This window comes from Athene cunicularia (assembly GCF_003259725.1).
Source record: "Athene cunicularia isolate RWA chromosome 5 unlocalized genomic scaffold, athCun1 chr5_part1, whole genome shotgun sequence".
Taxonomy (NCBI): Eukaryota; Metazoa; Chordata; class Aves; order Strigiformes; family Strigidae; genus Athene; species Athene cunicularia.
Genome location: NW_020799101.1, coordinates 24,817,373 through 24,889,216, shown reverse-complemented (window position 1 = coordinate 24,889,216; position 71,844 = coordinate 24,817,373). Strand labels below are relative to the sequence as shown.

Here is a 71,844-nt window from a genome sequence, read left to right as displayed (position 1 = left end):
CCTCCCCATCCAGACAACGCTGCAGTGCAGAGAAATAATCCAATTTTACTTGATTATTAATAATTACCCTCAGCTGCTATTTTTTCAGTTGATTGATTAGAATAAACACTGCTCTGACGGGATACATGAGAATCCATAACTCCTCTTCCTTCTCTACTGCTACTTCAGCTCCTATTTCTCCAGGCACAATGTGAGGCGGGGGGTTGTAATGCAGAGTGGCTTTTTTAAATGTGCCTTCTTGCTATTTTTTAACTAGCTGTGACCAATATTCATTTATCTGGATTGGTAGAAGTCTACAAGCCCTGAATAATGTCTCTGGTTTACAAGCCAGTGCTCTTGCTAATCAGGTATGTTTTCCACTGTTTATGGTTGAAGCTGGATGAAATGACTTCAGTCTTTGTTTTAGTCTTCCAAACTGATCAAATACTATAGATTTGCAGGAAATGTGCTTCATATTTACAGCCTTGTCCTATGTCTGACTGGTTGTTTATCCCTCCAACAGGTCATGAGTGACTTTGAAGGGATCTCATGTTGTAGTTGCATGACGTTTTTTGCTGTACCAAATTCGACAGTTTTCTTTTAATATTTGGAATGAGCATATCAAAAGGTACTCTCTCAACAACTTATGGCCTGAAACTCTATCCAGCAGTTCTGCAGGGACAGAGGAACTTTAAAGCATTTGCAGATTTGTCAAAAACTTGAACATCTCGGCAAAATTATGCACAAAAAAAATAGGAAAATGAACATTGATGCTCATGTTTGCACCAGGTTTGTGCACAGTCAGGAACAACCTCTCCGAGCACTGCAATCCAGTCTCTGTGGCTCCCTTGCTGATCCATTCTATTTTGTACCAGATTTGCTGTGAATGCCAAGTGGTGAGCAGCACTGCAGCCAGTACCTCGGGAAATCAGAACAGGCAGTTCAAGTGTAGCTGGGATGAGCAGTGATTTTCCTACAAAGTAGCTGGTGTTAACCCTGTGGACTGGAATTCTCTCTGAGGAGGTGGTCAGTGCAGTATGGGAGATGGTTTTACTACTTGTAGCTGTTTTGATTTGCAATTTGGGTTCCTTAAATTCATCCTCTTTTGAGAATAATGTTGTTTCCAGGGTGGGAAGGTGGGAAGTGAGAAAATTGCTTGAACACGGACAGGATTTACCTCCTCTTTGCAAGCAGGACAGTTGTCAGAGGCACCTAGAGCTTGGGATATTTTTCTGTTTAGGGTGAATCCAAGGAAATAAATGGATCCGTATTAGAGAGGCCTTCTTAGGGAGCCTGTTGTTGGTGAATTTCCTCTCTGGAGTGAAGTGCACAGGGTGGACAAGCCTGTCACAGCTGGCAGCAAAGGGATGCTCAGTCTAGTGGATGTCAACTGGAGGTGGAGATGTGTGCATGGATTCACTGTACACTGTGATTTGCAATGGTTGGGTAGGGCTGTCAATCTGTGCAGTGTGATTGGCAGGAGAAGGGTGTTTATTGGTGTAAGTGGGGATTTCCAAGAAAGCACTCTATTGGGAAAGGTTTGTTCATTCTGGTTTCCTTCCCAAGAACATTTGAAATAAAAGTGTATCTGACGAAGGAGTAGTTTAACACTAGAAGACGAGTCTCCAGGAAGCCAGTGAAGGGCATGGGATAGCTGCAGTGTTCAACATTCGGATGCCTCTTCAGATCCTGAGATCCAGTTACTGTTCAGATCAATAGAGATCATGATTTAATTTCAATAGTAGTTGGATCAAGGCTTAAATGAAAAGATAGGATACTCTCCCAACTACTTGTGATTTATTTCCACTGTAGCAACAAAATGCTGGGTAGGGTTCAGGTGGCAGGTAAGATATTTATGGTCAATTGCAACCATCTCCCTTCAGCAGGTTGTAAAATGAAGCATTGTTTTGTGGCTCACAGAGGTGCTAAGAAGTAACATTCCCTGCCATGAGTCAATGAGAAAGAAGTTTCATTCAGGCTCTCATCAAGGTGGATAAAATGTCCAGGTCAATTTTTGTACATTGATAGGGAGCCAGGGTTTTGGAGCTTCTGATCATATGCCAGCAGTGATTTCACTGTGATGCAGAAGGAATGGGGTAAAGCTTAAATGGCACCAGGTGGAAAAGCAGAGCTGAGTTTCTCCGGCAGCACTCAGCTTTCAAAACAAAGGGGTTGATTTTTAGCTGTGGGATGCTCCTTGACACATGGTTAATCCCTGAGTAATACAGAATGACCATTTTATATGGACTGATTGCACAGCTTCCATGGTACTCTTGAATTTCCAGAACTTTTATGTAGAGTTCCACCTTTTCAGATAATTACAGTGTAATTTATTTCTCTGTGCTGCCTGGCTAAAGAGGATAGCATGAAGTGTCAAAACATTTCTGTGTGTTAGAACATACATGTTTCTGAATGCATATAAATGAGTGAAGCACAAGCAGAGGGCTGTGTGGAAGATACGGGGAGTGGAGCTGCATGAAAATTAGAATCTTGTTTCACAGAATATTTGTTGTTTTAAAATGTTATTTCATCCTAAATCTGGCTGCAACTTGAAATTTTAAACAGACTAGAAATTCCGATACAGTTTATTTTGAGGAAACTTCCAATATTTTGTTTTGTTATGTTCTTGAAACAATGCATGATTATTGGTCAGTCAGTGAACACATGAGGCAGCACATGACAGGCTAAACAAAGTGTTGGAACAAAGCAAAATTAAACATCTCGTTTTCTTTAGAGTTGTTTCAGAAATCTTACAGTACAAAACATTGCCAAAATTGATTTTGTTCTGTAATGAAACAGAATAGCAATTTTTAACAAAATGAATTTTTGATTAAAAACTTATAGTGAAGTGTAACTGTGAAGGAGAATGGAAAGATGGGTTGTATGGAGGTGTGGTCAGCCGGCAACTGCTGTGTGAAATAGCACCTAGGGAGATGGAGATAGGATTAGGCAGTATTAGAGATAAGGTTATTGTGTAGACTGGGTCACAAAGGACTGGTCTTAAAGTACAGTCAGATGTAGGAGGAGGTCAGAATTGGTCTATATAATACAGACAGATTTCTGAAGGCAGTGTTTTATTCCTCTGGCTTGTTTGCATGCAGGAAAAAACTGATTACTTACACAGGCATATCTCTGAGCTGCATTGCTGAAGACAGACATTCAAATTCTGCTGATAATCTGGAGCAGAGGCCATTGTGTGAGCACAGGGTTTATCTGTCCATCATTCTGTTTAGCACACTCATCTGCATGCTCCCTCCTTTCAGTCAGAGTTGCTGATTAACTCTCACAATGTTCCTGAGAGGCAGGTCATTCAGGACCATATCCCTGCTTTTCAGTGGGGGAAGCAGTGTCCTGGAGAGCTGCAGTGACTTGCTGAAGTCTATGAGATTAGCGTTGAGGCTGGAATTAGACTTTGAGACATTTTGGCTGCATTTTAAGGACTCAGTACACTGTACTTCACTGCTCCATGTTGTAAGTACAGAGCCAGCGACTAAGAGTGATAACACATACATGGGTCCTTAGGCTGCGTTTGGGGCATGGATGCCTAGTGGTTGTGGAGAGATGTGATCTAGGTGTAGAATGGTTCCAAGAAACTCTGCTCCCAAGAGTGGACTCAGAGAAAGAATGGGCACAGAGGAAGATCTGAGAGAGCAAGATCTACAGTATAGACCTGGCCAGAGAGGGATGGGATGGGTGTGGGACACAGGCTTAGTTTAACAAGGACAGAGAGAACTGCAAGGCTGGACACACAGAGAGGATGAAGTGTGAGTCTGTGGAGTTATAGATCCTGTCTTTATGCATCACATTGATCTCATTCAGTGTGTTATACTTAGCGTTTCATTTATATAATGTCAGAGCGTTACACGGGTTTGTTTATTTTTAACTCATGGATGACTGACAGTCTTGGTCTGGATGCTGCCTGTAATGAAATGTGAGAAATTTGTCCAGGTCTGGAGAAAGGTCTTTGTCAAAGGATCGTTGGACATTGAGAAAAATGCATTTTCTTGACTATTTATATTACCTTGTCACCTTGGAGCTAAGTCCAACACAGACACACTCTGCAGATGGTGGTGAAAGCGCTGACCACGGTTTGCATGCATTGGTAAATGGTTGTGTCATTTTGTGATAGATGTTACATTTCATTTTGGAGTTTAGGTAGGAAAAAGAAAAGGGACCAAGGTGCATTCTGCATCATGCAGTAGGAATCTGGTGCAAAACCAGCCACCTGGTAAAGTACATCACATGAACAGAAGAGCTTGGGACTAGAAGCTCTCTTGTAACCATATGGTCATGCCTGACCTCACTGCTGGTGGCCACTCACTAGCTTGCTATTTGTGCTGTTTCCCCACTGTAGACAGGCTGTGAGTGAAACCAGTTTGGGGGTTTGGCAAAGGTTTCACTGATGTAAAGTGCTGAATTAATAGAGATGAATACCTGCCAAAGATCCACCTCGTACCAACACCTCTGGATGCCCCTTTCTTGCTGTATCACTACTACATTCTCCAAAGGCAGTCACACTTCCCACTATACTGAAGAATCCTGCGAGGACTAAGAGGGTTTTCTCCCTGCAGGTTTACACCAGCATCCTGCATCCAGCTTTAGGGGTAACTGAATTCCAGTGGAGCTAGTCTCCAGAACTTGCTTTAGGAATGACCCTGTTTGCCCTGATGGGTTTGCAGTACTCACTGTTGACTTGTCACCAGACACTGATTTCCATTTCCCATTGCTTTGAACTCTTGGATGGCTCACACACAGTGAGCTCAGTCTATCGGCTCTGAGCTGTTGGGGTTGTCCACTGGAGGGAGTGTCTTTAGCTTCCAAGATCTCCTACCATCAAAATCTTTAGTAAAGCTGTGTTGTAAATACATTTGTGGTTTTGCCTATCCCTACCCCTTGTCCAGGTTGCTCGCACCTTCTGTTCTGCACATGTCTGTCAGCCCAGTACTGTCTGTCCCTCTCCTCCTCTTTCTGTGCATCTAATGGAGATTGGTAATCCCGTTAGGTGCTTGCAGCAGGCGCTGCCGAATTTGCTTGCAAACGCCTGTGCCAGGTCGAGTGTCATTGCCAGCAGCACTCTTGGCGGGATGAAGGTTGCATTAGCGAACAGTAATTGAAATGCAAAATAACATTTTGATCGAGCGAGCAGGCTGTTTATTTATCAGATCAATAGCCAAAATGCCCCATCTGGAGAAGTCAGCGTGATAATAAGTGATAGCATTCCAAGGGCAAAGGGAACAAGCGCAGCAGGGAGGACATGCCGGCAGGGTGAGCTGGTTCGCATTGGGTCACACTGGGCTGTCGGCTGCTGAAACTTGCTTCTTTTTGGGTTCCTTCTTTGAAGAGGCTCCCCCCCACCCCCCTCCTAGTAGTGTCTGTGGAGGGTTCCAGGCCTCTGGACAGAGAACAATCGGTTCTTAAATATGAGATCAGACAGTGCAGACATACATAAAATCATGTGAGGTCTTCTCATGCTCTGACACAGGGCTGTGACTCAATGTGTACAGATGATGTAGCTCAGGCAGTGTTTTTTTGATTGTTTGTTTTTGCTTTAGTGCATTATGTTTGCTGTAAAGGTCTGAACACTCACAGTGATGATCTGGAAATATGAAGTCATAGTTTGGCTTCTATAGCAAAGCTGCTGGACTGATATCTAGGTGCGTCCACATAAAGAGGAAAGGAGGGGTGTGGGAGGGTGCTTGTAAAAAAGGAGTTTGTGTGTAATTACATGATAAATTTATTATATGTATGCATACCTGCTATACACAGATATCCTACAGAATAAAGCTATGTTACATTTAAGTCTATCTCAGAAAAGTACGGTATGAGAATGTAGAAGTGGCTGTATAGCTTCTTTGTGGGTGCCTGCCTGCCTGCCTGTCTGCTTTACTGTGCCTGTCTTTTGGTTTCTGCTTGTCTGTTAGTAGGGACAGGAAGAGGAAATAAAACTGAGGTTGGAGATCTTGCAAGCTTGTATTATTTTATGTCCCAAAATAATAACAGGAAAAAATGAAAACTTCTGGGATGAGGAGATAATCTATTCACCATTACAGAAAGAATACTTTTGTGGGGTTTTTTTGTAGTCATATTTAGTTACATTTTCAAACAGTGATGCCAGTTTGGGAGGAAAATTGAGGCAATTTAAAAGTATTTTGCTTTAGAAATTGTTTGGGGTGGGTTGTTTGTTTGTTTTTTCTTTTTTTTCTTTTATCTAGAGAAATGAATATGCAAGTTACACAGAGTGCTGGGGAAAGTTACATGCTTGTGCTGTTACACAGTTTTCTGTCTAAAGAATGGTTTGTTGGCCATGGCCACCTCCTCATCTGTTGGTTTAGGCAACTAAGAAAGTAGGACACCATGGGGCCTCAGGTAGGGCTGGGCTTGAGTGGACTGGAAGGTACTTTGTCAGTCAAAGGAAATGGGGACAAACAGTCTGGAAGATGGATGAATGAATTGGATTTAGAACAAGTCATTAGAGTTTCAAGCTGGAATTTGGGTCAGCTACAACTGGCTACTTAGTATGTGTTGTATGTGGTAAGAGATCTGCTAAATACCTACCAAAGGTGAGATTTTAAAGACTCAGCAAAACTGAACCTTGAGGTTATCTTAAATAGGCAGTTTAAAATAATCCTGTATGTTACAGCCGTAAGGTGTGCAGAAGGAAACTGTTTCCATGTATCATCTCTTCTCCTCAAACCTGTGGTGTTCATTAGCTTGAGAAGAGCCCAGTCTACAGTTACCTCTCTCATGCACTCCCTTTCTCTGCTTGTTCAAGTGCTGTATCTCAGCCTCACTGTGTAGCACAGGTTTCTTGTATGGCCTTGACCCCATGCAGTTCTCCTCTTGGGCCTTCATCCTCACTGACAGCCCAACCCATTCCTGCTTCCACATTTTTCTAGTGGTTCTGGGACATCTCCCTTATGCCAGTGTTTGCTCTCACACTGTTAGCTTGCTTTGCTACTATATCATCTTAGAAATGGTTTCTGGAGAGTCAGGGATAAAAATTATTTAAAACTGAAAAGCACTAATTGCCCATTGTTATTTTCCATGCTGTAATTTATGTGGAACTAATTTCAGTCAGTTTTTCAGGATCTGTCTGGTTTTGAGGAATGTTTCTAATGATGAGGCACTTAATTATAGATTTCTTCAAGAGCTACAGGTGGAATCTAGGCAAAGCCCATCTATTCTGTCTGGATTGACTTGGCAAGGGTGGGAGAATGAGAGTCCCAATACAACCGTAAGTTTTGATGTGTAAGAAACAGAAACCCTCCAAAAGAAAATTAACAGGTCAAACTCAGAGAATTCCTAAATGTAACCAGGTTGGAGAACACACAAGTTCAGACTTTGTATGAATAAATATAGAGTCCTCTTTCAGTAAACTAGTATTCATAAAGAAATGTTAAGTCTCTTCTCACATTTGCTCTTAGGATGATGTACTTCATTTGTAAGTATCTCCTATCCTAACTCCTTCCTCAAACACTTAGAGGAATTAAGCAATACCTCTGGGTCTCTCTTTTTTTCATGCCATTGTTCATCATGAATTGTGGGGGAGGTTGAAGGGAGGGGTGCCTTCAGTGGATATTTTGAAATGCAAGGAAGTGCAGGCTGAAGAATTTGCACTGGTGGCAATTTTCTCTCAGAAATGCCAAGAGGGTACTGAGTGAAAGGAAAGGTCTATGTGAGATGAGACTAGGATGCAAAAATAAATGTGATGTGAATGGTAGTGCTGGAGGTTTTCCTTTCCTTGCCCAGCTGAAAAGGTAGAAGCAAAATTCTGACGTACGAGTGTTTGAATTGTGTACTGAACGTGCTGTTGTATGGGTCTCGTTCACAAGTGTCTGAAGGACACTGAAGGTTCTAAGAAAGATATAGATTAAAAGATAGGCAGAATATAAAGAAGACATTCAAGGTCTAGGTGAGCATTTCAACAAGGATTGAGTTGCAGCTTTGCCATATGCAGGCAAAATGGTTGAACTGGTGTGAGCAGACTTCCAGACATAGAACAGGGGAGGAAGAAATGGAAATGTGAAACACAGAATAATAACATGCAGGAGAAAGGGTGGTGGTTGAATTTGGATAAATAGTGAACAGCAGGTCAATCCTGGTACTTGTTTTGCTGTGATATCAACAGTAAATATAAGCAAGAAACATTAGCTCAAGTGCTAAAGCAATTCACTCAGGAGGGAGTGCCATTAGTGTACCAGAGGGCAAAGTACCTTCAAAAAGCAATGTGTTAATAAGAGAGTGAACTGATAATATATGTCACACCTCCAGATTAATTGTCACTTCATCTGTGTAATACTTCTTACCGTTTACTACCAAGAGTGTTGTCCTAAGGGTGAAGAGAAATTACAAGAATGAGGAGAGGGATGAAGACTAGTAGGAAATCCATAATATCTTCTGTCCATGAGAAGCATTATTTATTTATTAAGCAGCCTCCAGACTGTTTGCTGCGGCAGTTTTCATCAGCATAAGCTAACTTGGGCTAGAGAAGATCTACCGATATGTAACTGGGCTCTGGTTATGCAATGGGTCAAAGGGATAGAATGTCTCCTGGGCATTAGACAAATACTATTTGTGTAAGAGACAGAGTATGAACACTTGCTGTCTCCATCTCCTTAGCCTGCAGAAGAGCACAAGTTGGGCCTCCATCTCCCCTGCTCTGAAAGGAGTATGTTCCTTCGGTCTGCAGGGCAGAACTGGTCTCATCCAGCAACATACCTCAGTAGATGTCCTACAAACCAGTTTTGTTCAGGCATACCAGGGGAACTGACCCCCGGAGACAGGTCTCTAGATAGGCTCTTGCAGTTAGGAATCTGTGAGACTTTGCTGGCTTCCTTACATATTTTCATTTTAGCTTCTTCAGTCTCCTGGCTCAAAAGGTCTTCCCATGACCCACCATCAAATTATAAAGCAAATAAAACAAATTTATATCTCCCTTCGGGGCAAGGGTGAAAGGCAGGCCAAGTGTGATGCATTTTTACAAAATAAGCCAGGTCCAGATGCCCAGCAAAGCCAAAAGCAACAGAAAACGGTTGTAATTGGAATTAGGATGGTGTAGCTCTTTTAGAATAAAATGCTGACACTTGGACCTAGTTAGAACCTGGCAGTACATGTTTGTGAACTACAGGTTCATACTATGGAGTAGGAGTCACACAGTGCTTTCCCCTCTAAATTAGAGAGCAAGCTCATCAGCCTTTTGCTAAACTATTGTTTGTTTGTTCCAAAGACAAGTATGTAGTATTTGTGTAGGCGTGTTACGGACAAATGCATTGCAAACAGGCTGTCTGGAGTTTGCCATACTCTACAGAATGGAAGCATATCCCATCCAAGCCAAAGGGAGCTGCCACTAGCAAACATGACCGAACTCTAAGAAATAATATCTGCACTCCAGAGAAAAATATTTAGATTGATCTGAGATTCTGACTCTCTTCTCCTTTATAGCAATGCAAAATTATGTGATTTAAACAAAAAGTCTCTAAATCCTATGCACTGGTAACTTGGCAATTAATGTTTATGATCATGCCCATCACACATGTACTTGCACACAGGCTCTTGCCTACCCCCAGAGAAGCTTGTCCTGGGAACAGCATATGTTCCTGTATGATAGAATAAGCCCAGAAAAGCTTCCTGGACTGTGGCTGCTATGGCTGAGTTATCCACTGTACAGAAGTGAAGCGGCACATTGGCAGGTCCCATTATTCTTGGATTGTTGTGTGGACAAGAGCTGTCAGTAAAGATGATGTCTCTCTCATTTGACATCCGTATTGAGTAGAAGAGCAGGAGCAACCAGTGGGTGTGCTGACCCCTTGCCTCCCTAGCCCAGTGGTGAGTGTCCCCAAAGCGGAGAGGCAGGGATGGGAGCATGGGGGTGAGCTCTCTGTGGTGAGAGCAGGTCGCCCAACAGGTGTGGGCATCTCAGCTCCATGACATTAACTCTTTGCATATGTGACCTAAAATTACACTGGCTGTTATTGCAGCTGTCATGTCTAGCTGTGCCACTTGGAAAACATTATTTATTTCTGTCTCCTGTATCTAAAAAAAACCCAACCTGATAAATTTGGCTTGTTGCTGCAATTGCAGCCAGTGTAGTAGCCAGTATAGAATCTGATCGATATTGTTTGAAGCTGATCTATATTGTTTGTCAGCCAGCTGTGGGTTGCAATGCTCTCTCATGTGGCCCACAAAGGACACAAAGTCTCTGTGTCCCAAACGGCATCATGGCATGATATGCGCATCTCATTTACACATGCAGTGCGGGTTTATGTCATCTGGGCTAACACATACTGATATCAAAAACAGGCCTGTACTGGAGAAGAGGTTGGACGGTTTATCTGTTTAAATCATTTGTGTTTCTGCAGCTTAAAGTGTCTTTGGTCTTTCATAGTTCGTTTAAAAATATCTGTGGAATCCAAAGTGTGCTTTTGTCACAAGCTGGGACCTGAAGTGAGCATGTTTATACTGGCAGGTTTTGTCAGTAAAATTTGTATCTACCATGAGGACTCCCTTATTCATGGACTTCAGGACTGAAGTGCAGTTCCACAAGCGCAGCCATAGGGCATCTGGAAGTTACAAGCTGTACAGGCATCTCTCCTGAAGGGGTTTTCAATTTTATGGTAGATCTTAAAACGGCTTTAAAAAAATCAAGAATTCATTCTGTCTGGAATCCACATCCAGCTGTGAGAACCACCCAAAAAAGCCCATTTCTGACCTTTTACATTTCTTCTTGTGCCCAGAACAGAGAAGGTTTTGCCTGAGGAGGGCCTGAGTATTCTCTCTCTCTCCTTCCCTCAGCTAATACTAGTCCTACAGCTATATTTCAGCATTCATTTTAATGACAGTTTCAGTCTCAAATATATTGGGTTGGTGAGTTTGTGATCTTATCAGAAAATACTGGTGAAGGGACTGGTCTACATGGCAGAACTTATGATGCCTATTCCTTACTTTCCTCCAGGAAAGTGGAGTATAGCACTGCGCTATCCTTGCCTTTCCTATTGAAGATCACATAATGAGGATCAGCCACTAGAGAAGCTCAGCCGTGTTGCCTCTAAACTTTCTTTGATCCAGTTTGGAACAAGGGGTGCTGTATGGAGAAGATATAGGGTCAAATAGTTGGGTTTGCATCAGCACTTAGATGCTCAGATGATATTAAGTTACTGAGTTGTGGATACCTTTAGCCAGTAAAGAGTTCTTCCAGTGGTAAAAAGTTACCTTCTCTTACAAAGCTGGATATTGTTCTGGCTGTCTTGCTAAGCAGGTGTGGGCCTTGTTTTCTTGAGTCAGGTGAAGGCTTGTAGATAGAGGACTGAACTCCTGTAATTTTCATGTCTGGAAGTGGGGTAAAGAGGTGAACATAGCTACAAATTACTATTTCTGGCAAAAATAACCTCAAAGGATGTGCAATAGAATAGCCTTGTCAGCATGAATCCCAAATTTGTAATCCTTGAAGTTTAAGACAAGAAAAATGGGGGGCAATATTTACTGCTTTGATTTTATAACACTAATCTTTTGTCCCTTTCTGTTCCTATCCATCTAGCATTCTTTCCCTCTCTTATTATTGCTGTTGTTCTCAAGAGAGCATTAAACTTATAAGCCATCCAGCCATTACAGAGAAATAGCAAAAGATGAAAGGGTGGAGAAGAATTGGAGAAACTTGTAACCCAACATCACTGCCCGAGGGAGATAACATTAGTGGCTAAAAACCTAAAGCGCAATCTTGACTTGGTCTAAACCTGTGTATTTACACCCGGAATTGCTGAGATCAGAGCATGCTCGTCTGAGAGCAGCTATAGGCATGGAAAGGCTAACAATGTTGTTAGTGGTAAACAGCAATGGGTTTGTGAAACAGGAGTACAGCAAACAATAACCTTTCTTGATACAATTAGATAATTAGTGGACAAAAGGAATGCAGTGGATAGACTGTCTCTGGACCATGCATGGGCTTTTGACACAAAGCTGTGCAAGATCTTATTAGGGAAATTAGATGAAATTGGTTTTGATACAAATCCTGTGAAATGAATCATGGATTATCTGACAGAGTGTAAACAGAAGGGTTAGAGACATTCTTTATCTTTCTGCAAAGGTGGTGTCCAAAAGGGCTGTGTTTTGGTTTTAAATATCCATTAGTGACCTGGAGGAAAATGTAAAAGGCATAGTTCTCAAATTTAGGGTTGACAGAACTGAAAGATACTAGGAAAAAAATCAGAGTATAAAAAAGAAAAACTAAGCTGAAAAAATGAGCATTATTAACAGGGTTTGGTAAAACAAGTGGCAATTAGCAGTGTGTGGTTTAAAGATGATACTGGATGTACTTTGGAACAAGGAGAATCTCCAAATTTCATGTTGTACAGAGCACAGTGGCAAAAGCAGCTTATGTTCAGAGAGGTCCCAATGAGACAATGGCTATCAAATGATGTGAGCTGATGTGCAACCTGATGTCTGGCAGAGCTACTGCTCAGTTGGTCCATATGTCTGCCTGGCTGCGTGCTTTCCAGAGTGACTCTCCCCTGTAGTGCTGTGGCATTGCACTGTGCGATTTGGGGCACCTTGCTGCAAGAGAGACCCAGGCAAATTGGAACGAATCCAGAGAAGGACCACAAAGATGCTAAAGGGATTAGAGGGAACGACCTATGATGAGGAAAGGTGAAAAGAACGAAATGTTTAGAACCTCTAAGCCTGTTACATGGACACAGAAATAGTAACGGAGTTTCCTGTGCCAGCACGGAGGAGAGTTGGATCAAGTCTCTCTCCTTTTACATTCCTATTAAGGTAACTAGAGCTGAGCAAAATGGCTGTTCATCACTTTGAACTCTTTGCAAAAAACATTTAGCTGTTCTTCTTGAAGTTCAAGATGTTGTATTTCATTGCCAGGGGACACTCTGAGTCTGTTTTAAAATCACCACAGGATCTCCATGAGACTTGCAGAAAGTCAGAGCTGGTGAAGCTTAACTCAGTGTGTGGTACCCAGCACTAATCCACTATGTAAGTTGTACCAGAGGCCAGAAAAGAAAAGTACAAGCTCTGGAATGGGTGAAGTCACCTTAGCTATGATCTTTGATCTGTCTTGGTGTTTAAGGACTTTTGCCTCTAAAGCATGCATTCCTATCTAACCAGAACTTGCTATGTATTACTGTCTCTTGGAAGGGAACAGGAGTGTCCTCAGCTGTAAGGGTATAGGGTCTTTGTTGCTATTCTTCATTCACCATCAGTCACTGTTTGCCTGCCCTGGGAGGTAAGGCTCCTTAATTGAGATTGTGAGTTGAGAAGTGAATTGGTCCTAGGAGACTGATCTCCCCTTTTTTTTCCCCAGTGGAGAGAAATATCTTAGTGGGTCCTCTTGAGGTCGTCTGTGAATTTTGGGCTTTTTTAAGAGACAAAAGCTGAGATTTGAACTCTGCTGACTGAATCTGACAGTACAGCTTACCTCCTTGTCGTGCCTTTTTCATAATGTTGTCCTCTGTCAGCCCTTAACATTACGCCAACTCCTTTTACTGTGGAGTTCCTCAGTGCAGAACACTGTTTAATGGTGGGTTTTGCCTTCCATTTAGACCCTACTCTCATGTTATTGTGCCCAAGGATCTTCAGATTTTTACTACAAATGCACTTCTCAGGTAGTGGAAGGTTCCAGAATCCGACCAGCACAGCAGCTTTCAGCCTTGCTGTGAAATGCTAAGATCTGGTCTCAGCTAGCAAAGCTTCATCTTCCTCCACAGTCAGCTCATTACACCAGGAGATCTGCAATCTGTCTAGGTGCCCTGTGGGATTAAAGATGAATGCACCTGCAGCAATTATTCCTGTAACTGCTTCATGGTCTCTATTCCATTGTGACCCTATGGGCAAGGCATGGGCATTCATCAACTCATCACACTATCTCTGAGAGGGTCCAAACTCTGGATTCCTCTCAGGTAACACCAAGCAAAGCAGCTGAGGAACGTGAGATGCCTGCCCATACTCTCAAGGTCAACAGTCTTGCCAAATAACAAACTTGGCTGATCGATCCCAGAGATAGGAGATGAGGTCAAACGTCGAGGATGAAACAGAGAAGGGAAAATTAGGAGATACTTGGGTCAAATGAGATCATAAGGACGCAGGACTGTGAAGTTGCTGCATATCAAACATCTACATTCATATCAACGGGCACACAGATGTAATATCTGTGCATTCCAGCCTTGCTGTAACACAGAATGTTTTGTCCTGTCCCATGATGGTTTGACCTCTTGGCAGAAGGAACTGATACAAATACCACATAAATAGGCTGAAACTGAAATAGAACTAGAAATTGCCAACATGACCAGCAGAGATTTCAAGAAGAAAACTCAAACATCCCCAGTCAGTCAGAATTCTTTGGACATGTCATCAGGAAAATGCATGCATTTAGGTTTTCTTAAAAGCCTTTGAAAAATTATCTCGCTGAAGGGAAAATTTAACCTCTCAGGTTAATACTATTATCAATTTAAAAGTGGCTGAGACAGAAAAGAAAGAGTAGGCATACTCTACCCAGAAAAGGAAGAGAAGTCAATTTCCAGCGTGATAAAGGTTAACACGAATCACCCACAAAGATCAGTGTTGTGGTGTTTGATCCACGTGTTAATGATCTGGGAAGTGGGTAAACAATGAATCTCTGCAGATGACATCAAATTATTAAGGAAAACTGAAGAACTCCAGAGGATCCTAATAAACCTGGGTGCATGGACAGCACAGTGATAGATGAAATACACTGTTGACCATTGCAAAACATTGCACACCAGAAGGCATTAATTTGATTTTTTCATACATCTTAATGGATTCTAAATTAACTGTAGCAACTCAGAAAAAGATCTGAGGATTGCGATAATTAACTTCCTGATATTCCCTGTTGAAGAAATGCTAACAATTTAGGTTTTAATTTAAAGACTGAAAAAGCAAACAATATAAGAAGTTATATAATACATAGGCTGAAAATAACATTGAAAATATGGTAACGTCAGGAGGTAATTGATGGCGTGCCTTTGTCTTGACTACTGTCCAGACCTTCAGCTGGAGAAGTGATGGAGCAGTGCCAGCTTCATGCTGCTGAGGAGCTGGCTCATTGAACTCTGTTCTAGACTGAACAGAAATAGCCAGATTAGAGGAAGTTCAGAGATGGATGATGAAGCAGATAAGAGGTATGCAAAAGCTTCTGCATGGAGAACAGTAATATAGATAACAAAGAGCTGAATGAGGAGAACATGGAAAAAGTACATTTCATGAGAAGGAGAGTCAGGAGATGTTCAGGGAGCCTGAAAGGCTATAAATGCAGTATAGGCAAATAAAAGTGGGATTTTTTTGTTTGTTCATACACTGCACGAGTAATCCCTGAAAATCACTGCTGTAAGATATCATAAAAATTAGCAGTGTTCTAAAAAAAGACTGAACATTTATATAAGAAGTAAGGCTATCTGTGACTAAAATAAATAAGAGCTTGCAAATTTGGTAAAGATGCAGTCCTTCCCATATACTTAAGAGCATAACCCTCTCTATAGGAAGTGGGAATTTGAGAGAAGCATCTCCATGCAAAAGCCCTATACTAGTAAATAGAAGGAAGATTAAGATTTAAGATTAAGATGGAGGAAACTTTTGATCAGATTATTTTCCTTCAGTTTCTAAGCTTCTCTTTTAGTGATGACAGTGAAGGCGGGGAGGGAAGGAATCCAACATGAAAATTAAAGACTTCTGTATTATAAATGAAATCCAGTCTGAGCAGGTCCTTTCTGCATGGTCTACTAGTGAACTTTTTGCCTAGAACCAGGGCAGTACAACCTGAACTAACCAAACATCTTTTTCACCTGGCCTGCTACAGACAGGCTCATTTCTTCCTGCTGTCCCAGGGGTAGATATTGTGCTCTGGGTAGATTTTGCCTCATTAGCACTGATGCCCCTTCCCAGTACTGCAGCCTGTGAATAGTCTGAAATTATGATCTACATGAATAGCCTTATCTTTTATTCTAGTGTGAGTTTGTGGGAGTAGGCGGACTGTTCTTAGTGAGTTGTACGGATATTCCTAAAGGAGAAGGACCTGGGAGGGGTTGAACTGCCTGAGCCAACTGGAGTTGGTCGGAGGTGGGAAAAGGAGGGCTCTTTTTTGACCAACCTGGAGCTGAATTTGGCCAGGAGGCCGCTGAGTGCCTTTGCTCTCTCCCCGCAGGCTGCTCGGCAGAATGGCCACGGAGGAGCGGCACCTCTCCTCCAGCTGTGGGTCCTTCATCAAGACCGAGCCCTCCAGCCCATCTTCTGGCATCGACGCCATCAGCCACCACAGCCCAAGTGGCTCCTCCGACGCTAGCGGTGGCTACGGCATTGCCATGGGTGGCCACCCCAATGGCCTGGACTCACCACCCATGTTCAATGGCACAGGGATTGGTGGTGGGTCCTGCCGTAAGCGTTACGACGACTGCGCCAGCGCCATCATGGAGGACTCACCCACCAAGTGCGAGTACATGCTCAATGCAATCCCCAAGCGGCTGTGCCTGGTGTGTGGGGACATTGCTTCGGGGTACCACTACGGCGTGGCTTCCTGTGAGGCGTGCAAAGCCTTCTTCAAGAGGACTATTCAAGGTATGGTGGGAAGGGAGGGAAACTGAGACATTCACTCCATAACAAAAAAGGGAGGCGGCCCCAGGCATTGCTGAGATTGCAGTGTTTCCATGTCATATAAAAGGGGGAAAAGGGAGGGTGAATGTAATGCACCTAACCCTCCATCCTTTTATGTGCTTCCTCTCTCCTCCTTTTCAGCTCTGGTCCTTCCAAATTAACCTGGACATGAAGTTAGACTTTGTGGTGGTAGGAACCTTTGTCAGGTTCCTAGCCTGGCTGGCTACCACATCTGGGTGTCTGGTCTAGTGGATCTTCCTGCCTCTGCTAGTGGAGTGAGGCCTGAAAAGGAAATTCTTTGCACTCTGAACGTGTTTTTAAGGCCTGTTTGAAGAGTAGATGTCTCTGCCTAGACATGGTGTCTCTGTAGAGATGTCTGCACCTTGAGGTGAAAGCTCTAGTATCTGGGGATGCTTGGGTATACTTACACAAGCAAGGCCCCATGTGAGCAAACATGCCTGGACTTACAGATACTCCCTTTATTTCCTACATTCTCTAACTGGAAAAAGGACAGGATCATTCACCTTCCAGTAGAAAGTGTACTGTGTTTACCCAACCATGGTGGGTTGACTGGAGACAGATGTCCAGTGAGCAAGCAGCTGTGTGTGTACTTGTCTATTGACTGGGGTAAATCCACCACACCAACAGTTCTTTTGACTCCTGTGGAATGAAAGAAATGCACATGTGGGGAGAGCACTCATTTTATTTTTGTTCATTGAATGGGCCTGATTACACTCTGTCACTGGGAATGTTCAACTCTGGAGTGGACAGAGCAGGGTGCAGGCTCTAGCCCAGGCCTCTGCAGAATTCACTGTTTCTAGCTTAATTTCAGAGATTCTGAATGTCTCTCATTACTATTATCCAGCTGTGGAAATAATCACTCTATATTGCCCCACTGACTCTTCCTCTTTTATTATGCTACATGGAAAGCATGGCCATCTCTAGGGCACTGGCCTGTTGCCTGGCAGGGTTTCTGTGATTTGTCATTGCTGAATCTCCTGTGATTGAATGTGAACTTTTACTTGCACTTCTGACTGTCAGCACTGACTCTGTCCCTCCTCCAGCACTTGGACCCATTCCCAGTGTTTCTTCTTGGCACATTCAGGTGCTAAAGGAGGGACAGGGTAGTCACTCTGAAGCAAAGCCCTGGGGGCTCCTTGTATAGGAAGAGACTGAAAAACTAACCCCTCATGGGAGTGATACTGGAGCACCTCTGTGGCAGAGCAGAAGAGAGGGCTAACCTGGAGAGAGAGAAATAGACCTAGGAACTTTTGAAGAGTTTTCATAGAAAATCAAAAGAAAATTATGCAGCGCAGCAGTACCTAGAGCCTGCATCAGCCTGGGTGTTATGTCAGCTGACTTAATTGCAAGGGAGAGTGCTTCCCTCCAACCTCTTCTTGCCAGCACAGCTGTATTCTCCCTGTGGTTCTGTAATTGATTGCCTGTTAATGTGTAAGAGATTGGGGAAAGGAGTAAGCAGCGTTTTCTCTTAACCTGTCATTCACGTGGACTGGTGACTGAGGTATCAAAATGCTTTTATTCCCAAGAGTGGGAGAGTTGAGTGTGTTGTGCCTGAGGGTGAGCAATTTCAGCTATGGAGCTGAAGGCTGAGGCCAGGGAAGTGGGCAGCAAATAGAGCTGCAGAGTTTGGTTGAGTCAAGAAAATGCACCATTCCAAGGGCTCTGCTGCAGTGTGTGCAGATATTCAAGAACAGCCCTGGGTATGCAAGGAAAAAGAGCTTAAAGATCATGTAAAAGAGATGGTGAGTGGCAAAAGCATTTCCAAAAGGTGTTCATCCTGCAACTTTGTTATATTCAGTAGATGTATTAAGCATCTAACTGAAGAAGTGGAAAAATCTTCATCCAGGCTGCCTAGTGTTGATGTAGAGTGTGCAGAAAGCATGTGGATGTGTGTGTTACACAGTTGCACTCTCTGCTATTATCAAAAGGCTTGTCATGATTCTGTTTCTGGGAAGGGCATTGAGTCAGTGGTTTGAGCACAGAGATGGAGCTATGACCCCAAAATTTCCCAGGTGCTCAGGAGATGCAGTAGGTAAATTCATCATTAGGCTTTTGTGGTCTCAGACCAGCCACTTCACTTCTCTGTGCTTGAGTATTGAAAGAGGAAAAACTGATGACCATTATGAGAGTACTTAATCTGCTGGCCCTACTTTTGGTAACTTTAATAGGTGTGCATGCTGCTACAAAATGGATCTAAATCTGTCTTGGATGATTAGACTTCCGCAGCCCTATCTAGATACCCCTTATCAAGAAGCAGAGCTTCATGCTAAGTGTCGTGTCCCCCCCCTTCCCCTACAACTACCCCCCTCCGCTGCTACAAATGAACTCAGTCTGCCTATTGTTTTTTTTTAGCTGCATCAACTCTTTTAAAACCTGCATGTCTTGAGGCAGGAGGATCTCGCAATAGCCTTTCCACTCCCCCTGCTGCTGCTGCAGCAGGGGAAAGAACAGACATCCAGGCTGCAGACCTTTTCTGAGCCTGACAACTCTGCAACTCACTTTCCTCCTTAGCTATGTGAGGCCAGGCCCAGGTGAGGCTAGGCTGTCCTGGACAGCACAAGGGCTGTTGCTTTTCAAGTGATGGGGAGAAGATAGGCTGAAAGCCAGCATGGATATGGCTGGATATCTCTGAGGTCACTACTATTGCTATGTGGGAGTTTTCCATCTGTAGGATTTTTCCGAAGGAAAGCAGGATTTTTACCAAGTCAGATTTCCCCAAGGAAAATTTTGATGATAGGAGAAAAAAAGAAGTCAGGAAAATCCAAACCATTGATTGACTTCAAGGTGAATTGGAGTGTTTGTTTTTGCTGAACTAAGTCAGGATCACACTATGCATCCTAACCTGTCCCACAGGTTATGGGAGGGGTCACACCTGTGACCTCTCTCATGTTGTGTTACATGGCCCAAGAGAAGGATCAAGGCCTGGAAACCTGTGTGTCATTTCCATTTCTCAGCACTGGCTGTGCTTGAGATAGAAAGGCAAAAACCTGAGACGAGATGACAGCACACACCACTGGGCTGCAGGCCTTTCTCTCTGAACATGTTATTTTGAACCCCAGGGCTGGAATTCCCATGCTTTGAGGCAGAGTTAGAAATTCTGAACTGACTTGAAGCATTTTCAGTCAGCTAGGCTGCCTGACAAAATTTTAATCCTATTTCTCTGTCATTGTATTGCTTTGTGGGAATTGTGCTTTAGGTCCCCATTATATTCTAGTGGCCGTCTGCATTTACTTCCATGATGTAAGCATCCTCCATAAAAACATGTGCCATGGGCATCACCTGACTTTGTGAATATTGTGGAAGATGCATTCTAGTGAAGATTGTAGAGAATCTGAGTTTTGGGCAAATTGAAATGTGCTGCTATTGGTGCTTAAGAGAGGTCTAATTTGAAACCAAGTATTTCGTACTAGTTGAATGTAATGGGGTGGGTCTGTTACATGAAAGATAATGCATTTTTGATGTTGCTGAATTAAAACTTTTTTAATTTCTATTTCATGGAAATCCTAACTAATCCTTTAATCCAAATTTAGGACACAGACAAATGCTGGATTTATTATGAAATATAATTTCTTAATCTAACTTTATTCCTTCTTCTAATAGTTTGCTCAGTAGATAGAGCATTTTATATCAATTAAATATATTGTCATTATCTTCTGTTCATCAGTTGTTACAACTGGTAGGTAGTTTTGCCCATTCTGAATATTAACTAATTACAGTGCTATGCAACCTTATGAGTCCGTGGTCCATACATGTTGTACGAGGAGTGGCTGAGGGAACTGGGGGTGTTTAGTCTGGAGAAGAGGAGGCTGAGGGGAGACCTCATCGCCCTCTACAGCTACCTGAAAGGAGGGTGCAGAGAGCTGGGGATGAGCCTCTTTAACCAAGTAACAAGCGATAGGACAAGAGGTAATGGCCTCAAATTGCGCCAGGGAAGGTTTAGATTAGATATTAGGAAGCATTTCTTTACAGAACGGGTTGTTGGAATGGGCTGCCCAGGGAGGTGGTAGAGTCCCCATCCCTGGAGGTGTTTTAAGAGTAGGGTCGATTTAGCGCTGAGGGATCTGGTGTAGTTGGGAACTGTCAATGTTAAGTCAGTGGTTGGACTGGATGATCTTCAAGGTCTTTTCCAACCTAGACATTTCTGTGCTTCTGTGAGTCCTTCATTATTCAACATATTCATGACTATGACTACCCATCATCTACTTTTCGTCTTCAAATGGTGAAAATTAAGGCTATTTCTAAAATTACCCATTAATATAAAATAAAATCTTAAAGCTCAGCAAAAGAAATCTGATTTAAGATTTATCTCTCTGATCTTTGTGCATCATCTCATTGTGTGCTTGGAACTGATACCCATAAGGTGATCCAACAGGACTTTCAAGGAGTGATATTGGGGAGAACTGGTTATTGGAGAGTCAGAAAGAAGAGACACATGGCCATCATCTTCTGAATAGGCAGGTTGTATATCAGGCAGAGTGCCACCTGCATCTGTGCATTCCCTGCTTTTACCTTGCAAGCTTCAAACTCAATGAGTGTAGCAACACAACTGCTGTGCTGGGATGCCCTTAAATCAATAAGGGGCTTAAAATGTGCTTAATCCACCTTAGAAGACTTGCAAGGACTTCTAACAGGCTTGTAACAAAATCTGTTGTCTTTTAGGTCTTCCTAGTTGTCATTATGGTGGTTAGAGTGGCTCCTGAGAAGGGAGTTGAGAGAGTTTGCTCATCTTCCTGAGCAGAAGAGCATTAACACCCACAGGATGAGCAAATGGCTTGCAGTAGCAGCTGTGGCAGCTAGGCACTGTCCCTTCTGTTCCTCAGAAACATGCCTGCTACTTTTCAGGTGAGAGTTCACAGCCAAACCAGATGTTCTGAGCTTCCAAAAACTTCTGAAGCTTAACCAGGGAATGTGATATTCCCTGGATCCTAGTGCCTGAGTGCTGCTTACTATTCACAGATCCAGCACTTGGATTCAGAAAACCACCTGCAGTGCAACTCAATCCTGTTAGTCTTGTGTTTTCTTTTTGCCTCAGTGCATCTGTACAGAGAACTCCATGCAGAAGGATCTTTTCTGTGGAACTTCAGAAAAGGACTGTCATGGTTTAAGACCAGAGGGCAACTGGGCACCATGAAGCTGCTCACTCTCTCCTTTGCCCTCAGGGATGGAGAGGAAAAAATACAGCTCAGAGATTTAGACAATGACAGGGAGGGATGACTCACCCACTATGGTCATGGGTAAAAACCAGACTTGATTGGGAAAGAAAAAGGCTATCAATTTAATTTAAACCACATAATTTACAAATTAGACAGAGTAGGACAGTGAGAAATACAACCACATCTTACAAACACCTCCCCCCACCCCTCCCTTCTTCCCAGGCTCAGCTTTGCTCCCAGTTTCTCTACCTCCTCCCCCGAGTGCAGGGCAGCAAGGGACAGGGGTTATGGTCAGTTCACCACACACTGTGTCTGCCACTCCTTCCTCCTCAGGGGGAGGACTCCTCACACACTCCCCCAGTTCCAGTGTGGGGTCCCTCCCACGGAAGAAGTCCTCCATGAACTTTTCTGACATGAGTCCTTCCTAAGAGCTGCAGCTCTTCACCAGCTGCTCCAGCGTGGGTCCCTCCCGCAGGCTGCAGTCCTCCCAGCGGTGAACTGCCCCAGCACAGGCTTCCCTCTGAGTCCCAGCACTCTCCGGGCACAGCCACCTGCTCTGGCGTGGGCCTTCCACGGGCTGCAGGTGGGCATCTGCTCCACCATTGACCTCCACGGGCCGCAGGGGCACAGCCCGCCCTCTGACCGCGGGCTGCAGGGGCACAGGGCAGTCTCTGCTCCGGTGCACCTTCCCTCGCCCTCTCTTTCACTGACCTTGGTGTTTGCAGGGTTTCTCCCTCACAACTCCTCCTCTCAAGTCCCCCTTCCGAAATACATTATCACAGAGGTGCAGCCACCATCGCTAATTGCCTCGGCCTTGACCAGAGGTGGGAGCTCCCCCAGCGTGGGGAGCTTTGGGAAGCTTCTCACAGGCGCCACCACCGTAGCCCCTGCCCTGCTACCCCCCCCCCAACCCCAACACAAGTATTTCAGTGTCAGAAGCCCTACGGACAAACTGCTGCCACTAGGGAGCCCCAGGGCCCATCTCCTGCTTCCTCTGCAAGCAAGAGGCTGGTTTGGGTGAGGCTGTGTGAAATGTCCAAGTCGTGTTTCCTGGAGCAGGAGCCAGATGTGCCGCCCCGAGGAGGCAAGCAGTGCTGGTGGTGCAGCTATAGCTACCCTCTTTTCCTCTCATAGCATCAAGAGTCCTGAAGCCTTGGTACCCACATTTCTGTTTTGCTCACTGAGTTGCATGCATTGTGGCAAAACGAAGCACTAGGGCTTATCTCACCTGCTTTTCCAGAGTCTCATTTGCTTGCTAGTGATAAACACATATACTAGAGTGGGGAGTTTTGGGGGTTTGTTTTTGTTGAGGGTTTTTTCGTTTTGTTTTGGCTTTTTGTGGGTTTTTTGGGTTGTTTGGTAGGGTTTTTTTTCTTTCCAAAACTAGGAGTCTCTACTGATTCTTGTATATACTCAGGCACCTAGGGCAGGGACATGTCCCTGGAAGCATAGGACAGCCCTTCTGAAAATCAGGTCACTTACTCAAGTGCCTAAATACAGATTTACTAGTTCAATAGTTTAATCCCTTTCTTTGAAAACTGCGGCTTAAAAAATAACCCCTCTTACTTCATGCAGATCATTGGAGAGATTTTCCTCTGATTTTTCCAAAATACCTCTCCTTGCATCAGGACTGAGGCTATGATGCCTCAGTTAGAAGGGCTAATTTAAGTGGAAGGTAAAGAGAATCCAGTCCATGCATATTATCAGTGTTCCCTATCCTGGTGCAGGAGGTCAGACTGGTGCCTGCTGAGGGCAGAGGAATTGCTGGTTTGGCACAGCACTCACCACGACCTTTTTACAATTTTCAGGTCCCTTTTCACTGAGACACCCAAATAATCTGTTTACCTTTGGAATCAAAGAAGGATTCAGGACAAAAGCTTGTGGGTACTGAAATGAAAGTATCATCACAGCTAGTAGCTTACTGAAAATTCAGGTTGCTTCTCCTACAGACTGTCTCAGTCATGTAGAATAGCTGTACCATAGAGGCATTATACTGACTGCCTGATGGGACCTTCCTAAGGTTACAGTATTTTGCAAGCAGTTCTTATAAAACAAAGAAAAAAGCCCTAAAACCCCCAAACCCCCAACCAAACAGTGAAAAAACCTACCCTGTGAGGGCAATGTAACAACTGGTACAAAAATTAGAATAAAAGGAAATGCACAAGCTGAGCTGAGGCACTGATGAGATGGATTTCCTTGGGAACTCCTGCTCTCAGCCCTCTTGCCCCTGAGAGCCAGCAGAGCGTGGCACCACACAGTTGGTCACAACTGCAGATCAGGGACTGCAGTCAGATCATTAGGGTGAAAGACATGACTTGAATGAATTAAATTTGGAACTTAATGGCAGATATTTCTGAATCTGGGGTTTTCCCCAAAATTCAAGAAAAGCTGCAGTCATCTAGTCCTCTGAGTCACCCAGAGAAAGAGATGAGGGGTCTGTGTGCAGCAGTGCAGAGCAGGACAGAGTGTGCAAGGAAGAGAGAGGGAAAGAATGGTGAAAAGCAATGAAGATGAAACTGGAAAAAGGAAAGATGGGGGGTTTTCTTCAGAAACCATAAGCTGAAAATTTTTTACCTTTAAAGACTTTCCTGGATATTTCTGTCTAATCTTTCTTGAGTTTCCTTGTAGAGTGACTTTTTAGAAAGCCAGGATCAGTAAGCAGAGAGCAGCTTGTGCTTTCAGTGCTGTACTACTGAGCTCAACTCCCCTGAAGAGCCCTGTCCAGAACTTAAGCAGGAGCTGGGTGGAACTTTACTGTGCTCCCCAAGCTCAGGGAGGCATTCTCCTCTTCCCAGTCCTTCCCCTTCCAGAGAGGTATGGTGACTGTGGGGTCTCTTGAATGACCAAGCTCTGGTGTGCAGTTTTAAGGTGCACAGGAAATTATCGTCCAAACTGTCAAAGGTCTAATTTTACAGAAAATAAGGTAATATTGTGGTTCTCCAGAATAGAAAACATGATCTGTCATTTTAATAGTGCTTGGCTGTTTCTTAGCATCTCTCATCTAAAGGCTTTGAAGTACAGTTAATGAATCAAGATTCAGAATCTCCCCAGCAGGTAGGTTTGGTGCTTATTTCATTTTGCAGATGAGCAAACTAGGACACAGAGAGGAAGTGATTTGCCCTCCAAGGTGACATATGAAGTCTTAGAACAAATCCAAACTCTGATCTGTTCACACACCACATGACTTTTTGAAGTGACTTTTTAGGTAAATCTTGTTCTGTGACATCGGTGAGGTCCTAGCTTTTTTTTCTTATCAGATGTAAATAATGTCTAAGTCAACAAAATCTCTTCTAATAAGCAACAGTTCAAAGCAAGGCCTTGTCTATTAGATTATCCCATTTTCTGCCCTTTCCTTCTGGGTCACATAATCTACAGTTCATGACACACAGAGATTTGATTCAGATTTTGTACTTGCATATAGACTTGTCCATGTGCATCCTTTTGTGCTGACACTCTTCTGCAGGGCCTTGCAGCACCCCCAGCTGCTGCAGTGAAGGGGAAGCTTCCTCCAAGCCCCCTGTGCCGGCAGCTGGGATGGTGGTGTGACCGCCAGCCGCTGGGAGGCTGCTGGAATTTCGATGAGTTAATCTCATCACTTTATCACAGGGCACTTACAGAAATTACAGGGAGCTGTGAGCAGCTCACTCTGCTGGCAGCCAGCCCCAGGACCCATAAAAGAAATTGAGACACAAAAAAAAAAAAAAAAAAAAAAAAAAAAAAGTCAGAGAACTTTGTTAAAGTTTTGGAGACGATAGGGGTTTTTTTATGAGTTCTGCTTGGGTAATGCTGATTGTGCCTTCCCTGGTCATGTCCCTATTTCCTGCAATAATGGCAGGTATTGCCCCCACCTGTAGCTCTCAACCCATGCAGCACAGAGCATGTTTTGGGGCCTGATATAAAACTCCATTTACTCTGGCAGCATTGTCTTGTGTGAAGAGGATACAGCAGGCCTTGCCTCTGGCATTTGCCCCTGTAGAGAAGGCTGTAAGACACAGCTGCTGCTGCTCCTTTCTTCCTTTAGACTGGGCACCGAGTGTGGAAGGGGCACATGAGCCTGTGTTCAGTGTGAAGGCAATAAGCATGCTGAACAGGATGTTCCACCAGTGCTGGGTGTATTTTTGCACCTGTGCTTACCAGAAAACCACATGGCTGCTGCACTACATGGTTTGCTGCTGCTTTGCCATCCAGGAAGGGGGAGCTTGCTTAGTGCCCACCCTCCTCTGGCTCTGCTCCTTTAACAGTCATGATCCCAGTACAGAAGGGCCTTTCATAACTGCTTTTTCAAGCTGTACATACGGTGTGTATATTGTAATAGTACCTACACCTACTCTGACACTATCATACTTAGTTGTGATCTAGGTTTTGTAGACCATTTCCAGTACTTCGCTTGTCAAGAGGTCCATGGGCTGGAGGCATGGGGTGGGTGGGGAATCTGCCTGACACAGTGTTGAGGGACCTTGAGCAGCCAAATGGGGGCTATCACTGCCTCCTGCCACTATAAGGGCTCGGTGCCCTTGGTATAGTGTCTGTGCTAGGGGGCAAATTTTTGGCCTTGGGACCACAAAATGTGAAATCATACATCTCTCCAGAACTCTGGTCCTGGCTTTGGTGAGAAAGTTGGGCATTGAAACTAAGACAAAACCTTCCAAAGGGAGACTGTGTTTGAGTTTTATCCCAGATTTGTTCCTTCCTGCGTGGGTCACAGCAGTTATCAGATCATGAGGTCAGGGCCTCCATAGTCATGGGTCTGTAATGTGCTGGAGCTCTGTGTCTAGAGCAGTTTGTTTATTAGCTTGAGATCAAGCCTGAATCTCAATTTCCATCTCTCTGAGAATGTTGATACATTGCTGGCTATTGAAATTCAGGTGCTGTGCAATGACGAAATACAGTCTGAATGGAAGCAACTTGTGCAGCACATGCTGCTCCTGCAGACAGACTGCATTTGGGGGGCAGATGGGCAATGGTGAGGAATGGGGTGGCTGGACTGGGGCTTAGGGGCAAGTTTCAAGTCTTGTGACAAAACAGGAGGCAAGAGGTAGAAAGTTTATAACTCACAGGCAGATCACCTTTAGGCTTTGGGGGTTGTGTGCTCCTGGGCTTTCACCCAGTATGGGCCAAGCATAGTGAGATAAATCAGATGGTGCTTTCTTCTTTTTGAATGTGTGCTCTGTCTTTCCACTCAGACTCCCAATGGACTTTCAAACTGCTTAGTTTGCCCCAAGGTCTAATCACAAACACACACCCTGCCAGAGATTGGAATGTATGAGATTGTTGGTCTTATTTAGAAGAAGGAGTGGTCTTGCACAAGAACATCAAAATCCATTACAAAAGTAGGAACAAAAATCGAGTCACATCCAAGTGCTACTAAATTGTGAGCTCTGTTTCTAGTCTGATCCTATACCATTTGTTCTCTCAGCTCTTACCTACACTCCTCCCTACAGCTCTGATTGAGCTCTTGAATCCCAAGTTCCTGCTCTAAACCATCAAACCAACTTTTCCATTCTTCTGAACTGACTGTAGAACTTAGAAATCCTTTCTGGAGCTTCCCAATTTACCCAGTAGCTAGACTGCCTTAAATATATTGCCACTGTCAATGCATCATACTGTCAAGGTTGGATTTCCAGCCCTGTTCCACGCAAACATTGAATAGCCCTCTTCAGAAACATCACATGCAAAGTGAATGGCAGGATGGAGACAGCCGTTTCTGTTTGTTGTCTTCTAGTACTAAATAATTGTTGTGTTACACAGTGATCAGCATAATTCCACTTACATCCTCATATCAGACCCTCTCATCCATGTTTCATTTACATTCTTGGCTTATGATAAAATACGCTGTGACCAGAAATAAATTTGGAATGCTTCTTTTCCTGTTTTGCCTCAGAGTCAGTCTTGTGAGTGTTGTGAGGTGATCATAAATGAAAAAGAATAAGGAAAGAAATGCTGATGCTCTGGAATGAGAGGCAGGTGCACAAGGACTAATAAAGTAAAACTGGAAAGATTTGCATAGAGAGCCTGTGTGTTCATTTTACAGGACATTTTATCCATCTTTCCCAATTCAGACCTACTCCTTCCCTGCTACCTGTAGTATGCCAACTGGCAGGAGGAAGCAAAAGAGGAAATACCATCTCTGAGCTCCCTGGTCCCCCAAGCAAGGCAAGAAAAGACAGGTGACATCCATCCCACAGACATGGAACAAGACTGGCAGCAAAGGGAATGATGCTGATGTCTGATTTGCTCCCACTCTCAGCCCTGGACTTAAGGGAACAGGCCAGGTTATAAGGGATGCGGTACAAGGGATGATGACATTCATGGAGGACACACTGTGTTTGAAAGCCCAGCATTGCAGGCAGCCCTTTGAATGGACAGGTTTCTTCCAATACTTAGAGCAGTATTGCCTTTTTTTCTGAAACGTGTTCTAGTAAGTAGTGCTGGCCTTTCAAAGAGCCGTGATCAGCTGGCTGGGTTCTTAGAATATGTGTGTGTGCAGATGAGTGGGCAAACATACTGCATATACAAGCTGATGATGGTGGGAATATCTGGGCACTGCAGCCTGTCCCTGGGTCAGTGGGGAGAACGTGGTTCCTGGGTGACCATCTCTGTGTTTGATTGCAGGGAATATTGAATACAGCTGCCCGGCCACCAATGAATGTGAGATCACGAAACGGAGGCGCAAGTCCTGTCAGGCCTGTCGCTTCATGAAATGCCTCAAAGTGGGGATGCTAAAAGAAGGTAAGACAGAGTCAGACTGAGAATTGTTCTCTGTCCCAACAGCACCTGGGACTCCAGGTCTTGCAGGATCTCATAGGCTGACTACGTGCTTGCCCTCTCTGGCTTTCCGAAGGTATTTTTTACAGCCTTTGCAAAAGAGTCAAGATGGGCAGCAACCAAGAGGGCAGTCCAGAGAGGAGAGTGGTTCTAGTAAGCACCCTCATGGTAGGATATGACTCTTAGCACTTGCAGATTTGTCAAATACCTGGAAACTGGCTGTGCCAGACTGTTTCCTTTTCCAGAGGAACACTGGGCTGGAGGGTGTTGCTGTTCTTGACCCCCAGGTCATTTTGCAGTGTTGGGGAGAAGAGGTTCTTGCGTGATCGTGACTGGGTTGTCTGGGCTTCATCAGGGAAGAATGGAGTTAATGCACAGCTACGGCACAGTGTGCAATGGAAGTTTGCCTATATTCCCACTCAGGAGACTTTCTAAAGATGTTGGGTAGCACAGGTTTGTCTGGGAGGTGTGGATTCCCTGCCCTGCATGCTCAGTCTGCGTTGTGCTCAGCCTATTGATCTGTTCCGTGCTCTCTGAGCACTGTTCAGCTTCTCTCTTGTGCTGCTTTTTCTCCCCCCACCCCCCTCCCCAATCCTTGTCCATTCAAGGTGAACCACAGGGGATTCAGTGACAGTTAAACACATTCTTATGGATTGACTTTAAAGCTTTGTTTCCCTTGGGTCCCTGTGGGAGAGGCAGTGAGGGGAGGAGGGGGGAGGAAGGAGAAGCAATGTGTGTAACCCTCTGCATTGCTGTACCTGAGAGCATGGTCCCCTCAGTTTAACCACAAGGAACAACAGCTGCCTGAGGTCTGCACAAGTCCTGTATGCTGGAGCCAAGATGCCAGCATGCAGCTTGCTTCCAGGTCATACCATCATAGCAGCCGGTGATGAATTGTACAATGTCACTTGAGCATGTATTGCTTTGCACTAGGGCTCTCTCATTTCTTAAGAGGCAAGTTGATGGCAGCCAGTGTCATTAAGAATGTAGGTTAGATGTTGAACCCTGCTCTGTTCTTTTACGGATGTGTAGTTTCTGTGGTTGAATATTTTCCTGCTAGAGCACACCAGTTACCAAGGGGAGGAGATGCAGACTTGTGTAGTCTGGCCCTTCCTAACCTAGGTGTAGATGTGGTAGAGGATCTTGATCCACTGCTGCAAGGGAGGCACCTACTTTTGGAGTTAGAGAGGTACCACTGGAAACCTGATTCTCTGCATGTGGTAGTTCAGGGAGGGAATATATCCCCTTATCCACATGCCAATCCACACTAGTGACACTGGCTTTAGTGGGAGCACAGATTGGTGATGGACTCTAGCCTGCTCATATGAATCCCATAAAACAGTGTTAAAAGCCTGATGTGATTCCAGTCACTGCAGAGCAGCAGCACATGGGTCCAGGCTTTCTGGCTTCCTGGGTCTGTGCTGCCCTGCATCCAAGCAGTTGACCCTCTCGGAGCTGGCAGCTGCGGGAGCAGAGTCACAGGAACCAGTGCTGGCATGTCTGACCGTGTGGCCAGGGCGTCCTCTGCTTCCAATTCTGGGAGTTCGACACAGTCTAGAGCAGGGTCCTGTGAAGGGTTTTGTGATTTAGCCTCCAAGTTGTGTGAAACCAGTTAACTCTTTCCAGACCAAAGTTAGACTGGAAACCAATGTAGCTTCACTCATACTATGCTGTGCCTGAACTCCCAAACCCCATGGGATACTACTCGTGGCAAACTGAAATTTGACTCTAAGGCTGCTTTTGTGCTGAAGTGTATTTAGTTATTCTTATAGGGATTGATTCAGCATCATTAAAGCCACTGGGGAAACGTGGTTTGCTATTGATGTTAGTGTATCTGTGATCCTGCCCATAATATTTAGAGCTGTGGAATATGCAGTATAAAGATTTATTGATAGTAATGGGATGCAAGAACACATGACAATATGAAGAGAGCAGAGGAGACTACACTAGCAATCTGCAAATTGGACTCCTGTGTCCTAACACAGAGTGGTCAAGTGATGTAGCGCAGGCATTTTTTTGTATTATTTTTATTTTGCTCAGTTTCCTGAACTGAGAAATAAGGGTCATACTGCTTTGCTTTGCAGAAGGATTGTGAGGAGAGATTAGTTAACTTTATGTGAAACCTGGTGAAAGCACAAAGTATTAGTATACAGAACTCAATCAATACACATCTTTAAAAGCAAAATCCAAAAAGGGAGAAAAATGGTTTTACAGTCTTCAGTCTCCACAGAGCCAGGAGTTTCTGGAAAGAACAAATCCATAATTGTTTGACTTGCTCAAAAATGCAGAATTGACAAGGGATTTTAGATTAGGAAAGGTTCATTGGTCTTTTCCATCTCTGATCTGTCATCCTATTAGCTCACCCATCCTTTTTCTCTGCCAGGGCAGGAGTGTGTTCCCAGCTGTACATTTCTAGTAGTTTAACTGATTTTAAAAACCCCTGTTGTCTTGGTTTCCCTTGAGAGCCTATTCTGTAGTCTCCAAGCACTCATTAGGACAAGAGGTATCTTGATACTTGAACTATGATTTTTTTTCCACTTCAAATAGTTACCCTTCCTTGGTGTAATTCTCTCTTCTTCCTTGGGTTCATCCACGGAAGAAGGTTGATAAGCCAGGTTCTTTCTCGTGCTTGATTACCAGGAGTTTGGAGAAAAACAGTCTTGTGGTTAAAGGTAAGATATAAAAACCAGTTCTTCTCTTGACAGGTTTCTCCTTGGTGTCCTTGGCACTGGGCTGGTAACTTAGTGAGGACATTCCTGGGTAAAAAAACTGTCCTTCCTCTGAAGAAGAAGCGTATGATATTCCATTAATACTAATTAAGGGCTTCATAATTTCTTCTCATTAAGGGAGGAAAGATTTTCCTAGTTATTGATGCCATACATGATGTAGATACCACCTCCTGCCTACGGGGCACGTGGCATGAGCCTGTTCTTCAGGCAAAAGGCACCAGTACTCAAAGATGGCAAAACCAGGTAACCATGTCTTCAAGGTTCTGCCTTACACTTGAAATGCTCAGCTTGATGCTGCAGAAGAGACTTAGGCCCTCCCCTTGGGGAATGCATATGTGGGTCACCAGGCATTTTCTCTCCTCCCTCCATGGGCTGCAGCTAGGTAAACAGCTGTGAATGTAGCCCTTTAAGATCTGGGGAGACTGTCCCTAACACAAAGTGCAGGTTATTCAGGCAATGCCGAGTGAATGAGGATCAGGGCAGGAAGAGAGCCAATGGAGCAATCAATAGGTGTCTCAGATATCCAGGCCACTTTCTTTAAGAGAGCTCCGATCAATGTATTGCAACAAGGGAACTGCACGGACACCAGAGCTTTGCTGTCTCAGGTTCTCCTGGTGTGACGCTGCAGAGCAGGCGAGACTTGCTGGGGAAAGCGGCAGGCGGAAAGCTCTGCCCACGGAGCCCAACTGGCTCAGATGTCTGAAGCATTGGCCTGTCTGGCTGCCTGTCTCTCACTTTCCCCTTCCATCTGGAGTGTGCCCCCAGAGAGCATTAATTAGTCCCTCACTAGCAGGCTCAGATAGGAAGCTGCTGAATCTGGAGTCCAGGATTCCAGCAGACACCACTCCCAGTGCCCCTGTGGAGAGGCACCATCCCCAGAAAACCTGTGCTCTTCTGCACTTGGCCTTGCTGAGGCACCAGCTTGCAGACATTGGAGATGGGGCATCTTCACAGCTTCATCCAGTAGCTGTGCATGTCCCTCTGCTCTGCAAAAATCAGGGAAACCTGAGCAACCCGTGATACTGTTGACCCCAGATGGAGACGATATCTACACACATGCCTGGCTAATGGGTATGGCCAGCGAAGGAAAGAGTGCCCTGCAACTTGCAGAGGAAAGGCATCGTTCAGAGCTAGACGTCCTTGTCTTTGGCCACCCTATTGCCTCTCTTTGCTCCCAACACTGTCTGTCTTGTGCCCACAATGACCAAAGCGTAGTTGTGTAACTCTGGACTCTACAAAGTACATCTAGATTTCTCTGGCTCTCTAGAATGATGGACAGAGAAATTTCAGCAGTTTGGCAGATCTCTTTTAAAACCTCAATATACTGTGTCAGTTTTTGGGAGAATATACCCTTGCCATTCATGCTCTAGCCACCCATGGTGTTCTACAGCAGTTTGTTTGTCTTCAGGAGGTAGATGTAATTTCAGATGACGCATGGCTTGTGTAAGTGGGCTCAGAGGTTTGATTTTGGACATTAGCTGGTTAAACATGACTCACAGCATTGCCCTCCATGCCTCTACTGGCTCTCTGAAGTCACAATCTCTTGTGTCACCTTGCAGAAATGGCACTGTGACAAGGACAGATGTCAGTCCTCTGTGTGTCAGTGTAGTGGCTTGACCTTGGATGGCCACCAGGTGCCCACCAAGTTGCTCTCTCACTCCCTCTCCTCAGCAGGACAGGGGGAGAAAATATGCTGAAAAAGCTCATGGTTTGAGTTAACAACAGGGAGATCACTCAGCAATTACTGTCAGGGGCAAAACCAGACTTGGGGAAAATTAATTTAATTTATTGGCAGTTAATAGGGAGTAGGATATTGAGAAAGAAAAACAAAACTAAAGACACCTTTCTCCCACTTCTGCTTCTTCACAGGTTCAGCTCCCTCATGAGGTCTACCTCCTTCCCCCTCAAGGAGTGCAGGTGGATAGGGACTGGCGATTTGTGGTCAGTTCATGAAATTTTGTCTCTGCTGCTCTTTCCTCCCCACGCTGTTGCCCTGCTCCAGCTTGGAGTCCCTCCCTCATAAGGGATACTGTCCTTCATGAACTTGTCCAACGTGAGTCCTTCCCATAGACTGCAGTTCTTCAAGAACTGCTCCAGATGGTACTTTCTACGGGGTACAGTCCTTCAGGAACAAACTGTTCCAGTGTGGGTCTCCCACAGGCCACAATTCCTGCCGGAAAACCTGCTCCTGCGTGGGCTCCTCTCCCCAGGCTGCAGGTCCTACCACAAACTTGCTTCAGCCTGGAATCTCCACCAGCTACAGCTTCCTTCAGGGCATGCCTGTCTGCTCCAGTGTGGATATCTGCACTACTGTGGTCCTCCATGGACTGCAGGTGGACATCTGCACTACTGTGGTCCTCTGTGGGCTGCAGGGGAACAACTTGCTTCACCATGGTCTTCTCCTCAGGCAGCAGGGGATTTTCTGCTATGGTGCCTGGAGCACCTCCTCCCCTCCTTCTTCTCTGACCTCAGGGTCAGTATCCGCAGGGCTGTTTCTCCTGAATTTTCTCACTCCTCTCTCACAGCTGCTGCACAGTGTTTTTTACCCTTTCTTGAATATGTTATCACAGAGGCACCAGTAGCATTGCTGATGGGCTCATCTTTGGCCAGTGGCGGGTCCATTTTGGAGCCATCTGGAGCTGGTTCTGTCTGACACAGCTTCTGGTGTCTTCTCACAGCAGCCACCCCTGCAGCCCCCACTACCAAAACTTTGCCATGTAAACCCAGTACAGTCAGTTAATGAAAGAGAAATGTTCTGAGATCATGGGAAGAGGGATGGGGATAACAGGAGAGGTGTGATGGGACATCAAGGACTCTCATTACAGAACTCATCTCATCTCTGGGTGGAAATAACAGACAGACAAGGAGAGGAGAGGCAATACTGGACATACCAAACCACACCATACCAAATGAAGCAGACTGGCTGGTGGCTGGGCATTTGCTCCTTTACTGTTGTGGAAGCCCTGCAGAATTTTTTCTTCAATGGATTCTCACTTGTATTGTTTCTAAAGCTGTGTTGTTTCCTGTTCTGTTCCCTGTTCTGTGCTGGCATATTTGCAGAGACCCAGATGGACCATAAACAGTTCAGAAAAGAAAGTAAAGCTGGGTCATTAACACTTACATGAAGTGCCTGAGTGTGCAATCATGTGCCACATGAAACAATGACAAACCAAGCAGCAAAGAAAATAACTGCCTAAAAAAATCTCATCCAGGCATTGAGATATTATCCATTATTCCACCATCCTTTGAGTCTTGTTTTCCTTCTTAGTAGGACTTATGTTCCTGAAGATCAGTTATCTTCTGCTCCCTGACAATGCTGAGACTTGTCTCTTCAGAGTCCTGCTTATGACTGATGTCTAAGAGTAACTTTCTGAGATGTGTGAATGGCTTCTGCTCAGTTTCTTGCACTGGTGGGCTTCCAAGAAAGAGGGCAAAGACTGAAGGGGCCCTGGTCATATGTCCTGTAGTAGACCAGGTACCTTATTTCAGAAAGTAGAAGGTATTTCTGGAGTCCCCCAGATTTACATGCATTTCCTGTTATAAAAGCAGGAGTAAGAATTCCCAGGGTAGAAAACCTGCCCTGTACGAGGTGCTCTGCCCCACTCTGAATGTCTTTGAAGGCAAGCTGTCCTTTGGCCTAGCCTCTTGGATCTCAGGAGCCGTCCAGCAGCTATTTCTTGTGTGATGAGGGTGAAGTCTACAAATGCAAGGAAGGTAGGTAGAGGAAGGTAGCCTTGAATTGGATGCAGAAAAGGGAGACTCTTTAGAAGCAATAGAGAGGTTAGTCAATTATCCAGGAAATGCATATGATGTATTTTATCTACATGACTCTGTTTCTTCTCAGAAGTGTATCTGCTGTGGTGTAGTAATCCCAGGTACAACTTTTCCTTTCCCAGTACTCACTCCTTTGCTTCTAATGCATTTCCATAAGAAATGCTAGAGACCATTCAACAGGACACCCAAATTCTTTGTTACAAATCCCCCAAGCCCCTGTCTGTCTAATCTAATTTCTGATATAGCAATTGCTGGAATGTATGGATACTGACACGGCAGGGCCAAGTACTGAAATATGAATGAGAAGTGAACAGAGGAGAGCCACAAAGTTAATTTCACTCATCTTCTTCTTAATTATTCCCCTTTCCCTCCTGTCCTTTGGGAATAACCTGCCTCCCAGGAACCTGCAACAGCCTGATAACCCTTATGCTGCCTAAGTGCCTGAATCTCTGTGAATGTTGGAGGTGGTCCCCACTTACAGAGGTGATGAGCCTGTAATCTCCAGGTTTCAGAAGTGACTGTCTTAAATCCATGGTCTTCCTGTTTGAGGTCCTGGCTGATTAGGAAACCATGTAGCCAGTGGAACTTTCCTAGTGTTTACTCCTAACTCCTCTGTTTCCCTTACCAGCTGCAGCCAGTGGCTGATGTAAATGTTTCCCAAGGAAACAAATCTGTCACCCTGGACAGGCCTGGGTCTGTGATGTTATAAATTGGGTGCAGTCTTATAGTATCTAAACAAGTGATTCCAAGCACTGACAATCTCAAACTACTTCCACTTAGTAACTTTGCCTTCATCATTCACTAAAATCCAGATAACTGAATCAACAGCAGAGCTTCTTTTCAGCAACATAACCAAATGGAGGGTGTTTCATTTCTGGTTTCAAGTGAAAGAATCTCTCAGTGGAGCAAAGCATTTCCAGCAACCTCTCCCCTCTCCCTCCTGCCCCCATCCTTGCTTCCAGACCATGTGTTCTCAAAAAGATATTTGATTTCAGTGAAAGCTCAGCTGACATCCGTGCAATATGCTCAGGTTCTTGCTTTGTGCTTCCTGGGAAGGATGAGGGCTCCTCCGGGGATTCTGGGTAATTGGGTTAGTGGCCAGCTCATGTCAGGAAATTAAAAGGCAGCCCCGATCAGGTTGCTGCTGCATGCTATTTAATGGCTTTGTATTTATAGAGTATTCTGCCTCCAGCCGGTGCCAGAAATATCACTACTGGAGGCATCCAAATGAAAAAAGAGAATGAAAAATGATTTTTCTTTCTCTAAAATACCTCTGTGTTTAAAAACAGACAGGCAACTCCCTCTCCTTTGAAACAGGATCTCCAGGTGCACTGAGTGGTATCTTGATGTCTATATCCTCCACACCCAACTATTCTCAAAAGGCATGAATTGAGCATTTATGACATGTCTGGAGCTGTGCTGGATGATGACATGACACAGAGCATGTGCTGTCTTTGGCAAGGTGATGGTAATTCTCCAAAGAGGAGACTTCCAGAGGATGAGCTGTCCGTGAAGTGCACATTGGGCTGGTGGCACTTGATATCTGTTTTCTGGCCCTAAGACTGGTGCAGCCAGAACCTTCCCCACACCTTCTGCTATATCCAGTGGATTATGAATGTTTAGTTTGGTTCTTCCCATTCATTCTGAATTGTTAATCTGCCTAGACTCTTGCGCCATACCTAACTAAATCTCCATTCTATGAAACATGAAGCCAGGCTCCATCAATGTACATCTGCGTGTGTTCAGAGAGGTGTCACCTCTACACCAGTTTATGAAAAAACACTTTGTGCATTCTATCACCAGAAATTGTGCTTCCATGCAGAGATGTTTAGACTTCGACTATTGTGCTACAAGCTATTTTTGGCAGTTCTGACACCACAGTAGGTAAGATACTCTTGAGTTGAGCAAGAATGGGATGGGACTGAATGTATGGCCTACTGTTCTACAGTACCTTAAGGCACGTGTATCAACATTTTCGCAGCCTCTGATGACCTATGTTCACCAGTGATTCAGCTCTTCTAAGATTCTCAGTCCCTTCCCCTGACTCACCTTTGTGCCAGCCCTTGGGCTGCAGGGTATCCTGAGAGGGTCTTTACTCACAATTTCCTTGCACAGCTGTTCTAATTTAAGAAATAGTAAGTGGACATTAGTGTTGGGAAAGCCACTGCTGAAGTGGCAAGACCCAAACAGCATTGCTGTAAGAGGCTGGCCAAAGCAGCAGCATGCTGTGTTGGTGGGTCTAACTCCCTTACCCCTGTGGATCTCTGTCACAAACAGGCCTCTCTCTCTGCAATGGTGGGGGGCCTCTCCATTGTGTCACATACCTAAAAATTTGGTTCTTGATCCATGCTTATTCTCCTCTACCTGTTCTGAAAGGCTCAGATGCTTTACCTATATAGATGGAGACAGAAAACTGGGCTAGAGAAAGCATTGATTTGACCCTGCAGGAGTTCCCTTAGTAGTCAATGGAGAGAAGTATCTGTCATCACTCTTCCTCAGGGTATGTGTGTGGCCAGTGAGATGAATATGGAGGTGCCTGCGTGTCTCTGTTGCCTGACAAGGAAGCCTAGATGCACAGAAGGGAGTTATCAAAGTCTAAAGTAAGGTGAGTTAAATCATGCCCAGGGCCACAAGTTCCTCTGGGCAGAAAATTCCCCTTTGGGGATTTAGTTCTGAGGCCTACCTTTTGGGAGGTCAGTAGGGCTGGGGCTTTGTCATCTTTTAGGTCCTTTTGTGAGAGGCATCTTTGGTCTTTTCCTGGCAAGCAGGTGCCTGCATCTGTTCCTTTCCTGCAGTGCCCTTCAGCCTGCTGCTGTGCAGGCTTTGCTGCTGTGGGTGACAGCCAATAGAGCTGCTGCCCTGCTTCAGACTGTTTAGAGACTTGGAAAGGGAAGCAATCAAAAAAGGACATTTGCATAGACCATGAACACAGGGTGAGTTTATGGGTGTAGAGATTATTACTGGGAGCTGAGCAAGCTCCTGAGGTATTCTTTATTCCCATCTACCCTTGAAGCCCTTGTTAGTTCTTGGATTTCCAGGATGATTGGGAGTTGAGGTGAGAGGGGCTCAGCATGGGAAGGAAGCTGTACCTTTGAGAAACAACAATGGCTAACACTGCAGACACCTCTGCAGAGCTGGCAGCCATGCAGCTGGCACTGGCAGAGAAGGATTGGTTTGCAAGCTGTGTGGGTTACACCAGAGCCTGTATGCTTTGGACCAACCATCTGGGAGATGCTGCTTGTATTTCTGTGTGTAAGGAGCAAGGACACCTTGTATCACTGCTCCAAGGCATGTGACAGCATGTGGTACCAGGTATCATCAGGCATCACAGAGCTAACTTGTCCCTCTGAAACCAGAGACTCTTTAGCCAAACAGACAGCAAAGGAGCTTTCCTACCTAACGTATCCCTGAAAACATCAAAGGGGGACCAGGCTGGAACATCCTGCTTGAACTGGTTTAGTATCTCTGTAGGCCCTTGTAACACAGGAGATGGATTTTTCAACTCCACTGTCCCCCTTCCCAGGCTAGTTCCCCACTCTCCCATTGCAAGTGTTGTTCCCAGACCGGCTGACCTGCACCAGTTAGTTGCTGAGGTTTTCTGGCCATGCTGACCTGCAACCCTCAAGTTGCTTTCCTGTGTTTCAAATGAGTTGGGAAATTGTACCAGTCATCTACCAGATTTTCCAGGAGCTGGCCTCTTCTTGCAGCAGTATAAGAGCCTAATAGTATAAGGGGTCTTTTCCCCTTCCCATGCTGGAATCTCAGAGTAGCAAAAGAGAGCCTAGTCGGGTTGCAGCTTCCCCACTCTCATTAGACAGAGATGCCTTTCCCTATAGTCTGTTTCTTTCCCCATCTTGGCCAGCTTAACTTTTACGGTCATTGCTGCTCTCTGTTTCCTTGATAGGCCTCCTCCTGGCTCACTCATCCCATCACCACATCCTGTTGTCACTCCTGAAGTTCAGAGCAAAAAGGGAGATGGAAATTCTGTAGAAGACACCTTGGGCACAATGCTTCTCCCTTCCTTTCTTCTCTGTTCTTAGCCTATGCCTTCCAGCTTCCCTGGGCAGTGCCAATCCATGTACTTTAGACTTCAGTTCCTGGGGATGGCGGCATCTCTGTTAACTACAGAGCACCACCCCAGCTCAGACCCTGGGAAAGCAAGCAGGCTGCATTGATGCAAAAACTGCAGCTCAAGGATTAGGTGGGCAGTGGGCACATGACCTGGCTGATGTGTTGGGGAAGATCACCAAAATCGGCCCCGTGGGCACTGCTCTCTGGCCAGAACTTGCCCTGTGCTCCCTTTGGTTGTGTCCGTCTTGGTCTAGACACATACTGCACTGTGCAAACCCTGTAGCTTGGCTCCTCCGTTAGCTCTTTTGGCAAGATAGATCTTTCTGTTCCTATCAATTCATGAGCATGTGATGGGACTTGATGGAAACTGAGGTGAGGCTAGTAATTTGACACGACAGCTGATATTGGGCCTAGGCTGCATTTCCCACTGGCCAGGGCTTAGCTTCACAGAGCTTTTAAAAGTATTTTTAGTCCCCAGAAAATAAAAGAGAAACTAAACCTGACTCTGTGTGCTGTCGCCTCTGCATACTCGGCTATTTTTACTTCCGACAGACTCGGCCTGGGTCCAGCTTTTAAAAAAAGCTGGAATTATTTTACTTCCATTAAGAAAAAAACCCCAAAGCCTGATGTTATCAAGTCAGCAAGGGGACATCTGATCCCAAAGTTGTCAGGCAGACGTCTCTCCGAGGGGCATGTCAGAGAAATGCAGGGAGCTTGAACAGATCAGCAGATCAGGTCTCCCACTGCAGAGGCTTGGTGCTGGCACAGACCTATCTGAAAGAACGCTTGGAACACGAGTGGCACCCACAGGACACTTCGAAAACTGACATCCCTACCCCAGGCAGGATGCTGAGCCGAAAAGTCCTGCATAAGTTCTGGCTCTGCCCTCCTCCCTGCTAGGTCAGCGGAGGCTCAGACACACTGGGGAGCTGAGAGCCTGCTGCCAGCGAGCTGGGACTCAATCCCTATGGTGGACACTGGGGTCAGCTCCACACCTAGGTCAGACGGGGTGCCAGGACTCTTTACACAGGGTCCCTCGAAAGGTGACAAGATTCAGTAAACAGCACTTCCTTGAAACACAGGGGAATGGGAGGAGAGGGGATGTTTCTGTCACAGCCTTCATTTGTAAAGAATCGGCTGCCAGTAAGGTAAGTTATCAAGTGTTGGTACTTCCCAAACTTTGCCCTATACTATCGCATCTCACATGGTGTATGTAAGCCCTCCCTTCTTTACTGCTCTAGCAGAGCTTCCTTGCTGATACTCTCAAGAAGAGGGGTCCAGGAGTGCCTGTGGTGGTGACAGTTTTGTAGGATGAGTGCCTTCTCTTCTGGGAACTGCCCAGTTGTGATCCATGTGAGAAATGGGTTTGTGCAGGAGCTGGAAGACAACTGCTTTCTCTTGCTACTGTCTTCTTGTCAGGCTGTGACACCGAATGCTGTGTAAGAGTCTTCAGTGTGGACCAGCTGCATCTTGTAAGTGGCTGCTGCACCTTGCAGTTAAAGCTCAGGTGGATGCATGTTTGGTGTGAAATCTCCCTTGGGATTACAGTGAATGTACCACTCAGCCTCGTGCCAGCCCTCTCCCTCTCTCCCGCTTCCCCTCTCCCTGTCTCTCTCTCCCCCCTCTCTCATCTCCCTTCTCCTTACAGTCTCTCACTTCCATTCATATCTCAGTTTATATTCCCCTCCATTTCTTTTCTGCTCAGTGCTTGCCTTCATGCTGCTTCCCTGAGCTCACCCAGCGCACCTCCCTACTCCATTTGAATGTCCTTTAGTGTCCCTCTCAGAGCGGCATTGTAACCAGCCTGCTGAGGAAATCAAAGTAGAACAGCAGTTATTAACAAGCCACCTGAATACTACAGCTCAGTACCAGGTCGTGATTTTTGGCAGTGCTCTTTCTTTCCATCTAGATATGACCTATTAGGCTGACAGATCTTTGGGGAAGGGATTTTGCCAGGATGCTTATGTCTGCGAGTGTTGCAGTCAGGGACTCAGGTTGAAATGCTTTTGTTTGCTGTAGCACCTGCAGGTTGCTACACTCAGCAACTGGCGCTGGGATGAGCTACGTAGGGGTCAGCCTATTCTCCGGCTCTGCGGCTGGAGCGATGACGACAGGGTAGAATAGAGGCTCTGCAAATGCTGATTGCAAACATTTGCCTGAAGGAGTGTCTAACAGGATGGGGAACAAGAGGAGGACAAACACTTGTTCAAAATTAACAAGCCAAAGTCCTTGGGCAAACAGACCTCTATCTGCTCAGTGAGGGAAGGAGGGATGGAGGGTAAATCTCTCTGTGTCTCTCTTATCTTTTTTTAATGCACTTAAGTCCTTTGTGTCCTTATAATCTGATTGAGGGTCCCTAATACGGCTTCAACCTGTGCAGCCATCCTTCTGCCAAGCTCTGGAGGATGGCATGCTTCTCCTTGGGAGAAGGAAATGAGCTCCTTCCCCCATTTCCTCCCTACCTCTCCCAGTCCCCCCGCCCTGCTGCTTATCAGACTGCATGGTGAAAGCATCCTAGAGGGCTGTGTGTTGCTTTGTCTTGGGCTGAGAATGGTGTTTCTCTGCACCAGTGACATCCTGCCCACTGGCATGAGGGAATGGACTTCTCTATGACCCTTCTTCTGTGAGGGTCCTGGGGAGCTGTGATTCAGGCCTGAAGTCCTGCAGCCTGTTCTGCATTCCTCCATAATATTTGAACAGTGTATTCCTGACCCTTTCAATTTTCATACCTGGTTACTTGGTTTACTGGTAGTTCCTGAAATTTGTGTCTCCCCGTCCTCTCCTGGCATATAGGTAGATGTCATTCATTCAGCAGAGCATGGAATAGACATCTTTCTTAGGAAACGAGGACACATTTGTAGAGGAAAAGAAATCATGGACAGAAATGGAGGTTTCCTGCCGCATCCAGGACTTTATTAGTGCTGTTCCTCAGGGATCTCCCAAGATAATCTCAAGTTTGGGGTTCCCTGACTGTCCTTTGTGAAATTAAAAGACTCCCAGGAAGGAGGCTTGCCCACAGGCTACCTACTGCTGGGAATAGATGTAAACAAAACAATGGGCAACATTTTCAGAAACACTACCATGTAATGGAGGAGAAAGGTGGTACTTATGCTTAGGGATGTCAGTGAATTCTGCACACAGAGTCAGAAACAGAAAATGGGGCAGGGGAAGGAAAGTAATCACTGTGATCCGAGTTCACCTATTTGGCTTCATGTCTTTCTCTCCATCTTCAATGCCTGCCATCCTCCCAACTTGCAGCAGCAGTTCCTTTACTGTGGAGAGCTCCAGGCCTGCTCATTCCTGCTTCTCCTGCTCAGTGGGAGCAGCAGGACTCTTAAAAGCAAGCAGCTATACAGCATTAATAACATCATGCCTATGAGCCTCTGTCCCCACACACCATGGCTTACAGGTAATGCCACCGAGGCCTCCGTGTTGGTGTTGCTGCTGCCACAGATCTTGCTGTCGGACTGTGTAACCAAGCGCTGTTGGCCTGGTTGATGCTGGTTGTTCTTGCTGTTGGAGGGCTGTTGGTACTGTCTGTCAGTCAAGCTAGTTTGGGTGCTCCAGCAGTGAAGAGTATCAGGATCTAGATGTTGTGGCAAGTGACAGTTTCATTTGATGCAAGTGGGGCTTGTGTGAGCATTGCAGTAAAAATTTTCTCTTTCCCATGACATAATAAGCAAACGTGGCATTGAAATGCACAGTGTGATGCACATGTGCCTCTTTCTAGGGTAGAATATTTGTCAGCAGACTGCATGTTTTTCAGGTATACAAGTTGTTCAAAAAGCATCACTTCAAAATGGATTTAGAGTGTTTGCTTTTAGTTGTTTGTGTTTATGTAATGAATTGATTGCAAAATATTAATGGCTCAGTGTGATTAGTAAGTGTATCACATAATTGGTTCCTGTGATCAGACTGGATAAACTCATGTGTGTTTCTAAGGAAGTACTTGTACAGCATAAGTTCAAACTTTATTGTATTTGAATACTATTACATTTACCTTGAAAGATTTTTTTTTTTAATTGCAGTAGCTGTTTCTCCCAGCAAGACTGAGTTAACCCAGTTTCACAAGAACTGACTACCAGAGGCCATATGGCTGGCCAGAAATAACTGATAATTGGTCAAATATCTATGGCTTTTTTCACAATTTGGTTTTAACACTGTATTTTGTACTAATATAGCAGTTCAGCTGCTGTTCCTATTCTGTTGATGCTGCTATAGTTTTTTGCATGGTGACAGTCACTGGTGCTTCCCAGTCACTGGGAACTGTTTTCAGTGTAACATTTGCAGTTCAATTCACTGTATTTTGAAAGAGCTGCAACAAATTCTTCAGCGTCTCCCTACTTCAGCCTTATCATTGCTTTATTGTAGTAGAGGTTGTTTCTATTTATTTGGGTTCTACTTTTATTACAGTTGCCTTACTTGATCAAGGCTGAAACATCTTTGTTGAATTCATAGTTCATAATCTATTTGCTGTAGGTCACTTTTTTCAAATACAAACAGTGAAAGGTCACAGAACATTTAACTTCTCATTTTTAAGAACAATCTAAAAGCTTATTTTTATAACTGAAGGTTTGATTGACATTTAAAGTCTTTCTTTTTAAAAGCAAGATCATCTAGAGGTCATTGAGGTCTGAAGCTTTTCATTTGCCCATCAGATTGATGGTGATTCAAGAATTTGAATGGGTTAATTTCTGTCTTCATTAATGTTTTGAATAAAAGTAAAGCTCTCAGCAGCATGGTTAGAGCTGGAGGCAGTCTAGCTGGTATTATTGGGATTTCTGGGTTCAGCTGAGATCTCAAGTGTTTGGGAGAGTGAAGCTCCCTGGAGTGTGGAGAACGTCTTAGCAGATTTTAGCATCTGCATGTCAAGGGTCCCTGTGGCACTAAGGAATCATGAGGATTTATCTTGTTTTACCTGCAGGTGTTCGTCTGGATCGAGTCCGTGGAGGCCGTCAGAAATACAAGAGGAGACTGGATTCTGAGAGTAGCACTTATCTGAGCTTACAGATCCCTCCCCCAGCTAAAAAGCCACGTATGTATTGGTCTTGAATTGTGGTCCTCTGAGCAACCACTAAATTTGTTTTTATTGGTCCCCCAAAACGTACAATGGAGCAGTTGTCACTCCTGATTTTCGTACTAGTCACCAGCATTAAGACTTTTTTCTTATGATCATAGTGCAGAGGTAGATTAGGTACACCTGAGGTACAGCCCAGGTGCTGTACTCATTGTACCTAGGGTTAAATACCAGACCTTTCCTAGAAGATTATGTAAATCCATTTAGTGATATTCTGATCTTTTCCTGTATCCAAGCTATGCTAACAAAACTGGTACCATGCTGATTTCTCTCTTCTGTACTACCCATACTTCTCTAAACTTTTCCATATGCCACGAACTGATTATTTGTGCCTCCTCCTCCCCTTGTTGGACCTACCTGAGACAATGGCTCACAACCTTAGAGTAGCTTCCTGCTTTTTCATCCCTGTACAGAGTTGGTTTGGCATAGGCAGATCACTACTGCTTGCATAGCTGCAGTGTAGTCTTCTCCTGTTCTGACCAAAACCATTTCTGAAGTCCTGTGGGCTTTATAGTCATGTCTTATCCAGGAAGGTCCTTCTAGAAAGGACTGTTATGACACCTTATGTCACGAAAGAGACAACAACTTCTCCTTTGAAATGTGCAGTGACTAAGATCGTCTCCCATTTGCTGGTGGCTGAGCCAGAGAAGATTTATGCCATGCCTGATCCAACCATGCCGGAGAGTGACATCAAAGCCCTGACAACCCTCTGTGACCTGGCAGACAGGGAACTGGTGGTGATCATTGGCTGGGCGAAGCACATCCCAGGTAAATGGAGAATTACAAGGCTGTAAGCGTAAACAGCAAAGGGAGCTATTATTTATCACTGTGCTTATCAATTTTGTCTTCAAACAGGATTTTTACATATAGTGATGGGTGGAAATTACTGTCAAACTACTTGTGGTGGGCTCTCATTGGTAACAAACTCCCATACAGCCTACAGTGTAGGTGCATAAATTCATGATTGTATGTGTGTGTGCCCTGGGTTTATGCAGAAAGCTTTGAGATGATATGATAAAGTTCTCGGTTGTAGCTGGCATTGAGTGGAACAGTGAAAGTGTTTGGGAAACAGCCCTTGAGATGGTACGGTGGACTTTAGTGATTTTGCACTGCATCAACATGATCTCGATCTGTTGTGCTTATAGATGAATAAATGCTATGGCAGTGACTGGACTTTACTGCTGATGACAAGGCAGGTACCTACCCTGTCTGTAGTGGGCATTCTTGCCCAGAAAGCTTTTGTCATACTGGATTCATCACAGAACAAGTCCCATTAAGATGGAGGACATACTACTGCCAGTGAATCTCCAGGCTTCTATGCTGACAAATAATGAGGGCAATTTATTGACAATGTGACTGGCCTCGGAAGGTTCACTGACTATATCCAATGACTGCCTGTATGACTGAGTGACACAGCAAATATCTCACACCTACAGGTGGGATGGACCCAGGCTGAAGGAGCAGACATGGCTTCTGGGGACAAAGATTTAGACTGGGAAGGGAAAATCCCCCCCTTGCTCTACTTCCCCTACCCTCACTACCAAAAGAACATAGGTTGGGTTTGTGTGTGGAGAAGGTTAGCAAGGGAACCTAGGGGATGTCCTTGGGGTTTACATGGCTGCTTTCCAAAGACTGTTTCAGACACTCACTGTGAATAACTCACTGCAGCTGTGAACAGCTCACTGCAACTAACTCTTGACTTCTGTCCCCCTTCCTTGTGTCAGGAGAATATCTGATGCTCAGCCACAGGATCGTAGGATTTAACCCGTATTGCACGTTGTGTCCATCTTCCACTGCATGGGTGTGTGTTCTCTTGCTTTGCTTCTTAGCTTTAAATTCTTCCTTGTTTTGTGAGGCATCTTAGCATGAGGGATCAGTGATCAGACAGTTTAGTTCTCCCATGTACTTTGTTTCTCTTTGTAGCTCCTCTTTTGGCTGCTTGGTAGCTGCTTCTTGGTGGATGCTTCTCTTTTTTCAGAGGGAGTATTTCTCCTGTGACTCAAGGGTTAGTGATTTCCTGGGCTATATGGAATATGGACTGTTAGTGGTGGGACTATGAAGGCTGGAGAAACTTTTTCAGGACAGTTTCTGAGTAGAGATTTATCTCAGTGGTGCCCTTCTTACACAAGATCTGCAGTATCTGCAGGGATTACACTCATCACTAGTGCTGGAATCCATCTGGGGCTGATTCATCACAAGTGGGGTTACAGTGGCGATTAGAGAACTCAGCCTGGATTGCTCTACTAACCCAGTACTTGGGGTGTTAACAGGAATGGTTTTAATGCAATGCAATTAGCTGCTACGGCTGTCCAGTGAGGTGCTGTTGTATGTTCTTCTAACCTTGGCTATTTCTGTTCACACAGGGTGCCCTGCTGTAGTTCCCTAGCTTGAGGCTGTGGGATGAGCATGGGATGCTCAGCTCAGTTCCTACAGTTTTCCAGCCTGCCATGGTGATACTATCCCAGAACAGGAGTATAATAGAGATTATTCCTGTACTGTGAAAGGGGCTCTTCCTCTCCTTTCTGAAAGGCAGGACATATGTGCCATCATCTCAATTTTCTCTGTGTATTTTCCTTCCCTATCGAAGGCCCTGTAACACAGTAAGAGCCATAATCCTGGCACAGTTCAGGCCAGCAGCAGTATTATACCAGGACTCTCTGCATAGGAGAGAGCTCAGGGATTGTTACACAAGGGAGCAGTACAGAAAAACAAACATAATAAAAGACAGTTTATAAAAATCGAACAAAATACCCTATAGTTCTGAAACAAGTTACTGAGTTAGGCAGCAAGGGGGCAGAGCAGGGCAGGGCCAGGAGGCTGCCAGGTGTCTAGATTATCCATGCCCTTCATTTCTGCCTTCCAAGGGTTTTGAACAAAACAGGACGTTGCTTCCTGTTTTGCTCAAAATTTTGTTCGTTTCTCCAAGGGATGGAGAAACGAACAAAAGTCACATACTCATGCCTTGTATTCTCACTGGAATTAGTAAAGAACAGTGTGACATTAAAGTCATACCAACCCTTCAGGATCCTAGGTGTCAGCACAAACTTCTACCCCGCAGTGTTAGCAAATAAAATCAGTTAAGCCTAAAGACACTCTCCTATGATAACAAGAAAGCATAATTTAATGGTGGTTAACAAATGTTATTAGCTCAATAGCCTTATTAGCCATTAGCTGAAAAGCCATGCTTAGCCAATGTGGAGTTGTCACCTTCTGTATGAGACCCCCTCCCCAGCACTCACCCTCCCCCCTGTGCTAATTGTTTTTGAACAACATCTACCTTTTCTGCATGCCTTGATGCAGGAAGACAAGACTTCTCTCGAGGGGTGACGACAAAGGCTCTCCCAGGGTAGCTGTTGTGCCTTTCTCACTAGGAAGACGATAGTACTAGCACAGAATGAAATATGGCAAGTGGAGTGACAGCAGCTGTGTCTGGAGTGGCCTCAGATCCTATAATTACATCTCCCTTTATTACCTCTGCTAATGGCCCTCCAGGATGACAGAAATGATAATAAATTAACAGATTATGAACTTCACTTGCCACAAATTATGTGACACTTTTTTTTTTTTAAATTCTGGGAGCTCCCACTGCCAAACCACTGAAATAAAAAAAAATAAAAAATCACAAAAAAACCCCACACTGAATGTCATATCAGCTATTGCAAATAAAGCGGGTTTTCTCAACCTGCACCTAGGAAGGAGAAAAATGTGCTAGAGACAGAGGCTCCACTTTTGGGAGCCTAGGGATGGCAGTGGAGTATTCTTCTCCTTTCAGAATCAGACCTGAGCAAAGCAGCAAGAAACAGATCACTAGGTGTGCTTTCTGGATGCTGTGCCATCAAACAGCTCAGGAATGCATAAGGGCTGGATTCTAGCAATTCCTGGGAGCTGTAAGATGGCGAGGCAGTTGAATTTCACAACTAGAGGTTCTCCAGTGTTATAAGACTATAATAGCAAGTCTGTGATTTTGGCCAGGTGAAATTAGTATTTACCTTTCCTGATCTCAGCTTTTATATAGCATGGGAGACCCCAGGTTATATGCTTTTCCCTTGTCTGTGCAGACTGCAGTGATATAGGCACAGTCCTCCTGTCCTTGCATTCTACATGTGTAAATGCTGGAGGAAAAGGGTCCTGATTCTGTCAGACATTTCAAGTCTTGGCACTGCAGCACCCCCTCCCACACACCTGCCTGCCAGAGCTGGAGTCATTTGCTACCCGGGAGTGCTTCTGGCAAGGGGCTTTCCCAGGTGGCTAGGGCAGTTGTAGCTGGCTCTTCTGTTCTCCCTGGCACAGGGTAAAGCATGGTCTCTCCTGTGCAGTTCCCACCTGCCATAACTGTCTTTGGGAAAGAGCAGTTAACAGAGATGCTGGATGTCCAGGCTACTGCTAGGGTTAAGTCAGTTTTTCTATTTTACTCTCTGTGAGCCATGTCTGTCCTGGATCCTATCACTCTACTAGATTACTGTTTCTCATTCTTAAACATTTCCTTGGCAGACTGCAGTGAAGTGATGGCATAACCCCTTTTGTAATCCAGATGGGGAATGAAGATGAAAAAAGGCCACATGCCTGACCCAGAAACTGGACTTAAGGCAGCAGCCTAAATGCTGGGCAGTTCTCAATGGCCAGAGCTTGGAGAGGGGTGACCAAAGGAGAGATTTCAGATGCTAGAGACTGTGACAGTGGCTGTGCTCAGCACCATTAACCCTGTCTCAGGGCTAGTCTCGTCAGTTCCCTGTGCAGCAGGCAGACCTGGGGAGACAGGATCCCAAGCCTCTGATCTGCATCATCCTGCACTTGGACTCAGTCATGAGGGCTGCATTCAGGAGCAGCACAGCACTGACTGCAGGAGGTAAGGGGCAGAGGGGAGAGGCAAAGGACAAGGCACCGTTGAAGTAGTCACAGCCTGAGCAAGGGGTGGGATTCATCAGGTGCAGGGCTACGTAGAACACTGGCTGTGCTGTACAGGAATCAATCTCACAGTCACAGAGCTGGATTTGCAGCTCTTCTCCCCAGTAGCCTGGACTCCTCTTTAGCTGTTCCCTCTGGCACTCCTCCCCAATGGTTTATTGATTCTTCCCTCCCACCCACTGCTCCCCTCAGACCTTGCACACACAACACGTGACAGCTGATTGGTATCTGTTAATTAATGTGGCCTGGGGCCTCTTTTCTATTCAGTGGCCTGATAAGGGAAATTGGATGTCCAAGGGCTGCCAGGCCATTATCACCCTTTGCTTCCCCTGGCAACACAAACACAAAACATGGCGTAGTGATAAATAAATACCACTAACCCACCCTTCTGCCTTCCCTTCCCCAGCTGAGATAGTGCAGATAGAAAAAGAGAACCCACAGTCAGTCAATATAGCAATCATCAGCTCTTTTGTTAATTGTTAACTTGATAACAAGAGAAATCAAATGATCATCATGGTGGCTGGCCACCCAGGCCCAATGTGGGGCCAAGAACTACGAGCAGGGAGGGCCGTGGAATAAAGGACTCCTGCTGAGCCTAGCACATAGCCAGTAGGGCTGGGAGGCTTCTGCACAAAGGCTAATGAGCTCACAGGTCTCTTGGTGAGCCCTGAGGCTTAATGTCTGGGGAGAAAACTGGCAGGGGAGGTTGGTGGAGCATCATTGCCCCCCCCGCCTGAGGGGTGCCTGAGTGTCCCATTCTCTCACAGCCCTGGGAATCTTCAGACTCAAGGAGCTGCCAAAAAGCACAGTCCCTGTCTGTCAGTGGTGGGCAGGAGCTGCCTAGATGGGACCAATGCATTGTGCTGGGCATCCCTGTCTGTAATGGCTGTTGCACAGTGCCCATCTCTCAGGATCTTTCATGGTCTGGCCTTCAAGGGTACCTGGTACAGAGGACAGACACAGCTTTCCTTCCCATGCACTTTCTGTTTTTTTCCTGAAGGCAGACAGTGCTTCTGTGTTTCAGCCTTTCCACTTTCTCAGGTGGGCTCTGGGGTTGTCTGTCTCCAGATGGTGGTTGCTCTGTATTTGAGGGGATGGGTGCTGGTTCTGTTGCCACTAGGTTTGGCTGTGATGTAGGTACTTGTATGGCACCATAAAGGTGTTTTTGACACTGGGTAGGGTTGTTGGCTGTGAGGTGCAGAAATCTGATGGTATGGAGCTCAGGAAGTGATGAGGAATAGAAGAGGATTCTGTTCACAAATGAATTTTGCTTTTGAATACATTTTGGTGCTTTGTTGTGGCAGGACCTGTTCTCATGTAGGCCAAAATGAGAGACTGTGGCATGCTTGTAATTAAGGCCTATGTCATTCCCTCCTATCCTATCAGAAGCCCTCTTTTCTGCCATCTGGAGCTCTTTTCTGCTCTTTGGTCAGCTGGAGCAGACTAAATAGTTGCAGTACAAAACTGCAGAGGAACAGTGAGCAGGGCAGTGTGGTACAGAACAGTTGCTGCTATAGAAGAAGCAGATAATCACTGAAAAGAGGTTATCATTAACCTTGGGTTGCCATAAATGCAGTCAGAGCATCAGAACTCCTGTTTGAGGCTGTGGGTCGGCATGGGAGCAAAGAAAAGGCTAAGGACCACATGTGCTGGTTGCTACAGAGACAGGGTTACTTTAGTAAGGTTTTTTGGGTTTTTTTATTTGAAAGCAGGCCAATGGGGGAGAGCGCTTGGGGTGAATCCCAGGAAAACTAAGGACTCTAGGCTCCTAGAGGCTGCTTTGCTGCACACTCATTTGACCCTGCTTGTCATTTGCCTTGTCAGGATTCTCCAACCTCTCCCTTGGGGACCAGATGAGCCTCCTGCAGAGTGCCTGGATGGAAATCCTCATCCTGGGCATTGTGTACCGCTCCCTGCCATATGAGGACAAGCTTGTCTATGCTGAGGACTACATCATGGATGAAGAGCACTCTCGTCTGACGGGGCTGCTGGAGCTCTACCTGGCCATCTTACAACTGGTGCGCCGCTACAAGAAGCTCAAGGTGGAAAAGGAGGAGTTTGTCACGCTCAAAGCTCTGGCCCTCGCCAACTCAGGTACAGCCCTGGCCCAGCCAGCCTTGCAATCAGGGAGTCAAGGCCCATGCTGTTCTCTGGCCTAGGAGGAAACTGAGCCCACTGCCCGAGACTGTGTTCTGCCTTGTGCCATGCAATGTCCTCAAAACTCCTCTCTGTCCACAGAGCAAGACTGAAGCTGGAGAGCAGGGAGAAATGCGACTTTCTGCTGCTAGAGCCCGAACCGTGCTCTGGTCCCATATTAGGGAGTAGAACCAGGCAGGGGTGGGCTGGCTGCTGGTTTCTGGCATTAAAAGAAAGGCTGTGGAGCCCTTTGCCACTAGCAAGCTGATTCCAGTGCCATGAGTTCGGAATGTGGGATGTGGGCCACACCTGCATCCACTTGAATAGTGTTGGTCAGTTACAGCAAACAGGGAAACCCTGGTCCCAGTTTCAAGTCCCACAAGAAGCTGTGGGGTTGGGGTTACCTGGTCCTCTCCTGGAGATGTTCAGTGGCCACAGACACTGAATCCCCTTTAACTGGGAGACAGCCTGGGTATGGTTGGTAGAAGGTAAAATAAGCTGGCAAATGCCTGATGTTGCCTGTTCTGTTTCTTCTTGTGAAGAGGAGTGAAGAGGATGAGAGAGGCCACAGCCTGTAGCCCAGTGCCTTCCATCTCAGTCTGGGGAGGGCTGCAGCCCTCAATCCAGCAGGCTGTGGGAGACACAATAGGTGCTGTGTGCTGCACTGATGTTGCATAAAAGCCAGACATGTATTTGCTCAGGAGTCCCTTCCAAAAGGGAAACTGCTAAAGCCTACTGTGTGACGAGGGCTCCCTCTACATCCCTTGAGTCTCATTGTCTCACTTCAGATCTTGCTGAACTGCATAGCGCAGGTCCCAGAATTCACCCTTGCAGTCCAACAGTGAGTCCAATGTCTGTGTTTGGCTAGTCACCTTCCAGAAATACAAGCCATATGAAGCTGAAGGGATTAAAAGAGGGGGAAGCTACATCTTCTGTGGCAGCTGACTCTAATAATCGTTGTCTCAGTTTAAAAAAAAAAGGCACCGTATCTTTCATGTCAGTTTGCCTGAGTTCAGCCTTCAGATATCAGTCCTTGTTGAGCTGTGCCCTATGAGCCCAGGTCTTTCTACACCTAGCAGTTCAACACGATAGAATTCCTGTTCCATAGTTGTACTCCTTGGCTATAGATACATTGCTTCAGGTGTAAGCAGGTGGTCCAGAATACTGTGAGGCTGCTGTATCCTCACCATTTGTGGTGACCATCCACACACCCATTGTGTTCCTCTTTGCCATCCATACTTCTTAGCAGCAGCAATTTAAAAGAAAAAAAGAACTCACTTAGAGCTGATTGATAAAAATGTTGAGTAGCATCTGGTTTTTTACTGATCCCTGTGGATTTCCACTAGAAAACTCCTTCTTCAGTGATGATTCACTAGCTACTTTGAGATCTGTCATCTAGCCAGTTACTAATCAATTGAAAGTGTGCTTTATTGATATTGCATAGTGCTAATTTTTTAATGAGAATGTCCTGTGGTGCTAAGCCAAGTGCCTTATAAAAGCCTAAGTCTATTATATCTATGCAGTTAACTTTATCAACCAAACTTGTAATCTCATCAGAGAATGAAATCAGGTTTGTTTGACAAGACCTCTATTCCAAAGTATCCTGTTGACTGGCAGTAGATTCATAGAATCATTTAGGTTGGAAAAGACCTTTAAGATCATTGAGTCCAACCATTAACCTAACACTAAACCATGTCCCTAAGTGCCACATCTACATGTCTTTTAAATGCCATCTTATAAGTCTTAATTGAACTTCTTTCCCCCTTCCTCTTCCTTTATTTTACCCTGGTGTACATCAGGCTGGCATGGAAATTACCAGATAGGACCTAGGAAAGTATGTGCATCATTAGAACATTTCCAGTCATCTTGAATTTCTCAAAAATACCAAGACTTGTTAAACATTGATCTGCCCTAGATGGGCCTCAGCCAGCAGTTTTAGAACTGTTAAAGCCAAGTTATCCATCTCAGCTCATTTCTGAGAAGTTTGTCCCTAACAGATGTCTTAACATCTTTCTGCATAAACAGGCTAAGAAGTCTTCATCATCTTCATATAAAACAGGTACATAATGCTTCTTTTTTTTCTAAACAGGACAGAAATAGATACTCACTGAGGAGTACTGTCTCCTCTGCACTGCTGTTAATAGTTTAAAAATCTCCAGGTGAAAAGAGCCCCCCCCTACAAATGGTAATTTTTCTTCTATTTCTTAAATATTTATAAAATTTCTTTATTGTCCTTAGCCCTTCCAGCCATGGATTTTCCTCCTATGTCCTTCACTTCCCTTATCGATTTTCTACACTTCATAACTTCTGATTCATATAAATTGCTATCTAGTTCCCTTTTTTCAATTTCTCATATATTGCTTTTTTAGGTCTAATTGCTGCCTTCACTTTGCCACTGAACCAGGATGGGCAGATGGCCAAGGCTGGCCTCTCTCAACTGTGGGACAGTGGCTTTTGGCAATGTAATCAACTCTTGTTAAGGAACCTGCCTCCTGTCTACCAGGAAGGTCACAGGATTAAACAGGGAGAAGGGCTCCTCAGAGGGTCTGAAGTGGTTGTGACAGGGTGATAGGATAAGTGCCACATCGGGACACACTGCTCTGAGCAGAGACACTGCAGGATCTGAGCTTTGGTGCTGTCAAGTTCTTCATGGTGCAACAGAAGAACTCTCTGCTGATGTTGTTCACTGTGCTTTCGGGACTAAGCCCAGGGTAAGCCCTATGGGACAGTCTGTATCAGGAGTGGGGAAACACTGAGCAAAACCAGAGCAGAACAACCAACACTCATCAGCTGCTTTGGGGGTTCTGCTTCCAGAGGTGTGAAGTAAAGAAACCAAGGGTCAGGAGGCACAGGCCAAAGCATGTTCTCAGCAGGATGAGAGAAGCATCCTGGCTTCACTGGTTTCTCCTAAGTGCAGCTATGTAGGAGCATAATCCACAAAAATCCTGCTTTATTATTCATATTGAAACATATGAGAGTAAAGCACAAGATCTAGTTTTTCATGTAATTGAAGCCTCTCACAACACACACATAAGGAAGCTAGAATAGGGCAAGTGTATTTTTTTAATGTAACCTTCACATTCTTTTAATGCAAGTTATTTTTCTTAGTGTATTTTTGACATGGAGTAAACTTGCAAAGCCTGCATGTATGTGCTTGCATGCAAACAGCTGATTCCTAAAACGGTAGGAATGAAGACTAGCTCTGGGCCAGGCCTCATCTCCCTTGGGTCAGAGACAGGGTTTAAAGCTGAGCACTTAGATTAGCACCTGTGCTGCCTAGACCTGCTTTCTGCCTTGCCTCCCATATAGATAAATTCCTCAATTTCCCTTATCCCTGCTTGGTGTAATTACTCATGCAACCACGCTTCTAGGGATTTTCCTCTCTTCCATGCAGCCCTGTGTATATTGACCCTTTGGTTCTAGGAATTAAAACAAATTAAACCAGAGGTAGTAGGAGCTTGCTTACTCTTCACTAGAGGAGAACAGTGACAATAAGCCAACCTTGCCAGAGCTGTGGCTGATCTCTGAGTCCTCAGGGTAATGCACCAAGGACACACCTGCTGGGACTGTCAAAGATAATTCTTTAGTAAGTGCATTTTGGAGAGCTGAGAAATGAATTCTTAATGCCTAGAGCAGCATGCAAGTCCCAACAGTATGATCACCCATATTTTGACAGAGTAAGGGTGCTGTAGACTTGTTACCCTTCAGAGCCAGCAGTCCCTTTTCAGGCATTCCTAGGTCCTCTATCCTCAAATTGATCACTCTGTGTATGGAAGAGCCCTCCAGGTTAGCACACAGCACATGTTCATTTAAAGACATCCCAGACTGGCCAAACCTTATTTCTCCTTTTTTTTTTTTTTCTTCTTTCCCTCAATGCATTTTAGTGTAGAGATGGAATGAACAGGGTTTGGATATAGCAAGGGGATGTGTAGCAAATTCTGTGAGGTCCCTGCTCCTTCATCTGCTGCCAGAAGCTGCAAAGAAAAGAATTAGGTGAGGAGGCAGTGGGCCTTGTCAATTCTCATACCTCCCCTGTACCCCATGCCAGCAGTGCTGGAGAGGAACTCCTGACAGGAAGCATGACTTCTAGGCCAGCTGATCCTCAGGGACATGGTCAGGCGGCCTCTCTTCACCTCAGTGCTCTGACAGCTGTAAAAATTCATAGCTATTGATTTTGTAATTAACAGTTTATCAATGCCATCGACACCAGCTCACTGATGGATTGCAAGGAAATTAATCCTGCAATGTTATTTTATTTTTTGCAGTCAGCTGCCAATTTTGAGCTTCTTTCAGCAAAGAGTGGGGGAGTGGGGAAGGCTTTGATCTTAATTTCCCCAGTTCCTCTCCCTGTATACTCCCTAGTTATTTAGTGCTGTTAAGCCTCGTCAGGTGGCAGAAGAGTGTAGTTCTGGGGTTCTGTCTACAGTACATCAGCATCAGTACAGCAGCATCAGTACTCAAAATCAGAGCATGCCCTTTGACCTGAAGCATGGGTTATTGCCTGGTGCTTTTAGCACATTCTGAGAGCTGCAGACTCTGATGGGCTGTGATTACTTCTCCCCCTTGTGTCTCTAGCCAGAAGGACATTAAACAGGCTGGAGAACATTCCTCTCCAAGCTCCAGCTCTTGATGCTTCCAGTCTCCAAAATTACTTTTGCAACTTGGCAGGAAACAGATCCACTCACTTCTGGATGGTGCATGGAAATTTTCCAGAGGTGCTACCTGGCTGGGTGAAGTTGACAGACTGACTTGGCAACATTCTTCATCCTCCCTACTTTTCATCAACCTCTATAGCTAGCTCAGGACACTGTGATGACCTACCAAACCTTGTCTGAGCTTCTTTGCCTGGTCTCTTAGATACAAAAAGCAAATGCAACGAGAACAATCCTTCCTCTGTAGGCTTCTTGGAAATACAAGCTTTTAATATCCTCTAATTAGCTTGTTCCTTCTAAACAGCTTCTTAAACAGCTTTCTTGCTAGACATAATATTTTCCCAACTGTTGTAATACTTTATAAATCATGCATCATAAATAGCATTTACTGTACATGTATCTTATGAAATTCACAGTCTCTAATTTGTGTTGCACTCTCCATAGAGATGACATATATTTCTAGAGAGATTTTGGTGCTTCAGCCAGCTTTCCTCCCCTTCACTGCTGTCACACTGAGGAACCCACATCCTCACATTGCGTTGTGCGTGTGTGGGCTGAGCCAGAGCACTGCCAAACTGCAAAGCCCAGCTGAGTGGCAGATGATGCAACTGCATGTGTGCTTGCCGTCGTGTCCCTTTGATGCTGCTTCTGGATTCGTTGCCCTGTTGCAGGAATCTTTATCAAAGGGTTCAGTATCGATTAAAAGTCTCCGAACAATGAAGACAAGGCAACAGTGTCTCCAGCTCTGTCAGAGTTGTAAGAAAGCAGCAAGTATCAGCAAGATGAAAAGGAGAAAAACCTTCAGTGAGGCTCTGCCTGGTTAGCTTCTCTAATCTAACCTCTCTGCCCTTTGGTGCTGCCTTCTGTCACCATGACTTACCCACAAGTTTAGCAGCTTGTGTTCGACTTGGATTCCCCAGCTTCACCCTGGCCTGAGCCACTACCAGCTACTTTTGCCTCAGAGACACACCAAGGAGCTGTGAGACCCTTGCAAACGCTGCTGGCCCCTCTGGCAGCTTACAGAAATCTAACTGGCAGCCTAAGAGAAGAGGCCTTGCAGGAGGTGCAGGTTTCCTTTACTGAAGCAGGAAGCTCCCTGAGCAGCTGCTGGCAGTCGCTGAAAACAGGGGCATATGCACAAAGGTGGAGCTGGCATCACCCCGGGCATGCTGGTTGTGACCTACTGGGGCTTTTCTGTCTTGCTGACACCCCAAGCAGCTGCACAGCAATTAGGCAGTTTAGACAGATGAAGCGCTATAGCAGTGTTAATTATTCTTAATGAGATTGCTCCCAAGCGGCAGCACAGCAGCTGCTGCCCCTTGCAGGGTGACTCTCCCCATAAGGAGCATGGAGGGCAAGTGAATGTGCAAGTCACAGAGGCCCCCAGCTGACCCCTGCACAGCCTTGGGGTGACTGGCAAAATGGGCAGCACAGAGGGCACAATGTTTCACCTAGCCTGGCAACCTTATTGTCCCTGAACTGCTAGGGCCAACTCATTGGACTGATGCCAAACTTCACAGCAGTAGCACCACCAGCACCTGCCATCAAGGTGTGTTCTTCCCCTTAAGAGACAAAACAAAACAACATACCACCATTCTCCCCTCCACACCCCCCAAAAAAAAACCCAAAACCACCACCACCACCACCACCAACAACAACAACAAAGAAAAGAAAGAAAAGGAAAGAAAGCAAATAAAGCATCTTTAGATTCAGGACCATAAAGGATTTCCTTCCCCATGTCTAACTTGTCTGTTTACTGTCTTTTCTCCCCTCCCCCCAGACTCAATGCACATAGAGGACATGGATGCAGTGCAGAAACTCCAAGACCTTCTTCACGAAGCCCTGCAGGACTACGAGCTGAGTCAGCGCAACGAGGAGCCCCGGCGAGCAGGCAAGCTGCTCCTGACCTTGCCCCTCCTGCGGCAGACGGCCGCCAAAGCTGTGCAGCACTTCTACAGCATCAAACTGCAGGGCAAGGTTCCCATGCATAAACTCTTCCTAGAAATGCTAGAGGCAAAGGTCTGACAGCCCCAGTGCCAGCCGAAAGTGGCCGGGGAACAAACTAGAAACAAAGATTCAGACAACGGAGCAATCCAAACAGCAGCAGCAGCCACCGCCGGCTTTTATCTCCAATCATTTATTATGGAAGAATTATTTAATGTCTATCTGTCGGCGTGACTGCAGAATCTTATGTACAGGAGGGGGGAAACTCTTTTAATCAGTCACCTGTTTCTCTTTTTTTGTTTGTTTGTTTTCTCTGTGGGAAGTACCAGAATATGCTCTTGCACTTGTTGAGGCGGTCGTCGGGGCTCATCCCCTCTGAGCAGTGATGCTCTCAGCACTGTCCAGGCCGCCTGTTCCCCAGCTCCCTTTGGCAGTGCTGGAGGGGGTGTGGGGACAGAAGCAGGAAGAGAGGAAGAATAGAGTCAATATAAACTTTTATCTGCTGGTGTTGTGAGGGGTCAGATAGAAAGGGAAGCAGCCATGGTCCTTTTTTGTCACCTTTCTGGCTCTAACCATAGAGCAGATGATTCTTTGCAGAATAGCACTGCTGGACCTCTCCTGATCAAACAGCTGCCTCCCAGGCTCCTCTAGCGACAGCTAACATTTGTACATACAGGCCCCACTTCTTACTGGGAAAGATGCTCCTAATGTGTAAGATATTCTGCGACCTTGTACAGTGTGTCATTATGCCTGGCTAGTCCCTCCCATGTACAATCCCCGCAGGCCCCTTAAGAGGTAGGACGTATGTCCCTGAGAGAATGCAAGTCTCCTTTCCCAGATGGCAAGGAAAAGAGAAGAAATTGATGTGCTGGGTTGACTTGATAATCTTTGCATCCTCTCCTATGTGGTGCTAACTACAATTCTTCCACACTTTTCACCCTGTAGTGTATCAAACCTGCCTCTTCAGCTCAGCTGAGTGCCATTCCCCACTTGTTCCTTGTGGCAGAGGACACAAGGCTTTGTCTGCATGGTTACTGCCCAAGTATAAATACACCCCAAACCAGGGCTTTCCTAGACTTCATTAAAGTGATAGCTCTTTACCTCCACAGAGACTTAGGCTTACTGCCAAATGCTAGTTAGGAATCAAGGGCACTGCTTTTCAGAGGCAGCTCTTGAGCCTGAGAGATTGCTTTTTTGTGGCAGCCTCGGGAAATAAATTAAGAGGGTGGCACGAAAGCCCCAATATCCCAACTGCTGTCTTCCCCTGCCTCATCCCATTATCCTCAGCAGCAGCAAAAGAGCTAGCATAGATTATACCTGGACCTGGTAAAAGGTCCTCTTGCTGATGGGAAAGCAAATACCTGACCTTGAGGTGGTGGGAGAAGAAGTGGGGCAGTGTTTATTTACTCCTCTCGTGTAACCCCGTTCCTGCTGTCTCCAAGACCTGGTTTAGATCTGCTGCCTAAGCTGCAACTGCTGCATTCTCAGTAGCCAGAGAGGAATGTGAGTGACTGACAAAACTGGCTGTTGGAATTCTCTGAGATTTTTATTTTCTAGGTCACTTAGTTTTGAGCCAGCCTGAGCTGAAACCTGAATGTATTGTCTATGGCATGGCAGTAGAGGTGAGAAAAAGCCTCTTATCTACATTTGAGATACCACAAGCTCTACTGCCTCTGTTCCTCTCAAGCTTCTATCCCTTCCTGACTAGCCCAGGAGAAAGGTGGTGTGGCAGAGGAGTAACTTGCCTCCAGCAGGAAGCCTTCTAAACCAGGGTTAAGGTGTGTGATCAGGCAGACACTGGGTGTTTGTTTTCTCCTGGAGCAGGATGTGTCATAGCAGGGCTGTCAATGCTGCAGAAAAACACCAAGGGTAGCTCAGAGTCTGGGGGCATTAACTGATGCTGACCACTCAGCTCTTGTAGACAGCCAGCTCTTGGTACTTGAGTTAGTTCAGTTCCATCTCCTTTGAGTTTTCCCTACACTACACAGTCATAGCTACTCACACTCATTTTGTACTCATTTGATAAAGGAATTCAGTCTTGCTTCAGGCACATTAGTAAACCAACAGAGACCTAAGGGGCAGAAGGCACATGGAAGCTGGGACTACTTCCATGTTCACAGCAGTAGCAATTGCACAGCAGCCTTGTGCTTTGAACAGATACTTGTGCTTCTCTGCCCAGCTACCTTTAGGAGGGAGCTGGGGAGAAAATGAGAGGCTTTTGATTGTGCTCATAATATCTGTACCCATCTGTGATTGAGGGACAAAAGTGAAATGCACGTCACACTATAGAGCCAGCTTGTCATGTGCTGCACTCTGGCAGCTCTTTCTGGCTGCGGCATATATGCTCTTACAAATGTGCTGGGTTGTGCTATCGCCTGTAAGTTTGACTCGCTTGACCACTCTTGCTTCCCTCCAAGTCCCACCCAGCTCAGCCACAGCACATTGTGTCTCAACCTGGTGTGCAATGGTAGGTGTCCCAATATGGGCTGGAAAGATCCTGAGAAGTCATTCTTATTCTGAAAAAAAAAAAAAAAAAAAAAAAAGGCTCTTCCGGCTTTGTTGTATTTAGACTCAGTGCTGCTTTCCAGAACAGACAGGGACAACTATCTACAGAACATGATTATGGAGAGCTGCTGGATTAGCTTCTAGCCCACAGACTGCTGACTAGAGTAGGGCTTTAGTATGAAGGCAACTCCTGCCTTGATGGAACAATATAAAAGATACCAAATGTATTTTCTTCCAGGACCTTCTTTCTCCATTACAGCTGCATAACCTTGGAGCCCATCTGGAGCCCCCGTTGCTTGAAGATAGTATGCCTGGAAATGTTTGTATTGGTTCTGAAATATGGGAACTGAACCAGACAGTAATTAGCATATATTAATCTCTTTAAGCAAGGAATGCAAACTCTTCCCCAGGAACTGGGACAGAAACACCTGTCTAGATTTAACCATTAAAAGCCTTGTACCATCTTAAATTGGGAACCAGGTTGGGTCTCTTGGGCCCTTCAGACCACTGCAGAAATCACATGCATCTCTTCCCAGTTATTCTGATCAGCTGTGCATCACTAGAACTATCACACTGCCACAACCGAGGAGCGTGTCCAGCTATGCAGTGAGCTGGGCTTGCAGAGAAGTGTAACACCTTAATGTAGTCCTCTCAGCGCACTTTGAAGTAGGAAATGGGGCTGCTTGGGTCTTTGAATGCTCACAGTCTCTTACAAAAAGGTATGGGCATGTGGAAGTTGAGACAAACTAGGAATGGGTTCTGGGTCAGTGCTCTTTATGCTGTTCATTTGTGATATAGGAGTCACAGAGTCAGTGCCATACAGCAGTCCTGCATGGGGCAGAAGATGATGGAGCTTGAGCCTTGGAACACAAATGGGCTCTATGACTTACAGAAAAGCAAAGCAAAGCGGCTGAGGTAAGTGTATCAGTGAAGAAGCATGAAGCCCACATCCGGCAACTATGGTAAAAGCAGCTCCAGACCCTGATTTGCCTGTGCGGATAACAGAAACCACGTACCCATCAGCCACTACAAAAGGCAGTTCTTCCCAAGTGACCAGCTCTTCTATATTGGGCACATTCTTCTCTGGGAACAGCAGTGTCTGGCCTGTAATGCAAAACAAATTTCATGGGGATCAATTAAAAGAAAAGGTAAAATACCACACAGAATTACGTTTCTAGGGAAACTTGGGCATTACACCTGGCAGCAAAACCGTGAAGCTACAAGAAACACCCCCACAATAATCAGAACCTTGCAGTATTGCTCATGCTAAGGGGGCATTATTTTTCTCTTTGTAAGCTAAGTCATCTTTTTTTTTTAAAAAAAAAAAAACTATTACAGATATATAAAGTAAAACATGCTGCACCAGAAAATGTAAGCAGCTGTTAGAGGGGAAAGTCATTGAGAAAGACCCTAGAATGTAACTTGTTCAGCTTTTATTACCAGCTGGAGCTGAGAAAAAGAGCTTCCACTTTGTATCCACAAGCTATAGTCAATCATGGCCAAAGGCCACTCTGTTGTTCTTGTGGCTGGGTAATGTGGAAAAGCCAGAGAGACAGAGGCTGTGAGAATGATGCAAGGAGTTATAGACAGTCAGTGAAATAAACAGTATCTACTTAACTATTATCTGCTCCTAAAAAAAAACCAAACCAACCAACCTGTTAAATAAATTGTATTCTTGTGGTACAGGTCATTTCAAACAAAACAAGAAATAAAACACAGAAATGTAAAAACTAACCCAGACAGAGTAATGTTTATTGTGTTTAGGAGGTGCTCCATTCTGTCCCACAGGATGCACATAGTCCCACAAAAGAGGCATGGAGGGGGGGGGGAGGCATGATTTGTGAATGCTGCACAAGGGGAGGAGAGCACCATACCTCTCACTTAGACATGCTCATTTGGTGTTTTATCATAACCAGAAAAAAAAATTCTCAACAAGCTGCTGAGTTTTTGTAAGATTAGCTTTGCTGAGGATTTGTTAGACAAGCACTGTTGTCAGTCTCTGCCATGGACTGGTGTGGTTCTTCCACTCACCCATTTTCTCCCCACATTCTGCATTTCACTGGTGCAAGAAATAAACATGAGCTAGCAATGAAAAAGCCTTGAAGTTCTTCCAGTGAAAAACAAAATCGCTAATCATAAAATAGGCCGTTGGCTTAAACCCAACAGTGACATCATGAGTGTTGCAAGTGTTACAGCAGCTGTCCAGTGCTTATAAAGTGGGTGCAAGTGCTGAAGTCATGGAGTTTGCATTGATCTGGTGGTCAAGCAGTGCAGGAGGACAAGTTCATGTCTCCTTGAGAAAGTAGAAGGAAATGAGCTATGGTAACTGGGGAAGAGAAATAAGAAACAAGGCCCCCCAGTTTTTTATTCTACCTCTGACTCTTTGAGCACAGACAGCATCACACTCAGTGTAAGTACCACCATCTCCACACACCTCACTTTCAGCAAACACTGCTAAGGTCCTTCCAGGAAACGGCACTCACTGGGATGATGCATCTAAACCAGGCAACCAAATGGCCTCTCAGACTGGCCTCAGGAGGAGGAGGAGGTGACTGAATTAGTGGTGGCCAGGAGGAAAGCCATGGGCTAGAAATGAACTTGAATGAAAACCAAGATAAGCACAGAGCTAGAGGGGGGAGAGAAGCATGTCAAGGTTTTTCTACACTTAGAACAGCTACCCCCCAGCCCTACAGTCACCACCACTCTGATGATGACAGGCTCAGTCTTTGAACCAACACAATTTTTTGCCAAGCTCACACAGGCACTTCACAGCCTCTTCCATAGCCCACCTGCATCAAGCGCTTAGGCCTTCTGAACGTTGTATCCATTCACGGAAGGTTTGGATTTGGCTACTGCAGTAGGACTTTAAAATGGAGTTTACTTTGGGACAAATATAGCACAGGGATGGTCAATCTGTGGCTTTGCAAAAGGCAGAAATTTTAGGTTCTGAAAAGTTTATGTGGCACTAGAGCTGGTGGTGTCAAGACATCAGTAAGGTTAGCCAGAGGACTATGGAGAGCCCATGCCTCACTGGTCTCTTCAAACAGCATTCAAGGGAAATAAGCTTTCCTTGGTGCTTTACCTCTAAAGTGGCAGCTGCCTTCCGTATATTTTCTGGGCACCCTTCTGCTTTGCCTAGGTTTTTCAAGGCTTTCCTTACTTTTTCCTCACTATTGTTTATTCACACTGGAAAGGAAAAAAAAAAAAAAAAAGAGGGGGGGGCGGTTTATATTGAGCACACTGAGCCCTGGGAAAAACTGAGGACATCCTGAAATTTCCTCTTAAAGAGCATCAGAAAATACTGGAAAAATATTCTATTTTCTCTGATTAGAGGTTTCTTTACTAATCAATATTGAGCTCTCTAAACATGTTTCTCTCCCCCAAGTTAAAGGCATGCTTAACTGCTAGGGTATGTTCTTAAGCTATGAATGTTAAAAGGTGATTGCAGTAGTTGTTTGTGGCTACCTGCACACAAAATAAAGTGAAAGCCAACAAGACTTTTCTTTTTCAGGCTAAGGTATCACACCGGGAATCAAACCAAACATTAGCTGATATACAGAAGAATTCAGCATTCAACTTTTCAGTAACAGAAAGCTGGAGAGGTTGTGCTGTGTGTCTGGCTTTCTTTACAAAGATATTCTCTCTCATTGCAACCAATTTGAAATGACACCATGGCAAAACCTGAACACTTGCGCCTAGGGAGTGGGAGAACTAGCCTAGCAGTGTGCTGGGGTGCCTGGAAGAGACAGAGGCTGATAAATGACTAATGCACACGGGGTTTAGAAGCACAAGGATGGTTCAGCAAAACACAACAGCCCTGATCCAAAACACTGCTGCTAGTCAGCCAAAAACAACAGCCTTGCTCCAAAAGAACTGCAACCAGTGAGTCTCTTTATATTAGTGCTAATCAGCTCTGAGAGGCCCATCATGCTTCTGATCTTTGTGTGCTTTTTTCCACAGGGCTTGGGTGAGGCTAGAAAAGTCTTCAGCTCTGGGAGTAATAGATTCCCAATAATTATAAATAGGAGTGAAGTCACAGGAAAGATCGGAACTGGCCAAAGGCTCAAATCATCTTTTGTAAGAAAAACTGAGAAAACAGAAAACAGCTACCATTGACACATCACAGATTTGCTGAAGACTTCAGTGTTTCACCAAGCCCTTCATAAATCTAACCAGTTACATGCTGACTACAGCCAGCTCTTGACAACACACAGCACATGCAAAACCAGCTGTACTGGTTCAGACCACAAACCCATTTAGGCCACTGCCCCCTCTCCACTAAAGTAGCCAGCAGCAGATGACCAGAGAAGAACATAAAAACAGGACAAGGAAGTAAAGTGTCCCAGATATTTAACGATTAAAGACTACCTGGGCTAGAGATGAGTTATTTGCATTTAACACCTCCCAATGACTTTATTTACATTAATTTCTCCAGTCCCATTTTCAACCACAACAAGCATTCAGTCGCCGCAGCACCCTGCAGCGATGAGTTCCATGGATTGCTGTTGAAAGAAGTATCTCCTTTGCCTATTCTGGACATGCCATCAGCTCATCCTATTTCATGCTTCAAGTTAGGAAAACGTGGTAACGAGAAGGGCAAATGACTGCCTTCCACCACTTGATCTTGATGCTTTCAAGACAAGTACAAAAACCTAGTCCCTACCTGAGATACAGATACAGACGTCTCTTTCTGTAGCTATCTACACACAAACATACACACTCATTGCATCTCTCAGTTATGCTTTCATTCACAGAACTAGTGGAGTTCACATTTACTTTCAAAATAGCTCAGAAACAAGATTAGCCTGTTTAAACCATATTTTCCTAACAATAATAGCAATAAGAGATGGAAATTCTTCCTCCTTTACATGGATGGGGCCTTTTCCCCAGTAGATCTTTTTTCTCTTTTTCATTCATCTGAAACAGAGAAACCCAAACCACCTTGGCCTTTCTCTGATATAATCCTTTTATTATAACACAATGAGTGTTTTAAAAACAGAAGATTTTAATGTGTTCCTTGATGTATTGAATTGGAGATTTTCTCAAGATTAATGTACTGTATAAGAGATCTTTTTTCAAATATATTCCTTCCTATTGCATTGTAAGGAACTGATTTCTGTTTAGAAATCCCAGCTTGCTCAACTTAGAAATACCAAACTCTTGCTTTTCTAAATGCTTAAAATCAGCACATTGATCACTCTATAAAAAGTCTCAGAATCAAGTGCATTATTTTGATGAATGAAATTATTATACATTTTGTTCTCTGATTTCAAGAAACTGGCATTACATTTTCAATAAGCTTTATCACACATCCCCGACATAACTGCATTTGTTGAATAATAAAAGGCAGAGCAGTGATCAGATAAGGAGAAGCCAGGACAGAGCAAACTGAAATCATTTTGCCTAAATTGGCAAGAATCAACACAAAACAAGGCTACAAAGAACAAAGCACATAAATCATGTTTTTGAGAGGGTTAATTTACACCATATGCCAATTAAGTCAAGTGCAATACATAAGTTATGAATAATCTCATTGCAGTGGAGTGTTATATTTTGAAGGAAAACGATTTAACTGAAGCCAAAATTATAGTCACCTTCAGTAATTACATTTCCAGCATTGTAAATTCTTTTCCACCGCAACACTGAAAGCAGTCAATGCTGCAAGTAATTGTCTATTACCATTTACATTATTAAACTCAAACACATTAACCAAACTCTTGTTTATATTTTTTGTCAGTGGTTAATGCTACTACAAATCAATGAGCCTTTGGGTCAGTCTTAGGAAGTACAATTTCGTCAGATATTTTTCAATCTAATGAAACCTTGTAACTAAGCCTGGGGTAATCACTTATTTCCCCCACTGGTTTTGTCATCACATCATAAAAATTCAGCAGTGTCATAAGGGACTGATGCTTATGGGACCAACATTAGCACAGGCATCAACTTTTTGGGGTGTTATCCCCAGCTCTTCCACTGCCTTGAGAATTTCTAGCTCAGACTCACCTTGTCTAGCTGCAGAAAATCCTAAATTGCTACTGCCATTTCTGCACATTTCTTCTTTCAGCCACAACTCTATGATTTCTCATTATGAGGCTCCTGCTATGAGCCAGTCTGTTTTCCTTTGCTATATTTTTGCTTCTTCACTACTGTGATAGACTCTCTCCCTCCTGCCTCCCTTCTCCCGTCCTGTTTCTGGCACACTGCCCATGTGGGTAGGGAGGCCACCAGTGAAATTCAGTCTTCTGTGGCAACCTACCACACTTTGCTGCTCCAAACCCCTTGTGGGATTGACTGTTCCAACTCCCTTGAAAACAAGGCCCCATGGCTAACAAACAGCCCACTCACTGTGCTGGATACCTTCCACATGGAAGGGGGGTCACCCCAGTTAACAGTGTTTATTGTTTCCCATTGCTGAGGCTGTGCTAAGATGTGAACTGGCTTTCCAGCCGTGCAAGGAATGTCATGCCACAAAAGTGACACTCACCAAACCAAGAGGAGGGCTACAGGAGGTCATTTGGGCAATGACACTGTTACTGCCATTTGGGCCAGGTTATCCTTCCCCTTCATTCTCAAGCTTATATTTGCAGAGATGGAATGAAGTACAGGCCTGAGACACAGTCCACAGTCAGACTAGATCATGGCACTTTCTGTGACAGCTCTAGTTAATTAGACAAACTATGCCAAACCAGTGAAATACCATGCCCCCCGCAGGCTCCACTGCACAACTCAAGAGAATCTAAATCTTGACTGCATAAGCCAGCAAGGCCAAGCAGCAGGATAGTACATAGCTTGGTGTTGCCAGTGTTGAACTAGAAAAGCTGCTTTCCTGTGATGCTGTGTTCACCTGGCAAAATAGTTATTAACCCAAAATTGAGTTACAGCAATTATAGAAACACCACCACATTCACATTAAATGATCACAGAAAATAAAAACATTTTACAAATAAATAATAATCACCTTCTAAATGTGCCTAGAAATACAATAGTGAGAGAAACAAGCAGTCAAAAAGAGAGAACAAAGCCTGGACATACACTGAAGTCTGTTTCTCAAATCAAGAGACCACCTTGCCTTTTCAAAAGAAAAAGAAAATGCCTGGGGTAGCTTAGGATCCGTGTACTCTGTCAGCCATAAATGAGCAAGGGATAAACAAAACCTCAGTAGACAGGTGAATAAAATTTTGGGTTTACAAAAATGATAAGTTTATTATCATAACTGTGAAAACGCCTATGTAAAATTTAGATAGAAACACAAATGTGACCCCATTTTGCAGATCTCCCCTAAGCCTGCTAGCCTGTGCTGCAGGCAGAATAAAACTGTGAGAGGAGTAAAAGCTTCATACCTTGAGTGTATTCTGAACTCTGTAAGACAAACTGCAGCTGGATAACCCCGCTGCCCAGCACACTGAGGTATACCAGCTCAGCACTTCCTTCTGCCACCCATTGCCTACTGCAAACATTTCAGGCGGGAGTCATCGTCTTGTTCCACCGCTGCTCAGTGCACATAAAGCAGGCCCCTGGCTCACTTCTTCCCCAGGGCATGTTGCTTGCAAATAAATATATCCTAAAAAGTGGCTGAAACCTCAGATAAGTGGTGCCTGGGACCTCTCAGATTCTGGGAGACTTAACCACTACATTGGCTGGATAGCTTGGACTGAGAGTCGAGAACTTTGTTTTTTGCTTTTCACATGGAACATGTCCACAAAAAGGGACATCATTTCAGAGTTTGTGACTGCTGTGTGTCCTAGAGCATGTCACTAAGTTGCTCCTGTCAATCCTCTGGACATTGTCACAGACGAAGACAGCACTAGGCTACCTACAGCTGCCTGACTGCTGTGCATGTTATTTATCCTAACACAAGGAATAAACAAACTACCCCAGGGTTGTCAGTGAGATACCACGCTAAGCACAAACACTGCCACCTCCTTGGTAGCACGTTCCATACTCTGCTGGTTACATTTATTCTCACACAGGTCATCGCAGCAAATGTCCTTTTCACTGAGTTTGGCCCTGCACCCTCCACAGCAAAAACTGTTCGTGTGGCAGATAAGAATTACTCTTTTCAAACATCAAAAGAGTCAGAGAACAGAAATTGCAACAGAAGCTGTCTGGGCTCTGTCTATGAATAGTTGCAGCTCATCTGTGATATGCCAAGGAAGAGGGGCCAGCCTGCACTGGGACAATGCTTCACAAGGTGAGCAGAACTGGCTAGATGTCCTTCACAAAAGTGTCCTGGTGACTTCCCAGCCATGACTGAGGAATGAGATAATCATCATTTCCATGGGCACTCATCACATACCTAGCTACCCAGCAAATCAGGAACACATAGTACCTCTGAAACAAAAAGGAGAGAAAAACTACAGTACAATGATAAGGCAAAAAGAACATTAAGCAGCATCTCCATGCTTCAGACTTGGCTCAGGAGTCAAACACTTTATGTGAAGCTTTATGCTTCAGAGTTGCTGCTGCTAAACAGATTAAAACAATAATCTGTCTTCTATTATTCCTCTTCCTGTAGAGTTGCTGACCTCCACTTCTTAATGGGAGGGGGGAAGACGTGGGCATAATATTATTTCCCTGACAGTCCACACCATAGGTACCACTTATTTCTGCTGGATCATTTCTCATGACTAGGAAGGTTCCTGCCTTTGTGCTCAGATGTATTTTGAGCTTTCAAGGAGAAAAGAGTGAGAGAAACAGAACAAAGGTAAGAAAACATGATATAGTTTGTTACTTAACTAGTTGGCATAACTAGCTTTACTGTTTCCCATTCATCAGCCTGGCAAGAAATCATGACATAGACATGAAGATTTTTGCCCTACCTTCACCAACAACCCTTGCATCAGTGAGAGTGCAGTACATGAATGGGAGGGCAACATGCTCCTGGCAAAGAAGGGAAGAGGCGGCCATTAACAATGGAAAACACTAATGTTACCTTGTTCCTCACCTTAGCCCTCAATATTACTGCTCTGTTTCTTCTCTTCCTAGAGTGAAACTTGGATGATTTCCTCTGGTTTGCAAGTAGATGCAGGAAAGGAAAGGGAAGAAAAAATAACGAAAGGGAGAATGTGTCAATTCAGAGCTTCAGCATCAATGAAGCTGAAGACTTCCTGAAGACATCAATGAAGCTTAATCAGACTCCCACATACAGGAGGGGTGACAGCTATTCTGTGTTTTTTACTGCATATTCCATACTTCCAGATGGGATAGCAATATTCAGCAAGATGAGAAAAGTCCATCTAAACAAGGCAGGCAGAGATCAGCACTCTTCAAAGCCAACAGAAAAGCTGAAAGATTTTTTTCCTATCAGCAGATTTCCCCATACCCTCACCACATGCTCTGTTCTCTGGGAATCATCATCTCTTTGAGAAGCAGAATTCAATCCATTGCCCCAAATCTGTTTTTTGATAGCCAGGAGCAAAGAAACAAAAGCGGAGGGAATGAGGGACATTAGATTCAGAGTAAGGAAGTTCTGGAACTGCTTCCCAGCAGGAGCTATGGTTTAGTTTGAAATGCAGCTTAACCTGTATATGCTTGTGAGAGCCACAGAGTCCCTCCTGCTCCCATGTTCGTGTGTTCCTAGTACTCTTCTTCATGGAGAAGCGATGGCTGTAAGTGTCACTGCAGCACAGGAGAAAGTCTTTCTTGGAGAAGCAGGGCTTAAAGGCAAGTACTTACCCAGACATCAAAAGAGAGTGCTTCTCTGTACCAGAGAGAGACCTGCTGGAGATACTTCTCTCCTAGAGTTATCCTTTCCAAGTAATGAAGATGAGACACCTGAGACTGAGGTGACAGGAGAGCAGATGCTGGAACAAACTGTCGAAGAATAACAAATCACCAACACAGCATATCGTGTACATCCAAGAGATCTGTAGGAATTTGGGATGGAAGTGGCTGAGCTGCTAAAAATGTCAATTCTCTCATTAAAATCAGCTGTTCTACTGGAGTAATGAAGGGTAGCAAATGCTGTAAATTGTTCTAAAAAAGGCATATGGGGTGATCTGGGAAGTCACAGACCACTGAGCTTTACTTTGAATCAGGTAAATTGGTTGAATTATCAAGTAAAATTAGAATCACAGGAAAGGACTGGCACAAATAATTCATTTAGTTTTGCTCCAGTGTCCTTGCCCTCTTTCTACTGCTCCTCAGTACCTCAAAAATCCTGTTGATTTTTCTGAAATCTCCTGCTTAGATCAGTCCTCATTACACTTTGCACATTTGGCTATGTCCTATGGAAAAATAGCTTTTCATCCTCCCCCACTCCACATAATTCTGTCCTGGGAAAAATTACATAAGCAAAATATTTGTATTTATTCATGTAATAACTGTATTGACATTGCGGGTACTACAGAGGAAAATGGCAGAAATCATACCTGATGTCCTAGTGACCAGCATCAGTCCCTCACTTGTCCCAGTCTTAACAGATGGGAACTATATATTCTAGGACTTAATTACTTAAACTGCTGCAAACTGGGCTTTACCATGTGAAGATCATGCAACAGCCTGTAAGAACATTTTAGAAATGAGTTTTCTACATGAACCCTTATATGATGCCTGATCCAGATGGAGCCTTAGGATGGAATGAAGGGCCAGATGATCTCTTCAGTTTCCTTGGCAAGATACACAGAAAAGAATGATCCAACAGGTGTCTTGATTCTGTGCCTGGAAACTCTGGAATATAAAAACTGGAAATAAGCATTCCCATCCACCCGACCCTTCCCCACTGATTTAGGATTTTTCTTTTATATTCCAGCACAACTCCTTTTTCTGAACAAGTAGTGGGAAGGAGCTGCAACCTATGAAAGATGCTGGCTATGTCCTCAATGGCCAGGCTATCGAGGACACAACCAGGATGTGACGAGCCAGGAGCAGAACAGGTGATAAATACAGAATGAGCTCCACTCAAGGAACTGCAAGTGGGGGAGCTTGAAGCAGAAAACAGAAACCAGCATGGGTTTCTTCTGGGACATCCAGGCAATGTGTGTAGGTTCCTGCCTGTGGGGAAACATCAGAGGCTAAAGGCAGAGGGATCCAAATCAGAAAACTCAGAAGCTCTGGTATGTGTTCTGCAAAAACCTGTGCTGGAGGCATAGAGGCACCCAGCCTGCAGCTGACATGCCCTAACGGTGCAAAGATGGGCACTATTACAGTTTCACTTCTGTTAGATCATTGAGCCGTGAGTATTTGCAAACCTACACTTTCCTGCCTAGCAATTATTGACTTAGATTAGTTTTAAGATTACATAGAGCCTAATTAACACTCACTACTTTGGCAGGTTTTCTTCTGGTACTGTAATTACTACAGAAAATCATCTTTACTTAAGCAGAAACTTAACAAGTTACCAGTTTTACTGTTCAAGCAGAGCAGATAGGATTTTACCTAATACGTCTTCATGTAGTCTGGTGTCTGGAAACACCACCCTGAAGAAGGCACCAAAGAATAATGCTGATCCTGTACTACTTTATCTATTTTGCATATTCATTTTCTAAGTACTTAACGTTTCTAACACCTAATTCTGTAAGCACCAAATG

General features: G+C 44.8%; 1 protein-coding gene across 1 annotated transcript; it reads left to right on the top strand.

The window, feature by feature from the left end:
• The first annotated feature begins 16,138 nt into the window (after positions 1-16,138).
• Positions 16,139-61,970, top strand: ESRRB (estrogen related receptor beta). The gene is made up of 6 exons (XM_026849616.1): positions 16,139-16,548; positions 28,371-28,487; positions 44,022-44,132; positions 44,781-44,942; positions 50,904-51,173; positions 57,648-61,970. Exons 1-6 carry the CDS (start codon positions 16,152-16,154, stop codon positions 57,890-57,892), a joined length of 1,302 nt encoding a protein of 433 aa, XP_026705417.1. The 5' UTR covers positions 16,139-16,151; the 3' UTR covers positions 57,893-61,970.
• Positions 61,971-71,844: the final 9,874 nt, after the last annotated feature.

Bases quoted from the DNA above. Each gene is read 5' to 3' on its own strand.
- ESRRB (XM_026849616.1), top strand. From the start codon at position 16,152: ATGGCCACGGAGGAGCGGCACCTCTCCTCCAGCTGTGGGTCCTTCATC. The intron at 28,488-44,021 runs GTAAGACAGAGT...TTTTACCTGCAG, and splicing joins AGTGGGGATGCTAAAAGAAG to GTGTTCGTCTGGATCGAGTC. The intron at 44,943-50,903 runs GTAAATGGAGAA...TTGCCTTGTCAG, and splicing joins CTGGGCGAAGCACATCCCAG to GATTCTCCAACCTCTCCCTT.